This window comes from Rhipicephalus sanguineus, chromosome 9, assembly GCF_013339695.2.
Source record: "Rhipicephalus sanguineus isolate Rsan-2018 chromosome 9, BIME_Rsan_1.4, whole genome shotgun sequence".
Classification (NCBI taxonomy): domain Eukaryota; kingdom Metazoa; phylum Arthropoda; class Arachnida; order Ixodida; family Ixodidae; genus Rhipicephalus; species Rhipicephalus sanguineus.
In genome coordinates this window covers 56677074-56749162 of record NC_051184.2, presented here as the reverse complement: position 1 = coordinate 56749162, position 72089 = coordinate 56677074, and the positions used below count along the sequence as shown (strand labels likewise).

At 45.6% G+C, this 72089-nt stretch overlaps 1 long non-coding RNA gene across 1 annotated transcript; it reads left to right on the top strand.

Moving 5' to 3' along the window:
• The first annotated feature begins 32192 nt into the window (after positions 1 to 32192).
• Positions 32193 to 55092, top strand: LOC119404147 (uncharacterized). The gene is made up of 3 exons (XR_005186187.2): positions 32193 to 32281; positions 48433 to 48478; positions 54862 to 55092. It is a non-coding gene; the product is annotated as an uncharacterized LOC119404147 (long non-coding RNA).
• Positions 55093 to 72089: the final 16997 nt, after the last annotated feature.

Below are 72089 nucleotides of genomic sequence, written 5' to 3'. Positions count from 1 at the left end.
CGCTCGAGGCCGTTTCGCTAGCTTGCCGTGTACTAAATTTGGTATTGCATGACGTCACTGCATGACGAACATAAATGACAGGCGGGAACCTGACAATCACGCTATGCATGTCATGTAGGGCAATATTTACATGCCAGAGTCGTGGTGCGCTCGCGGCCGGTTCGCTGGCATGACAAACACCAAAACTGGTATTGCAAAACGTGCCTCTATGACGAACATAGATGACATGCGGTAACATAACAATCATGACGTGCATGTCATGTAGGGCATGGTTTACATGGACAGTCATGGTGCGCTCGCGGCCGGTTCGCTAGCCAGGGCCACCTGGTAGTGTTCCTAGATTCTGCACAAGCTCATGTTTCCCGACGCCACTGCCAGATGGTGTCCATATCTCCTCTATTTTAAAGCCCCTTGATGTTGGAATGTAGCGGCGCTCCTTAATCCACAACGCCTCACCCTCGCCGGGCCGTCAACGTCTTCTTTCTTCGCCCTCTCTTTCGCGGAGCCGGCGCATCCGCAACGCTGAATGGCTGCGACGCGCAATACCTGCCAGTCAGGTGTCCCTGACGTCACGAGAAGCGAGCGCAAGCAAACTTCGCGCGCTTTCAGTTTCTCACGAATGCATTGAACCCTCCAGGCGTCAACCCTTCAGGCTTGTGTGTACGGGTGTGTGCAGGTGTATGCGTGTTTGTATGTGCTTATCTGCGCATGCATCTCTATGTGCGTGTGCGCACGTGTTAACGTGTAAGTGCATGTGCGTGCGTTTGTGTAGGTGTCTTCGCGTGTGTTTAGGCGTGTACGCACGTATGTGTGTGTATGTGTGCGCCTGCGCGTGCGCGCGTTTGAGTTTTGGCGCGCGTGTATGTGCGTGCGTGCCTGTATGGCGTGTGTACGTATGCGCGTGTGCGCATGTATCGCATGTGGATGCGCGTCTGTATGTAATTGCGTGCGTGTCTGTATCGCTGTGTATGTGCGTGTGTGTCTGTATCGCGTGTGCATGTATGTGTCTGCGTCTCAGTATCGCGTGTGTATTTATGTGCGCGTCTGTATCGCTTCTGTATGCGCATGTATATGTATGTGCGAGCGTGTCTATATCGCGTGTGTATGCGCATGTGTATAAGTGCGTGCGTGTCTGTTCGCATGTGCACGCACATGTGTCTGTATCAAGTGTGTACGCGCGTGTGTATGTGCGTATCTATATCACGTGTGTGTAGGCGTGCGTGCCTGTATCGCTTGCTTATGATTGTTTGTATCTATGTGCGTGTGAGTCTGTATCGCGTGTGTATCTATGTGCGTGTGTGTATGTATGTGCATGTCATTATCGCGTGTGTATCTATGTGCGTGTGTGTATGTATGTGCATGTCATTATCACGTGTGTATGAGCGTGTCCGTGCATGCGTGCCTGTATCGTATACGGCGCGCGTGTCTCAGAGTGGCATTGACACAAAAGAGGCTTCGTGTGCACTCATTTGGCACAATTCAATTTATGTAAACCACCACATTCCTTCTTGGCTGCCTTCTTCGAGCTCATCAAAACCACAATTACGAAAAAAATTCTTGGCTATACTTTATGTTGATTATATTATATGCGCTTAATACACCTCCGTGATCACGTGGTCTCGGCGGCCGCGTCGGCTGCTTGTGGAGCGCTGCCGCGTGCTTTAAAAACGAATTTCAAGCCCCACATGCGCTGCGGTCTGTTCAAATACGGAAGTTTTATCGCATTTTCTCCTCAATTGAAACCATTGTAGTAGAGTGACTGCCTCCGAAGGAGACGAACATGGGGCTCTACCGCTCGGTGCCGCAGTGCCGGGCTTACGCAACGGAGCCCAGTGTCAGCCTGCACCGGTAACCGCGGTACAAGAAACTGCGTGAAGCATGGGTTGTGAAGCTAAGAACCGACAAGTAGGCATCGGCTACGAGTCTTCTGTGCAACAAGCACTTCCGCGACGAAGACTTTCGTTACTGCGTCGGGTCTCCGATGTTCGCTGAGCAGCAGACCATGCGCACTGAGACGATGGCTCAGGCGCGCTTCCCGTCGGCAAATGATGCTAATTTGCCAAAGGTTGGAAAAGGGGCTAACTTTTACTACGTACCATACATTCTCAGAACCCTCCAGTGCGACCTCTTGATCGTTGGCCCCGTGCTCAGTGTCCACAAAATCGGCTGGAGATGCGCAAGTCATTGTTTAGATAGGCTGAAGTAAAAAAAAACTCGCAATGTCTCTTATGCATTCGCCAAAGATGACTAGAAGGCAAAAGCCATCTTTTTTTCCTCCTCCAAAAACGTTCTGCACCTAACGCGGTTTTGCACGGCCTTCGTGACCGATCACGGAGGCAGTAAAAAGAGACCATGACGTATGAATACGTCGTCATGTGACGTCACGTTATGTGACGTCATAATGACGCTACATGTTTTGGTGACCTGTGACATCATTATGAAGTCATATGGTCACGCCATCACCTGACGCATATTTTTTGCATCACTCGTGTTACGCGCGGACGCGGGACGCCCACGGGCAATCTTCCCGTTTGAAGAGGCATAAATGGGAATGCGTCATCAGGTGTAAATGCGTCATCATGTGACATCACGTTATGTCACGTCATAGTGATGTCATAATGAAGTTACAAATTTTGGAGATATGTGGCGTGATGTGGTGACGTCATCAGCTGACGATTATTTTTTTGCGTCAAGACCGTCAATCTTCCCGTTGAAGAGGAATATAAGTCTTTCGCCTTCATAAGCTACGCGACGTTTGCTGGTGGACGTACATAACTAAAGAGTGAAATGCTGCGGCTGTGTGCTGCATTTATGTTGGCAATGACAATTTTTCAGTGAAGCTTGCGTTCCCCTGACGCAAACACTATGTGCTAAAAAGGCCAAATTTATTTGTGCCACACTCAAACCCACGTTGGGCCTCTCCAACCCCATGTATTACTCTTGGAGCCTCATTTATCTTCGTGGGAAAGATATGCCACCTTGTTGGCGTTAGACACCACACTGCTGCCAAAGTTGCCGGGGTACTCGCCAAATAATTACTATCCTCTTTTGCGGCTGCTAGTTTATTTTTATTTTATTCACCGCTATTTCAAGCTCATGTGGGCCCTAGTTCACAGCCGACGTTTGCAGAACAAGTCCGGCAAAGTTTGCTGTATTTTCTTTCTTTTCCCTAATTGGCGTTACATGCTACTATACATGCTCGGTCTCGTATACAGCTTCTCCTTCCACCAGCAATCTCGAAGTGGTGAACCTTTGTTCTATAAATATGTTGATGACAGAGAGCGGCAAGTTCACTGGAATGCAAAGGGAACGATAATTAAAGAGCATTACAAAAAGAGTCGCATCTGCTCACGTTTTGTGTTAGCACCAAACCAAACGAATACACTGAATAACGAAACAGAAGCAGCGGCATTTGTCCACAGAGAAGGCCGATCAATACGCAGTGCGAGACAACTTGTCAAACGGTATTGAAACGCACGCAAATTTAGACCGAAAAAAGAAAACACTGAAACGTCGGGAAGGCACATCACAAAGTTGCCATGCGCACCGAAGCCGTAGTTGTAACGAAATTGATATTGAACTGTACTGATAGCGTGCGCGCAACAGTAGTTGTTTATGTACTCACAAATTCTCATATTTCGCGGCCTAATGTTCACAGCGCGGTGCCAAATGCGCTCGTAGTAAAAGCGAAACCATCAGTACGAACATACATGCAGACGCTCAATACATGCAGAGGCACCGTCAGTCGTCGCGAACCCGTGCGATCGCTGGCTTGAGGCTTCTTTCTGTTATGCTCCGTTTGGTTGTACAGGCAGTGTACTCTAACGAACTATTTCACATAGTTTGCACTTAGCGAGCGACTACTTTTCACGCAAGAAGCCGGTTCAGGGGTCCTCAACGCGGTGACCGCGTGAAGCGGGTGCACGATATTCCGCAAAGAGACAGCGACTGTAGACTTTTATGTGCTTTCAGTTCGTCGAAAATGATTATTTTGACAGTAAAGAACACAGTTCCTTTGCAAAGTGCTTAGAGAAATGCCCTGGAGGGCGTTCGCGAGGTGTTTTTCTAGAGCGCCGACAGCAAAACCTATGGGAGGCGCACCCGCGGTATCCTACCTAGCACGCAATCGAGGCGCGCCCGATAGGGTGCGACTCCGTAACTCCTCGCCGCCAATATTCAAGTTTTTCAAAGCGCTCATTTGTATTTATCGAAGCGTCTTAAAAATACATTTGTCATTTAATTTGTTCTATCGGAAGCCCGCTTTCCTCATACCTATTGCTTAAAGGGCCCGTAAACCACCAACAGACGCTCGCCTGCTCCTCTCCGTGCCTTTCCCCTGTCGCCAACAGCTGTCGTGACGTCACCTGTATGCAGGGCTGGGCAAAGATACTTTGAAATTGTATCGCGATACGATACAAGATACTCAGGCAAGAAGTATTGGAGATACAGATACAAGATACTGCCGCAAAAATTGTATCCGATACGATACATGGCAATTGTATCTTAAGATACTTCGATACATTCTCAAATTTGTTATTATAGATCCATATAATGTAGCAGCAAACGCCTATGCACGAAAATGTCTGCTCGAAAGTTTCTTAACTTCGACTTATTTTGTTTCACTTGAATGAAATGTCTGTTAGTATTTCATGTTTTGCCCTTCGTGAGGAAATGCCAGCATCACCAAAGAAAGCAGAAGAAACAGCCAAGAAAAAGAGACAGGGACAGGTAGGATGCTGGACTAACAACTGACTTTAATTCGATGAAGACGCGAACAAGAAACCGATATGAGCATGCGCAGCAACAACCATGAATCACTGAAAGGCAACCTATCACCTATCACTGTCAAGAAACCGGACCTCCTTGTCATTCAAAAACAGAGATGGCGCACTCACACACTTATCAGGACCAAGTTTGTGAATCTGAAACGCTTCAATAATTTCACGTTCTTTCTGTGTTTTAGCCCTCCCAGTCACCGAAAAGTTGCTGAAAAGAGGGGCGCAACCGCACACTTTGCAGTGAATTGGTAGATTTCCACCCGTGCCCGTAGGAAGTAAATTTGCGTGCTCGCGCAATCTATCTTTCACACACCTACCCGATTGCCCAATATATTCTTTGCCACATGTCAGGGGAATACTGTAGACAATGCATGTATCACACCTGCTGAATCTGTTGACATGCGCCGTATTACACCTGGACCTACTATCCCCATACCGCGCAACGCGCTTACATATGCTAGCCAAAATGCAGGGCGCAGAAAACACGAGCTTGACGGCGTTTCTCACTGCCACCTTCTTAAGATTGTGCTGCTGGCATTTCCTCACGAAGAACTATGTACCAACTTGCCCAACAAGCCACCCTAATGTTTTGCCCCTCTTGCTCAAAGTACATTAGTTTCCTTCCAAAACAACTTATTGAGATTTGTTTTAGCTTCTTCACAGGACGACTCTGCACACTTCGCTGACAGCGGCACTTGCTTTGCACAGTTTGCCGACCATCTAGCAGGTTGCCGCATAATCACAGAATCACAATAACTTCAATAAGAAGCTTTCGCATGACGGAGCAAATACCGATGTGGACTTTTACATTGTCCGTAAAAGACAGCTTGCACAATACCGTATATCCGGACAGGTGTACAGCGGCAACAACGCTGGTAGCGACATTTTTCTTTGTTTTTTTTTTTTGCGGGGGGGTAGGTACGCATGGTGTATACTAGGGGCTTGAGACCTTCCGCTAGCACCCCTGCCCGCACACATGACCGTCTTCGTCTCATTTGTTTTTATTTTCTAAATAAGTATGTTCGTGAGCTGCACAGACATGACTGGTCTAAAGCATTCCTTTCGTGAGCAACATGTGGTCATCATGTGCTGAAACATAACCGTGGAACAAAAACTATATATTTCAGAATCCGCGCCCAGATATCAGTCATTCTGTACATTGATGTTTCTCGAATTCTGACTCCAAGTCCCCTTCAGAAATGACCTATATATGATATCTGGGAAGAGCTTCCTTTCAAACGTCATTTTGTTCAAACTTTCTCCCACCATCTTCACTGTACCGGCCCTTGCAACTAAATTTCGCGACTCCGGCCCGCTGGCTATAAGCTCAGTTTCAGAACCCTGGTGTATACGTAGATGACGTAAAACTGCAATGAATTTTCTTATTCTGCTTACCTGCCGGCGTAAAGAATTCTTTGCTGATATACTCACTAACGTGCAATCTATTTAGCAACATTTATTCAACGAGACATGTGCAACACAGAAACGTCTCAGACGTATTGTATAGTTCCACAAAACGTCGCAGGACACCGCCGCTAATCGCGCTATTGCCACTTTATAGCTCCCATTACGTGGCGATTAGTAACGTGAAAAATATTTAAGAAAGCCTAAAACAGGAACCAAACCGCGGAGCCGAACCATGAGATTGAAATAAATAGAAGAATAAGGATGGGATGGGGTTCATTTGGTAAGCAATATCAAATCATGAATGGTAGTCCACCACTATCCCTCAAAAGGAAGGTATACAACAGCTGCATCTACCGGTACTTACCTACGGAGCAGAAACCTGGAGACTTACAAAGAGGGTTCAACTTAAATTGAGGACGACGTAGCGAGCGATGGAAAGGAAAATGATAGGTGTAACCTTAAGAGACAGGAAGAGAGGAGTGGGTCAGGGAACAAACGGGGGTTAAGGATATCATAGTTGAAATCAAGAAGAAATGGATGTGGGCCGGGCACGTAGCACGTCGGCAGGATAACCGGTGGTCATTAAGGGTAACTGACTGGATTCCAAGACATGGCAAACGCGTGAGGGGGAGACAGAAAATTAGGTTAGAAAGCACAGGACCGGGTTGATTGGCGGAACATGGGAGAGGCCTTTGCCCTGCAGTGGGCGTAGGCAGGCTGATGATGATGATGATGATTAATTCCCGAAAAACAAGTATAAGTAAAATAGAGAGGTGGTTGTGTATCAAACATTCACGTTGAATGAGTACAGAAACACAATACAGACGGCGCCCTGAATAGCTAAGAGCATGAAGTATTGTCAACTTACCTGTTGAGACAATAAAAATTGAGTACCTATGACAAATTGCCTGAAACGGCTCGTTGGGACGCTCATGAGCAAAACAGAGCATTCTGTAAAACAACGTTTCTCGAATTCCCTTCCTAACATCTTTAAGGTGGCTCCTAATGATTTCCAATATTATAATGCAAACTCAATTTCACTATTTTCCTAAGCGATAAGCAGGATGTCTTGTACTTTTTACTCAAGGTACGCCCACATAATTATATACTTGTTTTCAACATCGCCTTGGCAACGTGCAATTGTGTAAACAGTAGTGAAAATAAAGTAGAGAGAAGAATAAAGCAGAGATCTTATTTTGGGAGTGCGTTACAAAAGGCATACTGCAGTGACCAGACCGGAAAAGCAGTGCAGAGACCTAGGTAATGCATAGGATACAAAATGACAGCTAAGAAAGCACGTGTGCCAATAATCAAATTATGATTTCATATATTCTTTGAATAAATGTAGCAAGAAGTGAAAAATACGGTACGTCAAGATATTTTCTGTTAGGTAAACGCTTGCTCTTTTAGATCTAGCATCAGTACCAGTGGTGCTAACGTTGTTAGATTCTTATTTGCATTAAGTTATTCATGGCATCCAAGTCAAACTTACATCCACGATATTCTTCAAATCGCTGATACGTAAAATCCACGCGACGCAAAGAAACCCAATTTTTGCACGCATCACATTTCGTTACAGAGCAAGACGCAAGAGAATATTCAATAACGACACTGTAGCAACATAATAATTTGAGCGATAGACGCGGCGCAGGACAGTGGCTAAGAGCAAGTGTCGCGGCATTGGCGCAAATAAAAAAAATCACAGCATATCCACGGAGTGAATGATGATGAGTGGGCGAAGCTAGGGAGGTTCATCGGTAAACCGTGAATCTTCCGTGAATTCTGCGCAGTACATCATCACCGACGTGAGATCGGGCGCGTTTATACTAAAGGTTCGATGAGTTATGACGACTTGCAGCTCACTTTAATTTTACATGTACGCTGTGAATTTTCATTGTGTAGAAAACCATTGCTTTAGAAAACATCTGGCGTCTTTCGTTGAGCAGCTGGCGTCTTTTCGTTTTGCTTTAGAAACATCTGGCGTTCTTTCGTTTTCCTTTTAGAAAACATCTGGCGTCTTTCGTTGGTTTATTTCATCAATCAACGGCGTTTTGAACAAAATTTTTATTGTTTAATCACGCACAGGAGAAATCTCACCAGGCACTACCTTGGAGGTAAACAATGGCTGCTAATGGGAATGAGAGACAGAAGAAGTCGGCTTTTAGCTAACACTTACACTTCTACTTCTACTAACGTTTCCTACTGGAACATGTCAATGGCTGCTAATGGGGAATGCGAGACAGAAGAATACGGCTTTTAGTTAACGCGCACGCTGCGAATTTTTTATTGTTCAACAACGCACAGGAAAAATCTCCCACCGGCACCACCTTGGAGGTCAAGATGCGGTACTAGCGTTACGACTGGTTACGCACTACGACTACGACAACTACGAGGGACGAACGGGTCCCGCCTTAACGAGCTTCGCCCCTAAAAGAAAAGAAATCAAGCAAACAAAAGGTACGTGGGCTGGGTGTAGACGTCCGCGCACTTGTCTTCCTCATCTTCTGCCCCACTGGAGTACCCTTGCGGAAAAATAAAATTGCGTCACTGCCCTAAGACTTATTCAGATGGCTTAGTGGCACCAGTACCAGCTTGAGAAGCGGACATTGGCCAGCGATTATTGTTTCGCACGGTTGTGTTGCGATAGGAGTATCTTGTATCTTAAGATACACGATACATTATCGAATGTATCGGGAATACAGATGCAGGTACCCGTATTTCGAGAAGTATCGCAATACAGATACAAGATACAGATAGAGTATGCAAGATAGTATCTAAGATACATGTATCTTCGATACTGGCCTGCACTGCCTGTATGATCAGGTGACGTCGCGAGCAAGAGAAGCTGTCAGTGGGCGGACAAGAGCCTGTTTTCTTCTAGCAGACGCGCGCGCTTCTTGCGTTTCACCTCGGACGCTAAGGAAGGGCGCTCGGAGAGGTGGATGGACGAGCTGACGAACGCAGCCTAGCGAAGGAAAGAGCGAAACGAAAAAGCGCGTGCAACTCCGCCAGCGTTCGCTGTAGACACGTGCACAACTGCAACGCCACAACTAAATTTCGACCTCTGGGTGGTTTAGGGGCCCTTTAAGAGACAGGTTCTCATTGAATGCTTCAAGGGGGCGATTAAACAAGCGCGCGTAGTGATTCTTATGCGGCTGCGACGAGCCAATGGGGGGTTCAGCGTGCCGTGCGTAGCGCACCGGCCAGGGGAGGGGAGAAATCCGAGGAGAATTTAGGAGGAAAACTAGCGCGCAGAGGAGAGTCGCTAATTTCTAGATCAAGGGGCTTTACTCTATTTTATCAATGCCAGCCAGATGCGGCCGATTCGACATAGAGGAGGCGCTGTCTGAGGCAAGGCAAAACATGAATGGCACAAGGCTATCGTCTTTCGACGACATTTACAGCCAAACACGCAAATACGCGGTAATTTTTTTCTCCGTCTGTGTTTCGTCCCTTTCTCTTTCTCATGCTTTTCTGTATCTGTTGTCGTTCTGTAGCGTTCTATCTTTTTGTGCCAATCTTCCCTCTCTTTATGCCTATTTCTCTCGTTCCATTTTGTTCTATCCATTTGTTTCTCTCATGCACGCCCTAGTGGTTCTCCCTCCACCTTTTTCTTTTCGTCACCCTCAAATCTGTCCTTTTCCTCCTCACTTATTTTTCCCACCGTCTTGGTATACGTACTATACAAGCTTCTGCTCTGCTCTTCTAACGCGCCTCGATGGCCGCGTGGTTAAGACGCTCGCCTTCGAATCGTGGATATGGGGGTTCGAATGTCGACAAAAAAGTTTCCCCTAATATTCCTCTGTGTCATTCTCTCTCTCTATCTCTCTCTTTGTCTCACGTTTTCTCTCTCTCTGTACTCGTTCTCCGACCCATCACGTTTATCGCATTCTGCGCGAGAGAAATCGGCCCACTATTACTAGGAGCGAAGCACAAGGTGAACGAGACAACGATGATGAGGAACAGCATGAAGAGAGCGCGTGTCGGTTCATGATGATGAAACGTTTTCTTCGCTGAACACGGATTATTGATCGCCTTGAACATCTCCGCCAAAAAAGCATTTTGTTGGTTAAAATCAGCGAGCTCATTATACATCTCATTTAAGTCATTGGATATATCAGAGACACGACCTCATGAAAACTTGTGGGACCATGAGCTATGAAGAACACATTTTTAATGAGGCTGTACGGGGAGTCCTGACGCCCAAAACTGACCTAAAAGAAGTCCTGGCGCTCAGTGAACTGTTTCCTTTAGTGTGGCCTTGACAGGATGTTTGCCGTGCAACACGAAAAGCGTATAGAATATAGTCAGTAAAGAATTCAACGAGCCCTACGCTTTGTTATAAATTATTATTTTTTTGCAGATACGCCTCGCCATTATAGATATTCAATCCTCATTATTCTGATGAGGTAGATATTTCGAGCAAGCAGGAAGACTTTAATGGCATGCGAACACTTATAAAATCGGGAACAAGCATTTTTAAGCAGAGATATATTATGGCGTGCGTCATTCGGTTTATTACCAAAGCAAGATTTTATAGCCGCCTGAACATTGATACTAACAACAATCTGACAAGTTTCTAAATTGAGGCTTGAAATCTATCATATCAAAATAATAAATGTGTACGATTTTTTTGCATTTTAAGTCCTCTAGAAGGTTTTTAGGACAGGGTAAGGCCAGTCAGGCATTTTGATGACGTTTCTGTTTAAATGTCATCGTTTTAAAAGAGAAGGTTATTTTTTCCTTGTCACTGCCTCAGACTAGTGATTTCATTAAATCCAAAGCATTTCTTAGCTAACTTCTGCGACTTTGAGCGTATCTGTCTATCTATCTATCTATCTATCTATCTATCTATCTATCTATCTATCTATCTATCTATCTATCTATCTATCTATCTATCTATCTATCTATCTATCTATCTATCTATCTATCTATCTATCTATCTATCTATCTATCTATCTATCTATCTATCTATCTATCTATCTATCTATCTATCTATCTATCTATCTATAGCTTTGTACTCTCCTGGCCGTTTCGTTGATGGGATGTATACAAAAATTAGTATAGCATAACGTAAGTGTATGAGAAACATAAATGACTGGTCATCGCATCAAAATCATGACATGTATGTCATGTACAGCATGCTTTACATGACATGGTCTTAATGAGCTCGCGGCTGCTTAAATAAATTGATATACACCAATAGTGGAATGACAAAAATTTCTCCATGACGAACATACAGGAGGGGTGGTAACAAAAAATAATTACATGCAGGTCATGTTCTGCATGACAAACCTGCCATGCTCATGGTGCGCTCGAGGCCGTTTCGCTAGCTTGCCGTGTACCAGATTTGGTATTGCGTGACGTGACTGCATGATGAACATAAATAACAGACGGTAACCTGACATTCATAATACGCATGTCATGTAGGGCATTATTTACATGCCAGAGTCGTGGTGCGCTCGCCGCCGGTTCGCTTGCTTGACAAACACCAAAACTGGTATTGCAAAACGTGACTCTAAGACGAACATAGATGACATGCGGTAACATAACAATCATGAAGTGCATGTCATGTGGGCATGGCTTACATGCACAGTCATGGTGCGTTCCCGGCCGGTTCGCTAGCTTCACATACACCAAAACTGGTATTGCGTGACGTGACACTATGACGAATATAATTGGCAGGTTGTATTATGAAAATCATGACATGCATGCCATGAACGGCATGATTTAAATGCCGCACTGATGGCGCGCTCGCCGCACTGATGGCGCGCTCGCCGCCGGTTCATTAGCTTGAGAAACGCAAGAACTGGTATTGCGTGATGCGACTCTATGACGAACATAGATGACAGGTGGTAACATGACAATGATGGCACGCATGTCATGCAGGACATGATATACATGGCACTGTCTTTGTGCGCTTCCGGCTGTTGAGTTAACAGGATATATACGAAAGTTGGTATGGCATACACTCTTAAAAAAAAGAGAGTCAAAAGGGAGTCACGTCTGCTTGACTCTCTTTGTGGCAGCCGATGACCACCTTTTTTTCTAAGGGGAGTCACAATGCTCTGGTCGACGCTCCTGAATGAAATAGATGACTCCCTTGCTCCAAGGGAGTCAGTGATGGTTCTGCATATACAGGGTGGGTTTTTTTTAAAAAAGAAAGATTCACTGGCTCCGACCAAGATACAGTTCGCTGCTTTGGCTTGTGGTATACCGAAAAATTTTGGTTGAGAATATATAACATGGATTCGTAAAATGTGGAATTACGCACGTATTGTGTTATGGCTTCAGTTACGATATTGCTGAAACGGCGCTTCGAAAACGTCTACAAGTAAACAGGGTTCTTAAAAAATCTTGCCCCCAAGCGAAACATTCAGAGTTATGACAACGTTTAACAATGGCAGCGCTGACAAATTTGCGAATCTTCGCACGTTTGCAAGCGAGGTTTGTAGATTCCTACGACAGCATGCATGGCAGAAAACATACATTTATTAGTGAAATGGACGTGCATGGTGTTGAACGCACTGGCGATCGGGAACACATCTAACTCGACGGCCGTAAAAACATGTGCCGCAAAGCTGGCATGATAACCGCGCAGACCGGTTATCAAGGCGACGCTTTACCGCGTCTCCTAAAGAGCGACAATACTACCAGAATCAGGGCTGGGCAAAGATACTTTGAAATTGTATCGCGATACGATACAAGATACTCAGGCAAGAAGTATTGGAGATACAGATACAAGATACTGCTGCAAAAATTGTATCCGATACGATACTTGGCAATTGTATCTTAAGATACTTCGATACATTCTCAGATTTGTTATTATAGATCCATATAATGTAGCAGCAAACGCCTATGCACGAAAATGTCTGCTTCAAAATTTCTTAAGAGTGGCCTATTTTGTTTCACTTGAATGAAATGTCTGTTAGTATCTCAAAAGTTTTGCCCTTCCTGCTCAAAGTACATTAGTTTCCTTCCAAATTAATTTATTGGGGTTTGGTTTAGCTTCTTCACAGGACAATTCTTTGTACATTCCGTTGCATTGCACAGCTTGCCGACCATCTAGCAGTTTGCCATATAATCACGACAACTTCAATGAGAAGCCTTCTCACGAAGGCGCAAATACCGGTGTGGACTTTTACTTTGTCCGTAAAAGACAGCTTGCAGAATGCCGTATATCCGGACAGGTGTACGGCAGCAACAACGCTGGTAGCGACTTTTATTTTCTTTTTTTTTTTTTTGGGGGGGGGGGGGGGGGCGCATGGTGTATACTAGGGGTTTGAGCCATTTCGCTAGCGGCCCGGCCCGCACACATGACCGTCTTCGTCTCATTTGTTGTTATTTTCTAAATAAGTATGTTCGTAATCTGCACAGACATGACTGGTCTCAAGCATTCCTTTCTTGAGGAACATGTGGTCACCATGTGCCAAAACATAACCGTGGAACAAAAACTCTATATTTCAGAATCCGCGTCCAGATATCAGTCATTCTGTACATCCCTATCGATGTTTCTCGAATCCTGACTCTAAATCCCCTTCAGAAATGACCTATATATGAGATACGGGAAAGGCTTCCTCTCAAACGTCATTTTGTTCAAACTCTCTCCCACCACCTTCACTGCCCAGGCCATTGCAACTAAATTTCGCGACTGCGGTCCGCTGGCTATAAACTCAGTTTGAGACCCCTGGTGTATACGTAGATGACCTAAAACTGCAATGAATTGTCATATTCTACTTATCTGCTGGCGTAAAGGAACCTATACTCACTCACGTGCAATCTTTTTAGCAATTTTCTTCAACGAGAGAACATGTGCAACACAGATACGTCTCAGACGTATTGTATATTTCCATAAAGCGTCGCAGCACACCGCCGCTATTCGCGCTATTGCCACTTATAGCTCCCGTTACGTGGCGATTAGTAATGCGAAAAATATTCAAGAAAGCCTGAAACAGGAAAACAAATATAAGTAAAAGAGAGAGGTGGTTGTGTATCAAACATTCACATTGAATTTGTGCAGAAACACAATACAGACGGCGCCCTTAATAGCTACGAGCATGAAGTATTGTCACTTACCTGTTGAGACAATGGAAAATTCAGTGCCTATGGAAAATTGCCTAAAACGGCTCGTTGGGACGTTCATGAGCAAAACAGAGCATTCAGCAAAACAAAGTTTCTCGAATCCCCTTCCTAACATCTTTAAGATGGCTCCTAATGATTGCCATTATTATAACGCAAACTCAATTTCGCTATTTTCTTAAGCGGTAAGCAGAATGTTTTGTACTGTTTACTCAAGGCACGCCCACATAATTATATATTTGTTTTCACAATCGCCTTGGCAACGTGTAAATGTGTAAACAGTAGTGGAAATAAAGTAGACAAAAGAATAATAAAGCAGAGATCTTATTTTGGGAGCGCGTTGCGAAAGACATACTGCAGTGACCAGACCGGAAAAACAGTGCAGAGACTTAGGTAATGTAAGGGATGTAAAGTGACAGCTAAGGAAGCACTTGTGCTAATAATCAAATTATGATTTCATAAATTCTTTGAATAAATGTAGCAAGAAGTGAAAAATACGGTACGCCAAGATAGTTTCTGTTAGGTAAACGCTTGCTCTTTTAGATCAGTACCAGTGGTGCTAACGTTGTTAGATTCTTATTTGCATATAAGTTAATTCATGGCTTGCAAGTCAAACTTACATCCACGAGATCATTCAAATCGCTGATATGCAAAATCCACACGGCGCAAAGGAACCCCATTCTTGCACGCATCACATTTCGTTACGGAGCAAGACTCAAGGGAATCTTCAATAACGACGCTGTAGCAACACAAGAATTTGCGCAACAGACGCGGCGCAGGACAGTGGCTAAGAGCAAGTGTCGCGGCATTGGCGCAACTAAAAAGAAAAGAAATCGAGCAAACAAAAGGTACGTGGGCTGGACGTAGACGTCCGCGCGCTTGTCTTCCTCATCTTCTGCCCGCACTGGGGTACTCTGGCGGAAAAATAAAATTGCGTCACTGCCCTAAGACTTATTCAGATGGCTTAGTGGCACCAGTACCAGCTTGAGAAGCGGAGCTTGGCCAGCGATTATTGTTTCGCACGGCTGTGTTGCAATAGAAGTATCTTGTATCTTAAGATACACGATACATTATCGAATGTATCGGAAATACAGATACAGATACTCGTCTTCCGAGAAGTATCGCGATACAGATACAAGATACTCATAGAGTATCTAAGATAGTATCTAAGATACATGTATCTTCGATACTGCCCAGCACTGACCAGAATTATAGCTCGCGTGGTCATCATTTCTGCCCGCCACAGCTAAACTATATCTTCACGATAATCCGCGCGGGCCACCAAATCGCTCAGCAAACGTTGAGCACAGCTAGGCACGCACACACGGCCTCACCGCACTCTCCTTAGCCCCTAGAGCAGGGGATGCACGTTCACCTGCGCCCCCTCCCACCGTACAGCCCTTACAGACACACACAGGGCACGCTTCGCCTCCTCCACCCTGATATTATTCAATAGAGCTTTAACTATGCATGGATGTGTGTTCTATAGCACCAAAACAAAACCGAAACCATTTAGGCGTTCGTGGAGGCTACTTTAATCCAAAGCCGAAGCCATCAATACGAGACAGCCATTTTGGCCTGGCGTCGTGAGACGGCATTGTTCGTGATCCGTCTCGTTGTGGTCGTTCTTTAGTCCGCCAGAATAATCTGTGTCGTCAGGCGTGATTGCAAGTGATTGTTTTGCGTGACTTTCTTCGTGCTATGCATTCGTGGCGTAGTAACGTATCGTCGGCTCGCTCTTGCCGTGTCTGGCTGATCCTTTTGCGTGACTTTCCTTCCGTGCTATGCATTCGTGGCGTAGTATCGTGTCGTCGGCTCACGCTTGCCGTGACTGGCTGAAGCAGTGTCACTCAGTGTTTGGGAAAAGCAGCCTCCGGACGGAGAAGTCCCTGCAGTAAGCTTCGTTTCGTCATGAACTTGCCTGAGCAAGATGGCAGCGCATGGCGGATCCCAGTGGCACCGACAGACGAAGCCTGTGGACGACGCTCCTACGGTCGTTATAGATTTCAGGTGAGTTCTGCCGGCTTCTGCCTACAACTCTTTTATTCGCTTCACACGTAGCTTTGCCACTTGTCTTTCTGATGTTCCAGTTGCACGGATTTTGCTATCGTGTTTCAATGGCTTGGCAACGACGAAAACCGCACTGGACTATGCGCATGGCGGATCCCAGTGGCACCGACAGACGAAGCCTGTGGACGACGCTCCTACGGTCGTTATAGATTTCAGGTGAGTTCTGCCGGCTTCTGCCTACAACTCTTTTATTCGCTTCACACGTAGCTTTGCCACTTGTCTTTCTGATGTTCCAGTTGCACGGATTTTGCTATCGTGTTTCAATGGCTTGGCAACGACGAAAACCGCACTGGACTATCCAGTAGCGGGTAAAACGGAGTGGTGCGCGCCAATATCGTGTTTCCTTATTCCATACATGCCAGAAAAACATGAAATTGCGAGTTGAAATCTCGGTTGCAAGTCGAGTGTGGTGACACGTAGAGCAACGTTGCACCGATATATATTTGAAGGGTAAGTAAGATCAGCTGATCAAAATCAATCTAATGCACCCGGCCCGAACATGCCTGATATCCAGATCATGATTTTGGCTCGTGAAACTCTAGAATTTAGTGTTTCTTTCCTTTGCTACCCAGACGTTGAAACACGTTTAATACGTATTTATTCGCTGCATATTCGAACTTCTCGCCGTGTTTGCTTGTTTGTGTGTGTGTGTGTGTGTGTGTGTGTGTGTGTGTGTGTGTGTGTGTGTGTGTGTGTGTGTGTGTGTGTGTGTGTGTGTGTGTGTGTGTGCGCGTGCGTGAGTGCGTAACTGCTATAAAACTTTGATGCAATAGCTTTTGTAGCACGGTTTCATTTAATTGAAACAGTGGTGACTTGATCTTATGATGCTAAAAAATATCATGCAACAAAGGTAAATGTGAGTTCACTTCAAAGTTGAAGTTTTTTTTTTTTTTTTCCACAAACTGCATACGAGCATAACCTCATCCTCCTGTGATACTTGCTTTGTCTAATGTGGTGTGGTGCTAGTACCTAATAGTAAACACAACACCGGCTAGTAATAATGGCAGTAAACATACTGCTCAAACGCTGTGTTTCGTGGATATTGGATGCCTTTGTTATACCAGCCATGGTTCAGTTCGTTATTATTTTCAACACAAAGATACAGTCTACAGTGATGTTGTGGGCAGTGGACAAAAATCCCTCAAAATGGACTTGGAAGCGTTACGCTGCGAAGCCCAAGGACACGGGTTCTATTCCTGACCCCGGCAGCTGCATTTAGAAGGGGGCGAGATACAGAAACTCCCATGCCCTCTGATTTGTGCACGTTGAAGAACTCCAGGTAGTTGAAATTAATCCGTGATCTCCCACTATGTAGCACCGCTTAATCGCATTGTGCTTTTCGCTCATAAATCTCTAGCAATTATTGCTTCGTCATTATACCTCGAAACACTCGCTGTATCCTATTTGAATTCTATTCGCCATAGTCTGCAATGAATATTTAGCACTTTTACAGCAGGGTACCTCATTTGACATTCTTTTACAATGCACCTTAATTGTCCCAATTTCGTGCCATAATCAGCTGTTGTTTTTAATATGTATATAAGTCACTTCAGCACTGTTCCTTTTTGTTTGACCGCTTCTCATCACCTCGATTGTTTGAGGTTTGAGGTGATGTTTGTGCTGCACAGTTTGCCCGAGTTTGCTCCCAACCCTCTATACTGGTCAACGCTGGCTGGTGGGTTGTCCTTCCAGACAAACGGAAAAACGAGACCTTTGCCTGTTGATATAGATCTGAAGAAAAAATGGCACATTAGGCCTTTAGAATAGCTGCACCTTCGTGCAGCTGTTCTGAAGCCAGGCACTAGAAGGGCACGCTCACAATGATGCGACAGAAAGAAGGCAGTGAAGGCAAGCCTAGTCTTGTCGTACATTCGCCATATTTCGTGTAGCTGTATACATATTTTGCCGTTTTCTTCATTAAACTAATAATAACATTTGGCGTTTAACATCCCAAAACCACGATATGATTGAGAGACGCCGTAGTAGAGGGCTCTGGAAATTTCGACTACCTGGGGTTCTTTAACGTGCAGCTAAATCTAAGTACACGGGCCTCAAACATTTTCGCCTCCAACGAAAATGCAGCCGCCGAGGCCGGGACTCGATCCCGCGACCTACAGGTCTTCGTTAAAATACTGCTAGTCTAGTGGTTATGGTGCTCTACTGCTGACCCGCAGGTTGCGGGATCGAATCCTGGCCGCCGCGGCCGCATTTTCGATGGAGGCGAAAATGGTTTAGACCCGTGTGCTTAGATTTAGGTGCACGTTAAAGAACTCCAGGTGGTCGAAATTTCCGAAGCCCTCCACTACGGCGTCTCTCATAATCTTATCGTGGTTTTGGGACGTCAAACCCCAACAATTATTATTATTATTAAAATATTGCTGCCATGCTATACAGGGTGATTTTTTTTCAGACAGTACATATCTTTTATAAAAAAACTCTATGACAGTCACGCTCCAGTAGTACTCTAGTTCGAGGCGGAAATATTCTGCCGCAACAAAAAATGCGTTGACGGGACTAATTAACAAAAACCCGTTAACTAAATTTTATTTATTGACTTGAGGGCAGTTGTTTATATTAGAAATTTGTAGTGCGTGCCGCTTTATGGTATACCCATTTTTCAGAAATCATGAAAGTTTTACGTAACTCGAGATATTTATTGTGAAATTTTAAGGGCTAAATCAAAACTGATCGTGTCCGGCACACAGAAAACGCGGTTTTTCTGTTACGTCAGACCGGAGCTGCCCGCGACAAGGGAGTGACGAAATTTGAATGAAGGCGCGTTGTGGTCGTACCTTTTCGTGAAAACTGGCAAGTCATCTAACTTGCGTCAGCGGATCGCCTTACCTTTGCATGTGGCGTTTGGTGCTCATTTGTTTCTTTCGAGATGCGCGCATCCGAAACGGCAGTAATATCAACCTTTTCTTTCTATGTTTACAGATAAGTACCACACATCGCACCCTAATAATAAGCTGTTTACTTGTGTATTTCTGAATGCTTGCAGATTTTCCTGATCACATTCTGCTTCAGCCCACCTTCATTAAACTATCATCACCTTCTTTTCACGTGTAGCTCCGAGCTTACGTAACAGAGAAGCGACGTTTCCTGCACGTCAGGCGCTATCAGTTTCGATTTCGTCCTTGAAATTCAAGGATGAATATCACGAATTACGTGTAACTTTCGCGATTAAAAAAATGTGTATGCCATAAATTGGCACGCGATACAACTTTCTAATATAAACAACTACCTCCAGGTCAGGAATTAAAAGTTAATTAATGAGTTTTTGTTAATTAATCTCTTCATTGCCATTTTAGTTGCAGCAAACTATTTCCTTCTTGACATAGAGTGTGTGCGCGAAAACATCTTGAGCATGACTATTATACAATTTTGATAAGAAATATGCGTTCTCTAAAAAAACATCCTTCTAATTGTACGGAGGTCATGCAGCGGAAACAGTTGCAGCTGGCTAAGGGAGTAACAGACCCTCAAAGTACAGCAAAGTTAATGAGTATCCCTGGTTTTGTTCATTGCCATGACACTTCATGGAATCTGGTGTGTGAGCGCTGCCCTTCTCAGATTAAAAGGTGATCGATCTGTCTGTCATCATGTGTTTATTTTTGTGCACTTGACTATTTCAGGTTGCTTCAAGACTGCACATTGAAGCTCTACAGCTGCATTTGACCAGGAAGCCTCCTTGGAAACTTCGTGTCTCGAGGTAGTCAAGACGTGTCCAAGAATTCGGAATAGCCACGCTTAAGGTCTAGCCGTGAGTGGTCTCGAATCAGTGCAACCTGCTGTCCTTTTCGCCAGAATGCCACCTGACCCTGACATGGTCTGGGAACACGACACTGCCAAGCTCATGCACGCAAGCTGTGTCACCTCTTGGGGTCCTGTATCTCAGATGACTACATGAGAATCCTGTACTACATGAGAACTACACATGTTGCATGTTTTGCGCTGTATGCCACATAAAATATGTAATGGATGTCGCAAAGAAGTGCTTGATGGCTGGCCATTGATTCCTATTCATAAAAACTGACTGCTGGCTATGCTAATGTTTATGCCAGGTCTAGTATATTGCCGCATTTGACAGTAATGAACGATGTTAGCGAAACTATTGCTTTTCATATCTCACTCATTCTGACAGTAGTGTGTCTCGCTGTATTTCTGGACGGTGTTTCTGTATTTCAGTTCTGTAGAGAACTCTCCATACCACCGCTAAATATATATATTTATATATATCATACCTTATATATATAAGGTACTTGACACACGACGTACGTTTTAGCATTAGCATAGTGCTAAAACGTACGTCGTGTGTCAAATGCCTTCCTACAGTATCAGGACCTTCGTGATCTTTCTGTAGCTCTTATATTTAAGGGTCATTCCATGCCAAGTGTCCCAGACGTGGCGCTCGCACATCGCAGCTTTTGCTGATAAAATTTGTGCCTTTTTCCTGTGCCACATGGAGTATTGTGGCAAAACATTCTTGCTCGAAAAAATTTTTGACGGTCCTGGCACCCCCTCGAATTTCGCTTCTATTTATTAAACTGTACCTAATAGAAAAATGTGTATAAAATCTACTTTTGTCTGTTGAGCTTCTAAACTGCGCTTGCGCTATCGCAGAGGTTCTGTTTAGTTGTCCCATTCATTATTTCCGAATTTTTGTGTTTCACTACCAGCTACGTAGCTTCAAAAACTACAAAAATCTTCAAAGTTCGTGAATTTTTCTTGAGCTATCTGGAACTCGCCCTAACCAATATTAATAATAGCCTGATTTCCAGGAAAGTGTATTTTAGTACAGAAATGTTTAGGGGTAAAATAGACTTCAGATCTTTCCGAAAAAAAATTGTGAAATTAGAGAAAATGTACGATTTGTTGCATGTTTGACCATATTTTTCATACTGATGCGGTCAAAGTAAAAATCCTCGTCATGCAGCGTTTGATAAAAGACTTCATCGTTAAGTAATGAAAAAAGTCTTATGAAATCATTTTTTTCTTTTAAGGAAGAAAATAATTTTTGAATTTGGCCCTCCGAACGCGCAGTGCATTTCATTTTGTTGCCACTTCGCCGCAAAGCACGTGGTAGCCCTTGCAGCGGACACTCGTCACAGGCAACGGCCAGATGCGAGATGTATGTCAGTGGCTCGTGAGTGGTCGAAAGTCTTGTCACGTTGATGTCAGGGCGACGAGTAATGAATTCGCGTTACAATGTGAGCTTGCTTGGCGGGCCCAATGGGAAGTATGGACGCCCGAGAGCAGCCTATGGCGTCGTTGGCACATTGTGCTAGAGGCCGTCTGTACAACATGTATACCCTGAGAAAGAAGTGTGTACAGTGTGCATTATTTCTTTCAGTATGTGTATGCTAGTTGTGCAGACGTCCCTCTAGGACATTGTGCCAACGACTCCACATGCTGCTCTCGGGCGTCCATATTTCCCATTGGGCCCGCCTAGCAAATGCTCATTGTAACGCAAATTCATTACTCGTCGCCCTGACAGCGCGACAAGACTTTCGACCACTCACGAGCCGCTGACATACATCTCGCATCTGGCCGCTGCCTGTGACGAGTGTCAGCTGTAAGGGCGACCACGTGCTTTGCGGCGAAGTGGCAGCAAAATGAAATGCACTGTGCGATCGGAGGGCCAAATTCAAAAATTATTTTCTTCCTTAAAACAAAAAAAATGATTTGATTAGACTTTCTTCGTTACTTAACGATGAAGTCTTCTATCAAACGCCACATGACGAGGATTTTTACTTTGACCGCATCAGTATGAAAAATACGGTCAAACATGTGACAAATCGTACATTTTCTCAAATATCACAATTTTTTTCGGAAAGATTTGAAGTCTATTTTACCCCTAAACATTTCTGTACTAAAATACACTTTCCTGGAAATCAGGCTATGATTAATATTGGTTAGGGTGAGTTGCAAATAGCTCAAGAAAAATTCACGAACATTGAAGATTTTTGTAGTTTTTGAAGCTACGTAGCTGGTAGTGAAACACAAAAAAAATCGGAAATAATGAATGGGACAACTAAACAGAACCTCTGTGATAGCGCAAGCGCGGTTTCGTAGCTCAACACACAAAAATAGATTTTATACACATTTTTCTATTAGGTACAGTTTAATAAATAGAAGCGAATTTCGAGGGGGTGCCATGATTGTCAAAATTTTTTTCGACCAAAAGTGTTTTGCCACAATACTCCATGTGGCACAGGAAAAAGGCACAAATTTTATCAGCAAAATCTGTGATGTGCGAGCGCCACGTCTGGGACACTTGGCATGGAATGACACACACACACACACACACACACACACACACACACACACACACACACACACACACACACATATATATTGAGAGAGCGTAGGCATCGGCAAGTTGGTAATTCATGTTTGACTTTTTGAGCGCGCAAAAGAACAGGGACGAAAAACGACGCAGACACAGCGCTGACTTCCAACATATGCTTTATTTTCTACAGTGGTACGTATATATATAGACAACAAAAAGCAACGCACGCAGGCGCATTGTACAGGAAGGCTTCATGTAAAACCACAAATAAGTATGCATGATAAGCAATCAAACAACCTGATACCGGATTTTTTTCTTCTTTAAGAGATCAAGCGGTCATTCCTGACTACCACTATCGTCTAGTCACCCCGTGGGCCTTGCTTAGAAAGTCTAGTTCTTTTTGGATAGGTCAATTGAAGGTGCACTAATGCACATGTCTCCCAAACTTGCAATCTTCGCCGCTTCAATTATCTCACGTGTTGTTTGTGCCTGGCTCCTTCCTGTCGCAGTGCACTGCGAATACATGGGATCGCACCCACACTTCCTGCAGTGGAAAGCCAAATGTCCCACACCTCCAGTTCGCACGTTATTTGCGTGCTCACGTAGCCTGTCATTGGCACACCGTCCCGTCTGCCCTATGTATTTCTTGCCACAGGACAGCAGTAACTCATAAACGATGTTGTTCTCACATTTAACAAAGCTTTCTTTGTGCTTTTTATGGCACCTGGGTTTTTCAGAACCACTGTAGGAGGCCTTGCACAGATTATAAAGCTTGTTTGGTGCTGAAAGGACGACTCTTACGTTGGCGTTGTTTCCTATCTTTTTCAGCCTATGTGAGACATCGTGAAGGTACGGTATGACGGCGCATTTCTGCTTGACAGGCTCCGTTTCTGGTGAAGCCTGCTCCTCACCCTCGCGAGCATGTTTGACAGTCTTGAGAAGACCCTCCGCCACAGATGTGACGACATACTGAGGAAACCCCGCCTTTTTCAGGCAGTCAGCTTGCGCCTGGAAACTACACGAACACTTGTGAGGACATGAGCGGCGAAGCGCATTCATTAGGGTTAATTTTGCAATACCCCTTTTAACTAGCTTGGAGTGGCCCGAAGAAAACGGCAGAAGCGGCTTATTGGCCCTGGGCTCGTACGACCAGCAGACCTGGTCTCGCTCAAAGAACATTCGTAAGTCAAGAAAACGCAAGGCGTTGTTTTGCGGCATTTCATGCGTGACTGCGAGCGGTTGCAGGAAACGCGTGAACAGATCAAGTACGTTTGAAGAATCATTGCCAAATTCGCCTGGGCTTGATTCTAGAAAGACAACGTAGTCGTCTACATATCTAAACACCTTCTTTACATTTGTGCCTGTTACTAGAAACTAGAAACAGAGCTAACAGGCACAAATATAAAGAAGGTGTTTAGATATGTAGACGACTACGTTGTCTTTCTAAAATCAAGTCCAGGCGAATTTGGCAATGATTCTTCAAACGTACTTGATCTGTTCACGCGTTTCCTGCAACCGCTCGCAGTCACGCACGAAATGCCGCAAAACAACGCGTTGCGTTTTCTTGACTTACGAATGTTCTTCGAGCGAGACCAGGTCTGCTGGTCGTACGAGCCCAGGGCCAATAAGCCGCTTCTGCCGTTTTCTTCGGGCCACTCCAAGCTAGTTAAAAGGGGTATTGCAAAATTAACCCTAATGAATGCGCTTCGCCGCTCATGTCCTCACAAGTGTTCGTGTAGTTTCCAGGCGCAAGCTGACTGCCTGAAAAAGGCGGGGTTTCCTCAGTATGTCGTCACATCTGTGGCGGAGGGTCTTCTCAAGACTGTCAAACATGCTCGCGAGGGTGAGGAGCAGGCTTCACCAGAAACGGAGCCTGTCAAGCAGAAATGCGCCGTCATACCGTACCTTCACGATGTCTCACATAGGCTGAAAAAGATAGGAAACAACGCCAACGTAAGAGTCGTCCTTTCAGCACCAAACAAGCTTTATAATCTGTGCAAGGCCTCCTACAGTGGTTCTGAAAAACCCAGGTGCCAAAAAAAGCACAAAGAAAGCTTTGTTAAATGTGAGAACAACATCGTTTATGAGTTACTGCTGTCCTGTGGCAAGAAATACATAGGGCAGACGGGACGGTGTGCCAATGACAGGCTGCGTGAGCACGCAAATAACATGCGAACTGGAGGTGTGGGACATGTGGCTTTCCACTGCAGGAAGTGTGGGTGCGATCACATGTATTCGCAGTGCACTGCGACAGGAAGGAGCCAGGCACAAACAACACGCGAGATAATTGAAGCGGCGAAGATTGCAAGTTTGGGAGACATGTGCATTAGTGCACCTTCAATTGACCTATCCAAAAAGAACTAGACTTTCTAAGCAAGGCCCACAGGGTGACTAGACGATAGTGGTAGTCAGGAATGACCGCTTGATCTCTTAAAGAAGAAAAAAATCCGGTATCAGGTTGTTTGATTGCTTATCATGCATACTTATTTGTGGTTTTACATGAAGCCTTCCTGTACAATGCACCTGCGTGCGTTGCTTTTTGTTGTCTATATATATATATGTACCACTGTAGAAAATAAAGCATATGTTGGAAGTCAGCGCTGTGTCCGCGTCGTTTTTCGTCCCTGTTCTTTTGCACGCTCAAAAATGTCAAACACACACACACACACAGATATATATATATATATATATATATATATATATATATATATATATATATATATATATATATATATATATATATATATATATATATATATATATATATAAAATGCTTAACAATTGTGGTGACGTGGCTAAGGACTACGCATTATTCGCAGGATGTTGTGCCTATACACCTATTCCACCGGACATACGTCACGAAAATGCGGTGGCGCTGTCGTCGGCCGTTTAGTTTCGCGCGGTAGGCAAAAGCCGCTGTGCCTACCGCAGTTTCTGCCGTGTTTTCGCTGGTGCGTGCGCTGTGTGCCGTCGTGCAACGAACAAAAAACGGTCTACCGACGAGATACGTTGCGGTTACTTACGCAGAAAAGCACAAAAGAGGCGGAATAAGCTTCTCTCCGCTTTTTTTTTTTTTACGAACACCGTCGCAAGAAATTGGCCGCAGCTGCTAAACATGAGAACTCGTCTGCGACGCCGGCTCATCGGTTATGTGATAAAAATTGAGCGGTTTGGCGGCTCGTTTTACCTAAAGAAAATGATTAGCTTTATCAAAAGTGTGCCATTATTACATCCCGCACCACATTTTTTGGCATTTAGCCTTGTGTGGAGCCATTGGAAGCATGTCTACCTACATAAGCGGTGGTAGCTTTGTAATATGCGGAGCTTTGTAATATGCATCACGACTGAAAAATGTCGAAATCAGAAGGGTCAAAAGGATTTTGTAGTATTCGCGTCAACTAAAGTCGTGGCTCGGTTCATTAACGCAGCAGCGATCGAAAGCACGACTTCGGCTACACTTTTTCAAATTTTATGCGGCTGCGATGACACACGCAACACAAGTGCATTGGACACGGCTGTTCTGGCTGCAATTCACATTAACACATTTCAAAGTCTGTCACACTCCACAGGCGAACTGCAAGCGTGAAATGTTCTGAGTCTGTTTACGGGCTGTAGGCCTTCGCGGTCTCGACTTCAGCGTACGGGCAGAGCCGCGACCCGCGATTGGTGAACCTGACAGATATGTAGCAGCCTTGTCCATGACATGCAGTAATTGTTTAATACGTTATCGCAGCTGTATCGCCGATTAAAGTGTCACCGAGATCGCCTTTCACTTTAGAATGAGTAACTTACCCGGCAAATTTGTTTATGTGCGAGGATTTACCGTAACGATTATGGACCTGTTCGTAATGTTACTCCGCGCATTTTCATACGGTAGCAAAGAGCGTCTTGCGGGGCTAAGAGGCCCGTTCTTGCATCAGTTACCAAATTAACACGTACAAGTGTACTACAGCAGTGTCGATGGCATTTCGCGAATCAATCACATTCGTGGCGTCAAGATACCTGATGTTATGGTGAGGTCATCATAGGTAGAGTTGCACGTCAACAGTTTTTATATATTTATTTCAGAGTCCTTGTTGGGGCCACGAAAACTTCCTCTGTCGCGGCCGCCCTGCCGTCCCTTGTAAACACGCGGGAGGCGCCCCGACGCGCGGTGCTCGGAGGCAGCTTTGCAGCTGCTGTGCCAGTTGTCACGTGATCATAGAGGGCGGTGGCGAGCTTTGGGCTGGGCGGAACCTACGCGCCGCGACGTCGCTACAAGTGCCTCACTATGTCGACGGCGCCTACCGCTGTTTACAAACATGGAGTAGGTCTATAGTTTAGGTGCTTACTGATAAAACAGTAGGTTGTCATTACAATGTGAACATGTATGAAATGGCATGAAGTGTTTAAAACCGATTCAAAGAATAATTTTACGAATCGCAGAAATTTCAGTTTGTTTATAGGATGAAGGCATGCAGACGTGAAAGAGAAGACACAGACAAACCAAACGCTAGCGTTTGAGCTGTCCGCATCTCTTCTGTTTCCGTGTTGCATGGCTTACTTTCTTCTAGAATCAACATTTTTTGTTGTTTTACGCGAGCGGAAATTGTTCTGAGACTCATCTATATAAACGTCGAGTAGTATTTTATTTCCCCCAGAGGAATCGAATGCAGCACTGTAAAGTTGCTACAAAAACTTGTTGCGGCTGTCATGCATCCACCACAGTGTTCCTGTTTGAGTAAACCCGGTGGAAGTGCCTTGTTGAGTAACAAAGAGGTGGCGGCACCAACTTTCGTCGATTGTCAGATAAAAACCCTAATGGTGTTCGCTTTGATTTGAAGTTCTTTTGAAATTCTTGATCAATCTCTATAAAACTTTAGTTTATGTGTATTTGTACGCTGATTTTGAAAATGCAAATATTTTTCTACTATTATATGTCGTGTTAAGTATATCAAACATTTCATGTGCCATGTTAGGCCTGCACGAGTTACAAAGTAAGCATATCACAATAATATGAAATGGGAACTGTATGCAACATAACCAGAATGCATGTCCTAAACCCACTTAACAATAGTCATAGTATGCTGAACATTGACCAGTAAGTGTATGTCTAGCTGGTGATTCGTTCACGAGAGTTCAATATTACGTAACTTTTAACTCAAATGGGTTTAAAACGCGAGTTCGTATGTGGGCTAGTGGGTTCATGAACATTATGCCAGAACAGCGCAGTAAACTCCTTTAAAACTATTGCATACAGTTTTTATCCCCTAACTATAGCGATATGTTGATTTACTTTGTAACTCCAAGTTTGGAAAGGCTTGCTCGTCAAGACACATGAAATTTTTATGTGTAAAAACTGAGTTTTCTTCCAGATAATTGCATATTTGAAATCGCCACATAAGTAAACCTAAACTCAGCAAGTTTTATCAATATCGACCAAGAAGAAAAATAAACGCATTATTTGTTGCAGAATGTCTCATTGAGTACCACGAAGTGGTCACACTGACTCTTCCAGGGGAGTCATGTACACCACTGTCCTTAAGGACAACGGAGTCAAAGGAACGCTCCAGTGGGGGTCAGCGTTACCATGGCAAAGGGGTCACCCTGACTACCTAGAGGTACTAGCGGGAAATAAAAGGTAGTCATGTAGACTCCTGCGTTGGGAGTAACGTAGACTCTCTGCTTGTGAAGAAGGGAGTCGTTGGTCTGAAGAACGAAGGGAGTCGTTTGACACCCCAAATTGTGAAGAAGGGAGTCGTTGGTCTGAAGAACGAAGGGAGTCGTTTGACACCCCAAAAGGTCATCATATGTGTAGCGAGGCGATTACCACCCAAAGGTAGTCAGTACAGACACCCTTTTTTTTAAGAGTGTAACATCAATGCATGACGAATGTAAATGACAGGTTATGCATTCTATGTGCCAGAATATATCTTTCAATAGCATGGTATGTGCGATATTGTTAATGCCCGCACGCGTGCATGACAAACATGCGATATATTGAACCACATGCGATGACATGAATGACTTCATTTGCGTCGAAGACAAACAATGCCATGTATTCAGCCCTTTGATGGCTGCTTCGCATTACATCGGGTCCCACAGTGCGCGGGATCTGACCATTTTTTTTGTATGTAAGAATCGACTTAGGGATCCGCAAAGTGCCTTACCTTGTTCTTGACAAAATGTCAGTCTACAAGAACCTTGTAAGCAGCTTTTGGCGGAGCAATTTGGAAATGATAATTTTCCTAAGAGGATCCACCGCCCGCCCCCCCAAATGCGAGCTGACAAAAATGAGTTTAGAGATTTCACAACAAGCTCTTTATTTCGATGGTGAATTAATTTATTAAAGCAACATCCTGCATAAATACGGCCTTCCTCATCAACATTACTCCTTTCTGTGACAACTTCGTCCAGCCGTCTTCAATTTTTTGCAGCTATCAAGCTGTGAAGGTTGCTGACAGCACGTGTCGTTCATAAAATGGACCACGCTGTGATAGCAATGAACTCCCAAGAAAACGAACACATAGGCCGAGTGGCACAGAAACACAGCGGGAGTTACTCAGAATGGGCGCGAAAGCAGCGGCGGATGGCCACGTGATATGTTTCCGCCAATTTGAGCTTCAGTGCCAGTTTCCCAGCGGCTGTAAATGTGCCTTTTTAACTTATTTTGTGAAGAAGGCAGTTGTAATGAAAGCAGTCACCGGCTGTTAACCCTCAACAGCCGATGACTGCCTGTTTAAGCGTGTATTGGAAGTAACCTGCTTTCTTGCTATACCACACGTCGCTTTGTTGTGCTGCGAAGATATGCGTTTTATTTTTTGCTTTTATATCTGTTTGTTGACGTTGAGTCACCAGAGAGAAAGTTTAGTTTAATTTTTGTGTGGTGACCCTGGTCCGTCTACTGCAGAGACACTGAATAAATTTTGGATATTGAAAAAGAAATAAAAGCCAAGAACAGGCTATAGAGACGTCGGAGAATCAAAGTAAAACAGCTATCAGAAGATTAGGCCGCGCATACAAACAGAATAGCACAGTTCGGAAACTTAAAAGAAGCTGTGACATCATGCAGAAAGAAAACTGACGATAGGCGTAGTATGGTGGACTTATCCGCTAAAGTGGATAACTTGGAAAAGCTCAGCAGGGGATTTAACTTGGTATTTTATGGTATCGGTGACGGTGAAAATTGTGAACTACCCACTGCCTCTGCAAAAATAAGTACAGGAAATTGTATCTGGTGGTTTGGGACTATCGTCTGTGGGGATTGAGCAGACACACAGGCTTGGGCGGTACGAGAACAATAAACCGCAGCCGCCTATTGCAAGGTTTTCAACGTATTGTAACGGCCCGGTCGAGGTCCTGATCGTGACGTCAAGCTCTGGTCGGAGGCTGATGAGGTGTTCCTGCAGCTCGTTTGCGCAAAATTATTCTTCGATGTCGTGTGGGCCGGCCATCGAGTACCATTGTGCCCGTCGTTGCGCCGAGTACCAGCCGATGGTCGTTCGAATCGAGATGGCTGCCGGCGCTCACAGAACCGCGCGATGTGACCAGTGTTATGCCAGGGCTCCCAACCCAAACTTCCTTGCTTCAACAAGGCATTCAAGCTGGTAGAACGTCTGGCGCAACCAGCGTCAGCACCCGCTGATGCAACGAGGCGGGAGTCTTACGCAATTCCCGGTAACTCCGGCGCTGCGTCTGACGCAACCGACGGAAATCTCTCCCGCAACGTGCGGCAAGCCCTCTTCCCCCGCGGATCCGGTTCGAGCCAGCGACCAACGGCGGTTCCTGATTGGACGCTACCAGCTCCTGGCTGATGCAAGCGATCGCCCAGGGCTATAAAAGAACCAAGCTGCGCGGAGCGAGACAGCGAACGAAGAAATCCCGGGTCGTCGTCGCACCGCTGTGCGAGCCCGATAAGCTGTCGGCCCCAGCGCCGAATATGTAATGCCTCTGTTTATATGTATATAAATTTGCCTTAACTCACCGTCGCCTTGATCGCTCCGTCTATCAGCTCTGCGCAGAAGCAGTCGCAAGCTGAGACACCTGTTACCCAACAGGGATGGCAGCTGCGGGATCGGCCGGCGTCAGCTACCTCGATGCCGTGAGTGCCTGATGTTTTCCCTTCAGTTCACCAGACTTCTCTAGCACAGGTCGCACAGGTCGCCCACTCATGATGATGAGTGGGCGAAGCTGCGGAGGTTCATCGGTAAACCATGAATCTTCCGTGAATTCTGCCCAGTACATCATCACCGACGTGAGGTCGGGCGCGTTTATATTAAAGGTTCGATGAGAGTTATGACGACTTGCAGCTCACTTTCGTTTTACATGTACGCTATGAATTTTCATTGTTTAGAAATCCATTCCTTTAGAAAACATCTGGCCTCTTTCGTTAAGCAGCTGGCGTCTTTTCGTTTTGCTTTTAGAAACCATCTGGCGTCCTTCCTTGGTTTATTTCATCAATCAACGGCGTTTTGAACAAAATTTTTATTGTTTAATCACGCACAGGAGAAATCTAACCAGGCACTACCTTCGAGGTAAACAATGGCTGCTAATGGGAATGAGAGACAGAAGTCGGCTTTTAGCTAACACTTACACTTCTACTTCTACTAATGTTTCCTACTGCAACATGTCAATGGCTGCTAATGGGGAATGAGAGACAGAAGAATTCGGCTTTCAGTTAAAGCGCACGCTGCGAATTTTTATTGTTCAACAACGCACATGAAAAATCTCCCACCGGCACCAATTTGGAGGTCAAGATCTTGTACTAGCGTTACGACTGGTTACGAACTACTACGAGGGACAAACGGGTGCCGCCTTAAGGAGCTTCGCCCCTAAAACCGCCTAGCTATGATGTCTTAGCCTTGTCCAGTAACCACCTGGGCCAGCTGCACCTTCTTTACTCTACTTGGAAACAGTCTACGACACCATGTAATAACTACACACGTGACCATAATCTCCTGACTCACGAAATTGGTCACGCGACCAAATTCGCGTAACACCACGTAACAACTTGTCAACTGACCAAAATCACGTAACCTGACGTAACCACTGGTCACGTGATCGAAATCATGCCGCACGATGTAACTTATATTCATCCAGGAAAATCGTCTAACGTCACGTCACCAAAATCCCGTAACTCTAGTCAGACATGCTCCCAGCAAAACAACGCAAGAACTATCACGTAAAATGTTCCCGCCAGAACACTCGGCAGAAGCTACATCGAACACAAGCTCCACTGTTGATTCCAGCCTTAGGAGACTGGTGCAAGCTGCGCTTTTTTTTTTTTGAACATGCACATCATTGTAAACGCACGGGCCTCGAGCATTCTGCCTCCATCGAAACGCAGCGGCCACGGCCGGGTCGTGTATTGTCTGATGAAATAAAGCGAGGAAGTGGGATGCCTTTTGTTTGGGGAGTAGCGAATCTATAATTAATGAGCATTAATAAAACCGTGCTTTACTGAGCCACTGCGTCAATGAAATCGAACTGTGATTTCACAGCTTGACAATGAAACGTGACTCATCTGCCTTTCTGTTTTAAAGGTCGTGTGAGTGGTACTATAAATAAGAGGCCCCATCGCACGGGTAAATGCATAATCGCTCTGTGGCTTCCTTAAGACTACTGCCATGGGAAGATATACAGTAATGGTCCTGATTTTCTTACTCTGTTTTGCTGTGTAAGTGAAATATGTTTCTTTTTTCATGTTTCGGCTTTTCTTAGAACTTAAAATATCATATACTTCCTATAGTGATACAACATTGTCGGCTTTTAGGGCTTCCAGCATTGTTTGCTTGTTTGTGGGATTTTACGGCTGAAATTGACTCAGCCTGTGAGAGACGCCGTAGTGTAGAGCTCGGATAAATTCGACCAGTTTTTTAAGCACAGACCATTCCATGAAAAATGCGATAGTGTATATCATGGTATGCCTGGCATTTTCCGAGCGTGCCCAGGCATGACACATAAGAATACCAAAAAGAAAACATAACTAAATAAAAGTTTCGCCCGCAAAGGCGAAACAAGGAGTGCGATGGCATCAAATTGCAATGGTATGCGAAGTGAGGCTACCCACCTACTTTTTAAGTGCTCTTTAGATAGCGGGGCTGTCGTATGCTGTCGTAGCTTGGTGTAACGCAGGCAAAACCACGTGTACCATAGCCATCTATAGCATACTGAGCGCTTGCTGCCAAGAAGAATTCTTATTCGCCTTTTCTTTGAGCGCTTGGTGATGATATGTGCAGAGCACATTAGGGTCCCGCAAAACCAAGAATCAAAATAGAGACAGGGAGAGAAAGGGTAAAGGGGAAGAAATAGATAGAAATGAAGAGAGGCAAAAATACAGAAGAAACGAAAATATAGGAAAGGACAGAAAGAGAGGATGAAAGAAAGCAAAAACCAAAGAGGGACAAAGAAGTCTGCCCCGCTCCGCACTTCCCTCAGGCTTGGCAGCCCTAGTGCGAAGCTGCCCTAATTTTTCGATATGAGCTCCCGTAATGCTGCGAAACGCTAGTTTAATGGCGTTTTTCACTGGGAGATCCGGAGCAGGTTTTTTTTGCTCCGTGGCGACGAATCTGAATTTCACTGGTAGATTCGGAGCGGGTCCGCGCGTTTCACTGGTAGTTTCAGGGCAACTAGCTCCGAGGCGGATTGCTCTCACTTGCTCCGCCGCCAAGTCGCGGATTCGGGCGGAAACACGACGGGCAGCATACGTCACATCCGTCATCGTGCGTTCGCTGAGCGGCTGAGCTTCGCAAAATGGCTGCGTTCGCTGCTGTGGTGGAACTTCTATTTAGCGACGAGAGCAGTTCCAGCAGCAGCTCGTCCAGCTCAGACGAAGAAGACTGCGAAGAGACGCAGGTGCTGTACGAAGGCTTCTTTCGGGAAGCTTTCTCGGAGCCTCTCGGAGAAGATATGCTTGGTGTGCGTTGAGAAAATTCCGACGCGCCTGTGATATTCTAAAGCAGTAGGACTTCTAAGGCGGCAGGTACGTAACTACTCAGATGGAAAAAAATCCTGCTCAGAACGTGCCGCATTTTTGCGAGCGCCGATTGCGGCCGTTGCCACGTGCACCTACCTACCGTACGACTATGTGACCAGCCTTCACGCGTAGCTATCAAGATTTATCATTACGGGCAGAATTTATTATCAGTGTGATGTACGTAGCACTTACCATTGAGATCGTTCCCGCCGTTCCTAAGCACGCCCAGCAACAGGCGACGCACAGCCAGAGTGAGTTACAACTGTTGTATTTGTCGAATATTGGGAAGCAGGCCCCCACTTCGGAGCAGCTTTTTAATTGGAAGACACCGTGGCGAAAAGGAGGAAGAAGGGCAGCCCGGGGGGGACGCGTTTTCGGGGTTGCGACCGCAGCGGCCCACGATTTGGAGGCGACTACGAGTACGGGAAGAGCGGAGAACGTCCTTGACATCGTCGTTTTACGACCTACACGCCCACCCCGTGAAAGAACACTCCCTCTGTTCTCCAAGTCTGCTGCACGTGCGGGGTGCAGAAAAACCTCTTTTGACTGTTCTTGTGTTTCTGTATTTCTATTTTCCTTTTTTTCCCTCTCTACGAGAGCACTGTAAATGCGTTCAAACCGAGCGGACGTGTTGATTCTCTGTCGTCGTCCAACCTACTAAAGAAAGTTTTGCCTCCCCGCTATTCTGCCACAATAACAACAAAATTGTATCCCTGCTGTTCGCGACTGCGTGGTCGAAATGCACGCCTTGCAGTGGCGGCCAAAGTTGCCATGGAAACCTAGAGAGCGGAAAAGGAATTGTTTCCGGAAACGGTTCACGTGACTTCCGGGGCGTTCCCCCGCGGAGCATTCCCGTGTTCCACTGGCAGATTTGGCTTCATGAAATCCGAGTGCTCGCTCCGGGATTTCAGCGGCCGCTCTGGATCTCCCAGTGAAAAACGCCATAAGTGAATACAGCCGAATCACGGAGTGCAGCTGTTATCCTGCTGCCTGTCGACTCAAGAAGTGAACGGCGACATCACAGCACATATGCGAGCCGCCTGGTAATGTCTGTCGAGAGGGCGAATGCCAGGTTTTACCAGCGCGCCCTTATGATCAAATTCAGCAGCGTCTGCTGGAAAGACGGCACTCCTCCCCCCACCCCCTTCGCCACTCCCCACCGGCGTGTCTTCATGTCCCTTCGCCCGACTAAAGATGGGCGGGGCGTTTCTCTGCTGCTTGAGAACCCATCGATGACAGCCCTCGCAGGCGGGGCGATGTTATCGCTTGCGTCCATTGTGCGACAGAGATCGCCGGCACGTTTCATCAGCCGCGTTCTGACCCAGCGCTTGCATAATTTTACTCGTCCGCATAATATACGATGGGCGGGGCGATGTAATCCACTAGGACTTTATACAAAACATGACATCGAGGGGCGAATACCCGCGGGTGTCCGTACAATTGCTATCGCAATAAAACTGTTGTTTTTGCAACATGTTTGCTGTCACTCTTTTCTACCAAAAGGGTCATATGAGTAAGCAAACAAGAAACTACATATGAAAGACTAAGGTGAATGAAACTTCCTGTCTTTTATTTCGCCGTGGCGTTGATATTGACGTCTTCTGCGCAAGTAAAAATAACTGTTACAGCGGAATACTAATTGCCAGATGAAGCAGTTATATTCTGCATAACCAAAGACACAGTATCAATGTTTTTGCACACCTGTCTTACAAGCAAACCGCTCACGAATAACAATTTAAAAATATCAGTGGGTTAGCATGGCTCTGCCAGGATATACCTAGCGTAAGATAACGATCAGCTGATTATTCTTAGCTGTCCTGGTTGTCTAGGATTACCTTGATTTGGATGCTTAGTGCTGCTTCAATGACACACACACACGGTATACGCATTATGTGACACATGTATATTTATTTTTTGCCCAACGCCATTTCCATATTGCCAAAAAGACAGCTCGGTCGTCATTGTAGTAAGAAGCTGCAGTCCCTATGGCCCCAACGCTCGTCGCAGCGTCATATGGCCACTGCGCAACGGAGGCGCACAGCTGGGTGGGCGCCGGCGCCAGCATGTCTACCGCGGCTATGACGTCACTCCTCTGCATTGCGCACATCGGCGAGGCGCGCGCAACGGCGGCGGCTCTGGTGCGCCAGGTGTGCGCCAGGTGTGCGCCATGTGACGTCTATGCTCCTCGCCCATGCGCAGCTCGGCTCTTGCACTGCCACACGAAACTGCTCGAGCTCGGCAAGCGTGGCTGAAGCTAGAAAAATATGTGTTGTTACAGGTTTAAATAGAGTATACGTCCACTGTTACCGGACCACTTTCATAAAAAAGTGGTATCTATTTCCTGCTGTTTCAGTTTTTTCAGTCTATGTAACTGCATTCTGGTATATTCGGCAGTATTTATTAAACTTTAAAATAAAATAGACCACATTTTATGCTTCCCGTAGAAAAATTATTTCTAAGGTGCTGTAAATGAGGCTACAATAGGATAAATCATTGCGAGAGAAATTATATTACACTCTCAACGGATTTTGCCGACCGTGTTTCAGACATGTGCAGTTATTACAGAATGAACAGGTGGGTCTAGAAGAACAATCGTCTACTTTCAGCACCACAAAGTTTCCACAGGTTTGTCTAGGTTTCTTTTAATACATGACACGGTAATGGGGGCTTTTCATGGGCGACAAAGAGAATACACAAAGACGTAAATAGGTCCGAGACAGTTTACATTCACGCAGACTACGACAAAAATCTGGAAACATCTGTATCTATATAGCCGCGTGCCTAGGCATGGCCTCCGCGATTAGCTTCGCATTCATGCATCGGAAAACTCAATGGTGTATCTCATTGTCCTAGTGGTCGTGACAAATGTCGCTGCACAGTGCGTCCATGCGTTGTCCGGGACTTCAAGCCAACTGGTTTGGTGGCCTGCAATGGCCACATACTACCATGACGCCATTAATGTTTGGACGTAGACCAGGAGAATACAGCAGGCGAGGAGAGAACCAGGTCTCTATAATGCAACCAGCCAGCGGCTGCGTCAGTCACGTCGGAACGCCGTGGCTGCCATTACAACAGCTTCATCGGCAGGCGGGCAGTTCACTCGAAAACCACACTAGGAGGTTATGACAGCACGACACTGGTGTACGGAAGAGCACGGCCATGAATCGGAGCTCGTCCTGGGTCCGCAGGGTAGCTGGACGCCCGGCCGTCAGTATCCAGCGCTCGAACCGTCGGTCGGTGATCTGCCCTACGACTATATCACGATGATGGTAATGTTCCTGGGATTGTTGGCACCTACACACTCAGGGGGATCAGCCAAGAGTCGTTCAGATCATATAACCTGATATTTTGCATTGAAACCAGTTATGAGATCACAACAAGGGACATTTTAGGGCCGTAGTGGTCCGCCGCCACCGGTGTCCTTAACGGATATTGCGCGAAATAAAACAAAAAAAAGCTAATAAGAAAAATATCCAGGATGGAACAAGGTTCGAACCTGGGCCCTCTGCGTGAGAGCCTGTATTCTACCTCAGAGCCATGCCGGTGCTTGAAACTGCTTTGCAAAAAGACCCTATTGGCCTCGAGGCCCACCACTGCAAACGCCGGCGCCACCGTCGGCGTTGTATCGTATGTATGGCACTTGATAAAGGAAAGCGCCGGTTCTGTTAACATCCTTACAAGTTTTGCGCATGCCCACTAACAACAAACACGCGTCAGAAGATTATCGTGAATGTGTTCCCTATCCTACCGAACGTATAAATAGCTGGGAAAATTAATCAACCTTGTTCTTTGTTGACTGACACTTGGCTCGATCGTATTCTTGGCACGAACCCAACGAAACATGGTGTCAGAAGTGTGGCTCACCCACACGCAACCGTGATGGAATTCTTAAAGCCCCCTGATTCATTACGTCTAAGCGGCGACATTGCCAAACAATGGAAGCTTTTTAAGCAAAAATTTGAGCTTTTCCTAACAGCCTCGACATCAACAGAAAAGCTTTGGGATGAGAGCACGAAGACGGCCCTGCTGCTTAGTTTGGGAGGCGACAATGTACTGGCAATCTACAACAACTTTACTTTCACTGAAGACGCTGAAAGACAGGACTATGCGACCGTTATCAAGAAGTTTGACGAGTATTGCGCGGCGCAGGTGAATGAAGTACATGAGCGGTACTTATTTCGACGACGAGTGCAAGCAGAAGGTGAGCCCTTTGAACCATTCGCAAGGGACCTTAGGCACCTAGCCAAATCATGAAACTTCGGCGTAATGGAAAGTTCGATGATCCGTGACCAAATTGTATTTGGAACGAGCGACGACAAAGTGCGCCAGAAGCTACTACGGGGTAAGGACTTGACACTTGTGAAAGCTGAGCAGGTATGCAAAGCCGCCGAGTTGTCAGAGGCACAAAATCAAGTCTCGGCACGCGAGCAGCGCCAAATCGACCGAGTCCAGACCCGGCCAAAGGAAACTGGTTCGTCCGCAGTAGTTGAATGCAGTAGGTGTGGCCGGCAGCACGGCTCGAGAAATTGCCCTGCGTTTGGACGCAACTGTAGGTGGTGCGGAGGCAAGAACCACTTTGCTGTGCGATGCAAGAGCAAGAGACAAGTGGAAGAGGTCCGGACTGATGAAGACTTCACGATTCTGGACGTATCCGTGGATGCCGTTGCAAGCCATCGTGACTGGGTAGTGGAAGCACATGTGGGCGGGAAGCGCATGAAGCTCAAAGTGGATACCGGTGCCCAAGCCAACCTGTTGCCGCATAGTGTGTACCGCACACTACAGCCAGCAGCGCAAATAAGAGAAAGCAGCTGAGTGCTACGCTCATGTGGGGAAGGAATCATCAAGCATTTTGGAGTAGCCAGCCTGAAGGTCACCGTTGGCAAGACGGCGATTGAAGTCGACTTCTTCCTGGTAAAGAAAGGACGCGCCATTATCGGTCTTGAAGCAAGCGAACGCCTGGGACTCTTTGTGAGGTCAGTCAATGCAATAACAACGGGACCTCCAGAGTTCATGTAGGAATACAAGGACGTCTTCACCGACACCGGATGCCTTCAGCGGCCGCACAAAATGATGTTGCGACAAGACGCCGCACCTACTGTCCAGATGGCTAGACGAGTACCCCTGGTCCTGCTGAAACCACTGCGAGCAGAACTCGACGGGATGCTCAAGGCCGGCATCATTGCCAAGGTTGAAGACCCGACGGACTGGGTAAGTCCATTAGTTATCGTCAAGAAGGACGGTCAACTACGGATATGCATGGATCCTAAAAAAATCAATGAAAACCTGAAGCGGGAGCACCTACAGATGCCTCGTCGCGATGATATAGATGCCGAGCTGGCGGGAGCGCGGTACTTTTCACTAGACGCCAAATCCGGATTTCATCAAATATCGTTGCACGAAGAAACGTCCAGAATATGTACGTTTGCGACCCCGTTTGGCCGTTATCGCTTCCTCAGGCTTCCTTTCGGCATCTCCTCAGCATCCCAAGTGCTTCAAAGATACATGAACGAAATCTTTGATGGGATTCCTGGCATAACCCTATTGAAAATTTATCCACCATGTGGGATGGTGGATTCCACCATCCACCATTATGGTGGATTATGGTGCTGGAAGATGGTGGCACATGGTGTATGCTGGATGCTGGCGTATGATGGATGCTGGGAATAGCGGAGCGTAAAACGGCTCTACAGCGTCGGGACCATCGTGATTAGCTGTTACACATAAATAATTGCATAGAAGGCGATGTAGAAAGCATTAGTACAAAAAAAGAAAAAAAAAGCCGTATGCAAAAAAAGAAAAACTGCCGCCAGCGGGAGTCGAACGTGCGACCTTCGGATCTCGAGCCAAGTACTTTACCACTACGCCACGCTGACAGTTGCTTTGGGTTCTGCAAAATGACTAGTCAACATACGAATACACCGTTTGGCTTCAGCTTTGTATGTCTCATACTGGACACAGACGCGATCTTCACATCGTACTAAAATTTGCATAGTTATTAAACGCGAACAAACTGCTGCCGGTAACGAATGGCACGTCGATAATGGCAACAGCGCTAACTTTCTTGTAGAATTCACAATGTAACTCCAAAAAAAGTGTCAAGTGGACCGAGGAGCGGGTATAGTGAACCGAATGTTACAGCTAAGTTTAATTGCCGTTTCTCGCTTTTTCCAAAGAGCGACATGTGCAGAGGCTTTATGTCGACTCAAATCTCATTCGATACATACGCGCGTACAGTTGATTGAGTATATTGTGATGCTTTTTTCGCGCAACCTACAGCGCAGCCGTGCCGGCGCACTGATCTGACGCTGTATCATTAGCTACAACTGCAGAACAGCTCGGCCAAACGCAAGTGCAGTGCGCGGGAAAAATATGCCATCATATTGGTTCAGTAAGGCGTTCGAATTGACAAGTCTATGTTCTCGCATACGTGTCAGAGAAGCGCCGGCGAGTGCGACCGGCGGCGGTTGGTGAGCGGAGGCGTTTGCTGGAAGCGCGTCGCATCTATGCTGATCGCTTCTTGTGCGGACACCGTACACAAGAAAAAACGCTTCATTTAGGTTAGCCGATGCCACAGCTGTGCTGTAAAGTCATTCGTACTCATCGGAATCGTGTATCCTGAAACCCAGAAGTGCCGATAACACGTAGACGGACTCGGTCGGTAAGCTATGCCTAACCTTTGGTGGCAATCATGGTGGTAGAATATGATGGTGGAAGTGATACTTGGTCGGGCTTATCTCGACGCAGGCCGAAGGTAAAAGTTTGTGCATTTTAGCTTCGCACGCATTTCCACTGTTACCTTAAAGTGCCGCTGAGGTAAGTGAGTGTGCAAGAATTGCCAGAGTTGCGTTTCTAGCGTGACGGTATCAAGCGGCGGCTGTTTTCTGGTCTACCCGCTGGAAGGGCTCATTTACTTCTCGGCAACTGCGCGCCGATGTAACACAGATACTGTCGCTGTTCACACCGACACTTCTAGACTTGTAAACATCACAATGGAGCAGCACATCGCGGATGTAAACCTGAGAAGTACGTGCGTAAAATGTAAACATTCACGGCTGCTGTGCTCCACAAATCTTGAGGCGGTTACGCCACATGAATAAAAAAAAGCGTGCTGAAAAGCTTAATGATCGGCGTTGGCTACTTTGAACTGTAAACATATTTTTCTACACATTGAACAGCAAAACATTAGAAGTGACAGTGATTTCACATAATGTCACGTGCACTTCCATCCTGCCACCGTCATCCAGCTTGTTCACCAAGCCATCCACCGAAACACGTTTTGCTCGCCACCATCAGCCAGCATTTTCTACTTAACACCAAAAAAAGGTCGCCACCACCACCACCATCTGCCACCATTTTTCCACTCTCGCCACCATCAGCCAGCATTTTCCACTTAACACCAAAAGAAGCTCGCCACCACCACCACCATCTGCCACCATCAGCCAGCATTTTCCACTTAACACCAAAAGAAGCTCGCCACCATCACCACCACCATCTGCCACCATTTTTCCTCTCTCGCCACCATCAGCCAGCATTTTCCACTTAACACCAAAAGAAGCTCGCCACCACCACCACCATCTGCCACCATTTTTTCCACTCTCGCCATCATCAGCCATTATGACCACCACAGTTTCCACCACATCCGCTATTGTTTCCACCTTGTCCACCAAGAATTCCAGCATCCACCAACCCACGATTTTCAATAGGGCGAACGAAATCTTTGATGGGATTCCTGGCATAAGTGTGTATGTCGACGACATCCTAGTGTGGGGCACTTCAAGAAAAGAGCACGACGAAAGGCTAGGAGCAGTCCTTCAGTCCGCGCGTAAGGCGGGATTAACATTCAATGCTCCAAAATGCAAAATTGGTGTCACAGAAATTTCTTTTCTCGGCGATGTTATTTCCGAAAAAGGCATACGGCCAAGTCCTGATGCTGTCGAATCAGTTTTACATATGCCGCCGCCGAACGACAAGAAGGGAGTTGACCGAATGCTAGGTGTCATCAAGTATTTCGCAAAGTTTGTACCAGCACTTGCAGAAAAAACTAAGTTGCTTCCAGACCTGATCAGGAAAGACCGTATTTTCGACTGGACGGATAACCATGCCAGAGAATGGGACCATATCTGTGCCACTTTAAGTAGCCAGCCTGTTCTGGCTATCTTCGACCCAACGCGTGACACTAAAATCTCTTCAGATGCATAGCAAAACGGCATCGGCTCAGCGTTGCTACAGCGTTACGGGGATGCTTGGAAACCTTTCGCGTATGCTTCACGAGTACTCTCTGACACCCAGAAGCGTTATTCCCAGATTGAGAAGGAGGCACTGGCTGTGGTATATGGGTGCGAGAAATTTTACCATTTCTTGTATGGGCGCAGGGTAATCCTCGAAACAGACCACCGCCCCCTGATCAATATTGCAAAAAAGGCAATCGCTGACATGCCACCGAGACTGCAACGTTTCTTTTTACGTTTGCTAAAATACAATTTCAAACTGCATTTTGTTCCAGGAAAGCAGTTCGTGTTGCCTGACCTGCTGTCACGCGCTACTGTCGGAAAACCGAAAAAGGATGAAGAAGACGTTGAAGTTCACGCCGTAAGTGTTGTGTCGTCACTTGTAAGCGGTGCTACGTTAGAACGCCTATCAAAAGAAACTCGAAATGACAGCCACTTGCAAAGAGTCACTTGCCTCCAGAACAACCAACCTGGGCAGGGGCAGTTTAAGCAATTCGAAAGTGAATTGTCGACTGTGAGCGGTGTGTTACTGAAAGGGTGCAAAGTCGTGGTCCAGTATGCGCGAAGAAATGTTGCAAAGAATCCATGATGGCCATATGGGACTGAATAAGAACAAGGAACGCGCGCGCCGCTTGGTTTTCTGGCCTGGTATGAACACTGATATTGAAAATCTGGTAAAAAATGCTCAGTGTGCCAGAAGCACGCATACAAGCAACATGGCGAACCGCTTCTTATTCGCCCAGTACCTGCGCACGCATGGTGTAGGGCAGGTGTAGACATCTTCCAGTATGCGGGCAAGTCATATCTTTGCGCGTATGATGCCTTATCTAATTTTCCAGAGGTAGAGAAACTTCAGGACACGTCAGCAGCCGGTGTCATTGATAAGCTAAGCGCAATATTTGCAAGATACGGCATACCTGTGCAAGTGTGCACTGACAACGGACCGCAATTCTCCAGTCGTGAGTTCCTGCTCTTTTCAAAAAGATACAATTTCGAGCATGTCACTTCCAGCCCGCGGTTTCCACGCTCAAATGGTTTGGCCGAGAAAGGAGTCCAGGTGGTTAAAAGAATCCCCAAAAAAACAACCGAGGGTAGAGACGACTTCTGGCTTGGATTGCTCGGTTACAGGTCCTGTCCCCTGGAAGACGGCCGATCGCCAGGTGATCTGCTGTTTGGCCGACGGCTGCGAACGCCATTGCCGGATTTTGCGGAGGTTCCCAGCACGCCTGTGCGGAAGCATCGACAGGCGGAACAACCAAGACGACCCCTGGCTCCATTGCAGCAAGGGCAGGTCGTGCGTGTGCGCGGAGATCGATGGGAGACCAAAGCCAGGGTGATTCGAGCGGAGAAACCAAGATCCTACCGAGTGGAGACAGAAGACGGCAAAATGCTACGTCGAAACCGGCAGCACCTTCTTGCGACAGCCGAACCGTTCAGCAGGGAATCATCCACCGAAGATGAAAGCGAGACGAAAGCGGCAACGACGGCAGTGTAGGCCAACAGGCGTCTTCGACCGAGCGTGCACCGGGGATTTCAAATGAAGCAAGTCCATGTTTGAGGAGATCGACACGCCAAAAAAGACCGCCACAGCGGCTATATTATGGAAGCAATTTTGAGCAATGCTCTTAACTAGTGGCAATATTTTCACTTTTATTGATTGTACAGAAAGGAAGATGTATCGTATGTATGGTTCTTGATAAAGACAAGCGCCGGTTCTGTTAACATGCTTACAAGTTTTGCGCATCACACTAACAACAAACACGCGTCAGACGATTATCGTGAATATGTTCCCTATCCTACCGAATGTATAAATAGCTGGGAAAATAAATCAACCTTGTTCTTTGTTGACTGACACTTGGCTCGATCGTATTCTTGGCACGAACCCAACGAAACAGGCGTGACGTGCTTGGCAGGATCACGTGGCCTCAGCGGCCGCGTCGGCTGCTTGTGGCGCACTGCCGCGTGTTTTGAAAACGAGTTTCAAGTCCCACATGCGCTGCGGTCTGTTCAAATGCGGAAGTTTTCTCTCATTTTCTACTCAATTGAAACCATTGTAATAGTGTGGCTGCCTCCGAAGGCGACGAACATGGGGCTCTACCGCTCGGTGCCGCAGTGCCGCGTTTACGCAACGGAGCCCAGTGTCAGCCTGCACCGGTAACCGCGGGACAAGAAACTGCGTGAAGTATGGGTTGTAAAGCTAAGAACCGGCAAGTAGCGATCGGCTACGAGTCTTTTGTGCAACAAGCACTTCCGCGACGAAGACTTTCGTTACTGCGTCGGGCCTGCGATGTTCGGTGAGTAGCAGACAGCGCTCACTGAGACTGATGACTCGCGCGCGCTTCCCACCGGCAAATGATGCCTATCTGCCAGAGGATGGTAAAAGCGCTGTCTTTTACCACGTGCGATGCCACCTCAGAACCCTCCCGTGCGACCTCTTGATCGTCAGCGCCGTGCTCAGCGTCCACAAAATCGGCTGCAGATGCGCAAGTCATTGTTTAGATACGTTGAATTAAAAAACGCACAGGGTCCCTTATGCATTCGTTAAAGATGACTAGCAGGCGAAAGCCATCTTCTTCTTGTCAGTCGATGTACTGATTCTCCCGCGCCCCCCACCAAAAGCGTTCTGCTCCTAGCGCAGTTTTACACGGCCTCCGTGACCAAACACGGAGGCAATATTAAACGACCATGGCGTGTGAATACGTCATCATGTGACGTCACGTTATGTGACGTCATAATGATGGTATTTTGGCAATCTGTGACGACATGACGTCATATGGTGACATCATCACATGACCATTATTTTGCATCACTCGTGTTGACACCGCCGACGCGGGACGCCGACGGGCAACCTTCCCAATTGATGAGGCATGCATTGCTTCATAAGCTACATAAATTTTGCGTTGCTTCATAAGCTACATAAATTTTGCATTGCCTCCGTGATCGGCCCACTGATGGTCGGCCCACCGGCAACACCATGTATTTTCTTGGAGCCTCATTTATTTACGTGGGAAAGGTGCCACCTTGTTGGTGTTAGACACGACACTGCTGCCAAAAGTGCTAAGGTACTCGCCAAATAATTACTATCCTGTTTGGCGGCTGCTGGTTGCTGCAATAACTTCTATTTTATTCACCGCTATTTCAAGTTCATGTGGGTTCTAGTTCACAGCCGACGTTTGCAGAACAAGTCCGGCAAACGTTACTGTATTTTCTTTCTTTTCCTTGGCGTCGCATGTTACTACATGTTCGGTCTCGTAGACTGGTTCTCCTTCCACCAGCAATCTCGAAGTGGTGAAGCTTTGGTCTATGAATTTGTTGATGACAGAGAGCGGCAAGTTCACTGGAATGCAAAGGGAACGATAACTAAGCAGCATTAAAAAAGACGTCGCATTTGCTCACGTTTTGTGTGAGCACCAAACGAAACGAATGCACTAAATAAAGAAACAGAAGCAGCGGCATTTGCCCGCTGAGAAGATCGATCAATACGCAGTGCGAGACAACTTGTCAAATGACATTGAAACGTACCCAAATTTAGACCGAAAAAGAAAACAAAACACTGAATCGTCGGGACGGCAGATCACAAAGTTGCCATGCGCACCGAGGGCGCAGTTGTAACGAAGTTGTTTTTGAACTGCTCTGATAGCGTCCGCTCAACATTAGTTGTTTGTGTGCTCACAAATTCTCATATTTCGTGGCCTAAAGTTCACAGCGTGGTGCCAAAACGCGCTCGTAGCAAAAGCGAAACCATCAGTATGAACATACATGCAGACGCTCACACATGCAGAGGCACTGTCAGTCGTCGCGAACCCGTGCGATCGCTGGCTTGAGGCTTCTTTCTGTTATGCTCCGTTTGGTTACACAGGCAGTCTACTCTAACGAGATATTTCACGTAGTTTGCACTCAGCCAGCGACTACCTTTTACGCGAGAAGCCGGTTCAGGAGTCTCCAACGCGGTGACCGCGTGAAGCGGGTGCTCGGTTTTCTGCAAAGAGACAGCGACTGTAGACTGTCTTGTACTTTCAGTTCATCGAAGATGATTATTTTGACGTTAAAGAACACAGTTCCTTTCGAAAGTACTTACAGAAATACCCTGGAGGGCTTCCGCGAGGTGTTTTTGTAGAGCGCCGACAGCAAAACCTATGCGGAGCACGCCGACGGTATCCTACCTAGCACGCAATCGAGGCGCGTCCGATAGAGGGCGACTCCGTAACTCCTCGAGGCCAATACAGCATTCATGTCGGGAAGGAACCACACTAACATATGTAATGTAGTGCGGTAAAAGAGTAAAATAAAAACCAGGCGCCACACAAAGCGAATTCTGTAACCAGGCGTCACACAATGCGAATTGCGCAACGAGTGGGTTGTTGAATGCTTCCAACCCATTACAAAGAGCTCAACAGTAATTCTTCATCGTAATCAGCCACAGCCTCAATAAAGTGCACAAAATGCCTTACAGGTGTTTAGCGGGTAGCACGTTTCTCCGTAGATTGAAGGAAAATTGCATATTGGCTGCTTCCCTACTTCACAAAAATTATGACGATTTATAGCGTAATGCGTTCCTCGCAAGTGCATGTATATTTTTTGCCAAGGAAGCCTATAAGGCTCTATGATCCATTTCCTAATGGGCTCAATAAAGTGAATTCTCTCTCTCTCTTTCGCATTTTAACGTATGTTATAAAGCGTTGTGGGAGAGTGAAATAACGACCGGGCGTCGCACAATGCGAATTACGTAACTGGTGGGTCGTTGAAAGCTTCCAACCCACTACAAAATGCTCAGCCCTAATTATTCTACGTCACCAACCGTCGCATCAACAAACTGCACATAATGCCTTACAGATGCTACATCGCTTCTCCGCAGAATGAAGAATGACGTCGTGGTGGATGCTTCCCAACTTCACAAAAATTATGAATCGGGGCGTAGTGCGTACGCTGCTAGTGTTGTTGTATAAGTAGCCACAAGAGAGTTTATAACGGGCTCTAGAAATGCCGCTCTTCCAGCCTTCGCTGTGAGTGTGCTGCGTTTTCCGTGGAGGCCTGGCGTTTTTTTAAGTGCTAATAGATATTACAGAGTCAATTATAACGACCAGTAATTTTTAATGAATTCAGATTTATCCTAGACCACGTTGCATAACCTGCCAAACGATCAAAAATCATTATGTCAGGATGGCATAATTTAAAAGTTATTAGCGGTTGATGTGTCGAATAAGACGATTCCATTCGCATATGCATTTATCTATAGCACAGCATATATTCCCATCTGAGTGCCCCAGCACAGAAGTCCCTAATGACAGTAGTCACGCACTGTACGTTTGTTTGTCTCCTCCACAATATCGCATATACCCACTTAAGGGAGTGGCCAAGACTTCATATCTCAACATTTCTCTAATACTTTAGGAGTGCTTATTCATAAAGACGGAAATGAGAGCTATTAGGCTCACCACACTTCCCTTTTCGTGGTCCGTGATCTTCCTCTTTCACAATCACCATCACAAGTTCTCTGGCCTGGGCCACGCCCTCATCATCACAAGTTGGCTTGTCCTAACATTGCCTTGTCACGGCCACGCGTTACATTCCACATCATCGCCTGCCTATAAGGTCCAAATCGATAACACCGACTCACACATCGTTTGTTCTATGCGGGAGTAAAAGTGGACCAGTGCTGGTGACGAACGCCTCTGATGCAGAGATGAAACTAGCCGGCCATTTTCGTAGCACGAATGGCACGTGCGATTACACCGCTCCCCTTGCGAGGTATGCCGCCTCTATGGATCGCTCAAGCAGAGAGTAAACACTCCCTATCGCTAGAGCAGGCAGCAACAGCGATCTTTGATAATGAGGGCGCTCTGTCTCGACAGTCATCAGGAGAAGGCTCGCATATTCTTGTAAGTGCTGTGCCCTCACTGCTCCGCGTTGAGACGGTAGACAGGATGAAATTGTTTCGCTTCCTGGAGCGTCGTACTTCCTTGCTTCGTACAGTATTAAATTTGTTGCTATCACATTCGCTGTTTCACCCTTGCAGTGAAACTGTCATTTTTTTATTATAACACAGGAACGGCCTCTGGAATACAAAGTGAACCGGGTTTAACACGCACAATATCACACTACGTTTTATTGCTCAATTGCTTCTTCATAATATATTTCTGGGTGGTCATCTCACGCATGTCAAGTTGGCTTGCTAACGCTCCTGCTTGCCTGGTGCAGTGCTTACTGCGTAATAACGTGAAGCCAATCATGCCATGACATTACGTGATATCTCCTTTTTCTGTAATATGTGTTGTCAGTGCACGTTAAAGAACACCCTGTCGTGAAAATTTCCGGGGCTCTCCACGGCGGCATGCCCCATTATGAATTTGTTGTTCTGGCACGTATAACCCCAGGTCTTATTATTCTTATTATTTCGTTAAACAGCTGCGTTTTAAGCGGTCTTGTGAATGAGTGAAGTGGAGAAATGTTGCTGAGCTATTGTTGGGAGATCAATAGATAAGATATACGAAAACTTTTTGCCAACGCTGAGCTTGTCATATGATATTGCCTTTAGACTGCCGTGTGAAGAGCCAGAGTGCATGTGAATGCGCAAAGTGTTATTTTTGCCTGCACAAGTCTAAAACCCAGTTTTCACGTTTCCAGTCACAGCTGCAGCGCTGGTAGAAAATTGTGTCACGGTTATTTAATGGTGAGTATTTAGCTGCGAATTATTTAATATCTTCCTCGCAAACATCACATTTCCTTTCCCGATATGACAGAAGAAGCTAAAGCAAGTTCCACACCTAGAAAAGTTCAGTAAACAGCAAAGCTGGCAAGCATGCAAGCGCCACCACCTGGCAAACGCAGATTCAGTTGTTTTTCATTATTGTTTCCTTTCTTCTTTTTTCAGCCATGCTTCTTTCTTTTTAACTCTTTCTACATCTTAGTCTTCTTCCTTCTTTTTTTCTTCTGTTTTTATCGAATTCTATATTCACCTCTGTCCTCCTTTCCCTCCTCCTAACCCTCATATTGGCCCTGGTTACTCGAACTTTTCTTTCCCATCCCTTGCTATGCTATACTGTAAATTGTTAGGCTCTGGTTTACCCTCTCACAGCCTCCTTTCTCTCTTCTTCACTCTACCGGTTGTCCTCCTTGCCCTGGCTTCCCTTTCCTATCTCCTTGCTAACCTATACTCAGAGTTGCTAGTTCCGCTTAGAATAAGCGGACTTTGGCTTCTTTTTTCGCCGAGTCACTTGCAGGATTCTCCAGTCGTTTGTCGCTTTTTTGGGGGCTTATTTGCATTTTTCCAGCAAATATAACTATTTTAGTGAACAGCACTTTGTCGCGGATTCTATAAACTTCTGTCGGTGACACGAAAAATGCTGCACATGCGATTGAAAAAGGACACAACGTCGTGCTTCAGTAATTACCAAGTCATTGCGGTATTGCCGGCAGCGAGCTCGCCGATGAAGCTGCCAGAAAAGCACACGCAAAAACAAACCTGGTTTCTGTATCTTTACCATGAATTGACGCGGCAAGTCACTTGAGTAAGCTGGCGCAGATCATTACGCTGTAGAAGTGGCAAACATCACAATTCACATACCACCGATTTCATTCTCTCGACACAGTAGCAGCCGCAGTCGTCTCTACGACTGCGCCAGCAACTTTGTGTTTCCCGGGAGGAAGACTGTGTTGTGCCGTCCGCGTCTGGATGTAGTATTCACAAAATGCCTACTAATGTCGAATAAACTATGGGGCCCCTGTTTAGTTATGGCCGGACTGACGCAATTTGTATGTATTTGTTGTATTTGTATTTTTGAAGCAATGTATTATACCCTGTTTTGTTTTGCCTACATTGTTCCATAATATGTTGTATTTCCACCCTGCTAAAATCCCCTATGGAGATTGCAGTATCTGTAAATAAATAATAAATAAAAATAAATAAACTTTTCGTGCACCCGATATAAGAGACTTGGTGTCAGCAGTTGCAGCTCGCGCTTTTAGGGGCGAAGCTCCTTATAGCGGCACCCGTTCGTCCCTCGTAGCGTAGTATGTAACCAGTCTTACGCTTTGACCTGCAAGGTGGTGCCGGTGGGAGATTTTTCCTGTGCGTTGTTGAACAATAAAAAATTCGCAGCGTTAGCTAAAAGCCGACTTCTTCTGTCTCTCATTCCCATTAACAGCCATTCTTTACCTCCAAGGTAGTGCCTGGTGAGATTTCTCCTATGCGTGATTAAACAATAAAAATTTTGTTCAAAACGCCGTTGATTGATGAAATAAACCAACAAAAGACGCCAGATGTTTTGTAAAAGCAAAACGAAAGAACGCCAGATGTTTCTAACGAAAACGAAAAGACGCCAGCTGCTTAACGAAAGACGCCAGATGTTTTCTAAGCAATGGTTTTCTAAAAAATGAAAATTCACAGCGTACATGTAAAATTAAAGTGCGCTGCAAGTAGTCATAACTCATCGAACCTTTAGTATAAACGCGCCCGATCTCACGTCGGTGATGATGTACTGGGCAGAATTCACGGAAGATTCACGGTTTACCGATGAACCTCCACAGTTTCGCCCACTCATCATCATTCACACCGTGGATATGCTGTGATTTTTTTTATTTCGTTGTGTTCCTGGTCGAGCACTTAATTTTCATTTTAGTGACGCCGTTCGGATGCATGTGCGACCCTTCGGATGCACGCACTGTTCGCTTGAGCATTTCTCTCTTGAGCGTAAACAAGCTTTCGCTTCCACCTGATCAATATCTGTTCGCGGTGAAATAGTAAAACGATATGTCCTGATAGGAGGACAGTATTATTCATGGGCTAAAATTAGCCCAGTTTCCACCCATACACGTCTCGAGAAAGGATGGATGCTAGAACAGCACATATTTCTCAAATCGGGGAATTTCGTGCTGAAAGGAGACGGACTGTAATAAAAAAAAAAATTGGCAGATCCCACGCGTTGTGGGAATCGGTTTCATGCGAAGCATACAGCCAGTACTCCTATGCTGTATTTTACGGCTTTTAGCCAACCGTTACGAGGAGGATCGACGTGTTTTGTAAGTGCAGTAGCTATGTACACATCGTGGGCTTACCAGGCACGTCAACAACGCTGGCGTTTAAAGGGGAACTTATGGTGTGACGTAACGTCAGCCCTGACGTTAGAGTACATACGTCAGTATTATCAAAACTAAGTGCACTTTATGGTGCAATCATGTGAATATCACACGTACCTTTCGTTAATGTAGTTTGTGGGGGTAAAGCAATGCTTCAATATAGCTTGCTGAATCATAGGGATACAAATCTAATGTTTATTAGACTGCTATAAAGTCGGAGCCAACACTAGAACTACAGACGTTAATCTACTATGACGCCTGTATCGTAGGAGCACATACGTAGTGTTTATTGCTTTCTTGTAAATTTAGATAGCCAGCACCAGAAACAAAGGTGACGTTCCACAGACATTACGCCTGCATAAACTGTTTTTCTAAACCAGTTTATAGACCTGGCGCGGCTCTGTGGTAGAATACCTGATAGTCACGCAGAGTGTTTGGGTTCGATTCCTCCTGGCATCATAATTCTTATTCGTTCCATTCGTCGGGTCAATGTTGCAGCTGTCAGTTTTCATTAACGCTCGGTCATTTAAATTGCCAAAGTCTGTTCTCACCGCTCCTGGGTAGGTATAAACTATCAATCACCTGTGGCGCGTACTCGTGCACCGCGGCCCGTGGTAAACGGGTATGTGCCACACGTGTCTGGAGGAAAAGGTTTGACGTTGTATGCAACAGGATTTTCACGTTATTCATGTCATGACCCGACAGTCGTATTCGTCATGTGCTCTTACCCTCCCATGACTATTTTGGACTATACCAAGTTAAGGAGGCGATCATGAGAGCACCCAGACGTAGGCGGCTAGATAGATAGATAGATAGATAGATAGATAGATAGATAGATAGATAGATAGATAGATAGATAGATAGATAGATAGATAGATAGATAGATAGATAGATAGACAGACAGACAGACAGACAGACAGACAGACAGACAGACAGACAGACAGACAGACAGACAGACAGACAGACAGACAGACAGACAGACAGACAGACAGACAGACAGACAGACAGACAGACAGACAGACAGACAGACAGACAGACAGACAGACAGACAGACAGACAGACAGACAGACAGACAGACAGACAGACAGACAGACAGACAGACAGACAGACAGACAGACAGACGGACGGACGGACGGACGGACGGACGGACGGACGGGTGGGTGGGTGGGTGGGTTCTGGGTGGGTAGGTAGGTAGGTAAGGTAAGGTAAGGTAAGGTAAGGTAAGGTAAGGTAAGGTAAGGTAGAAACGCTCAAAGTACTAAAGGTTCGCTAAGAAATGCTTCGCATTTAAAACGTAATACTACCAAAGACGAATTCATACGTCCTTACAACGACCTACATTAGGTAAATATTGAGCAGTTTCCATGCTTCCCTTCGCGAATCGGGCCAAAATAAATGCAGTGACAGAAAAAAAATAGTTGCCTTCAACGCATTCAGAAGATCCAGGAGCTGATTCTTCCCTTCGACGCGAAAAAACGTCAATGCGCACGCTCATATGCCGTGCGATCTACTTTCTGCCGCGGTGTGCACCGCCACCGGATGCCTCGATAAACGCGCCTTCTCGCGGTAGCAGGTCATTGCATTTTTTGCTGGGGAGCGCTTAGGACGGCCAGAGAGAAACCTGCCGGCGCGCAATCTCGGAGGCCATGACAAATTGCTGGAACTGTTGTACGGTTTCTTAAGCAACTTGTTGGCATGGGTTACACTGTAAGCAAAAGTTAGCCGAGATTGAGGTTTTTGCGGCTCATTACGTCTGAAAACTCCCTCGATCCTAAAATTACTCCTAATGCTGGAGTAAAAGTGGCACATGACATAGTTTTACCACCACCTCTGAGGAACGTAGTAAAAGGATGTCATAATCTAATTTTACTACGTGCGGAGGTTTCTGTCATGTGAATATTAACCACTGTTTGAGAGTTTATTACCATGAGACCTCAAGCTCCCCCGCTCCCCCTACTTCGGCGGCTGTTGTCCGTCGATGAGCGCCCCTCCATTTGCAGTGAAGGTACGCGAACACCACAAATGGCTGTTCTTTTTCTAAGCTGGTATGGCATTGTCGCGCCTCATGGCTGACCCTCAGCTTACGCACTTTCACTGGAACTGGAGCTGCAGAAGCACAACGAGCGAGAAAAGCAGTCTGTGAACGAAAGGACTTGCTCGAATAAAAAAAAAACCTTCTTGAAAGCCGTACTGCAGATTTTCGCATATCGCTGGCCTATGTCGTCTAGTAACCCTGGAGTGTAAGAACCTTGCGATGTATATGTCCGATGGCAGTGATGGCAAGTTCAACTCGCGCCGGCGTCCGGCTGCGCACAACGGGCCGCATCTGAGGTAGTGCGTCTATCATCGAGCGGCTGTGGGCGCACGAGCGCAAGGCTGCGAGCGTGGACGCCGCGGATACCTCGCTTCCGTGCCGACTCGCGAAGAGTTACGCAGAACACTCCCAGCGGCAACAAAGTCAAGCTGGTGTGATCCTCCGTGGTTGCTTCCTGGAGAGTGACTCTTACTCCTAGCGATAACAAAAAGACTTCGCTATGTCATCGGCACCGAGCCGGCCAGCAGCCTGTGTGAGTTCGTCGCCGGAGCAGGTGAAACAAGCGCCGCCTAAATTTTGTTTCCCAGAAAATTCCGAACTGTGTACAGTCCAAACTGTGTATTTCGCACCAAGCGGCCGCCGCTGTGAAACATCTAGCGCGGAGGCGAGCCCTGATACGAGGCAGATGGAACCAGCGTGTGGCCGCCGGTGCACTGCGAGTACGAGCACGGTGAAAACCGGGCCTGCCAGCCGCATCGTTCGTTGTAAGTTCATCGCTTCGTAAGACGCCGCGAATAGCGGATACCTATTTATAATTTGTGTGCAAAATAACGACGAGGATAATTGCACAGGAAATCGCCAGCTGTCGTTCATCGTATAGCCGTGCTCCTTGATAAGGCCTATCGACGCTGTCAGTAAGAAGCCGCTACAGGCGAGGCGCCGCTCTACTTCGCCGAACGTTCCTGTATATGTGCTGCTACTGTGTTTGCACACCGCTGCGCAATGAAAAAATTGTTGAGTGGCCGTGAATTCTAAGTGCTTAGGTATATTTTGCGGGTTTGTGCATCAGCACTGCTAATGCGGGTGAGGCCAACATGGAGTGCCAGCGAATAATTGGATAATCAAAAAGGTGAGATAAGGCGGCTTTATACTAGAAGGATGATCTTAGCCATGGCGACTTGCCGCCAACCTTAAAGGTTTACGCGTGTGCTGTGAATCTTTTGTTCAAGCAAGCAACGCATACGTCTCCTACCGGCACTACATGGCAGGTCAAGATGCGGTGCCTATATATACCGGGTGGCCGATCTACAGTTGTGCAGCGCGAGCAGTCGGTTCACGTGGTGTTTTATTCTGCATTCGTTGTGTGTGTGTGTGTTTGTGTATGTGTTTCTCTGTATATGTCATGGACACCGTGCTTTCTACGTTCAATAAATTCGAATTTCGATGGATCATGGTGCAATCGCACCCCTTAATTTTTTTAGCCACCAGAAGTATCCGTGAGAACAGAGTTAGGGAGTAAATAAATACTACTACATCAGCCAGGAGAAAATGTCAACCGATAAATTACTCTCAAAATATCACCGGAAAAAACACTGTAAAGGCAGTAAAAAATTACTCTTACTCTACTTGCTAAAACGCTCAGCAGGGTAAATAATTACTACCGTTTGCGCGTTCAAAAACTCAACATGAGGGTAAATTTTTATCTCGATTGGTATGTAGTAAAAAAACCTAGAAAAGGATGTGCGCTGGAGAAAAACCAGTTTACTCCCATTTCTGGCTATTTTTGTTTAGTGTGTAGTGTCAATCGTCTCTCATAAGCGCAAATGGTTATTCTCCTTGCAGCTTTCACCTTTTGAAATTGCCCTTTTACACTTAATAAAAAAGAAGTATACGTGGGCTTTTTTAAGGATGATCCGTAATACATCGTCTAATGTCTCTTCCAGCTATGCGATGACTACGGCCGATGCCCACAAAACTGCACATGCAAAGATTATGGTGGGGGGCAATCGGACCCTGAAAGATTCTGTGAAGGCAATAAGTGATGAAAGTATTCGTGGTGAAATTATAGTCAAATAAACAATCAAGAGGAATTATTTGGTGACTGGCTGATTTTCTTTCTCTTGCTAGAAGCACTCTTCATTGATTTCTGTAGAGATGCGACGGCCAGCGCTGCTCAACAAATGGGACTCACATACGTACACGAAATATGTATTCTGTAGCGTAATTACGATGATCCGCGACACGTGCGTTTTTCTTCCTAATTGGTGAATACCAATTACTCCCATTTCAAAGAACACTGTTCCTTTATAGGCAAGTGAATTTTCTGAGAAACTTACTACGCATGGAAGTTACGTGAAGCATCTTACGATTAGTCGTCTTGGGCAATGAAATCATTTTGCAGAGAAATATTTATAACTCGCTTATTGCATAGTAATATTAATATGTTGACAATGATATGGCGAACACGCCGCGGTGGTCTGGTTGTTATGGTGCTGTACCGTTCACCCCAACGTCATGGTATCCAATCAGGGCCTCAACGGCTGCATTTCATTGGAGGCTCGTGTGCTTACGTTTAGGTAGACGTTCAATAACATCAGATCCTAAAAATTTCGTGAACCCTCCAATACGGCGTTCCTCATGATCATATCGTGGTTTTGAAAGTAAAACCCTAGCAATTATTATTAACAAGGACACTGCTTTGTAGCACAAAGCTACCTGTACATCGAAATGAGCGTTGGAAATTCTCGACTTGCAACTGTAGGGTGTCCTTGTACCTTCGTACCACCCACATCGTTCACATTCGCAAGAGCCTATCTTCGCTGCACATTGTGAAAAAGCATACCCGCCGCTGTAGCCACATTGAATGCTCCAGGCTAACAGCCTTGAGATACGCCCCTTTGGTGGCCTTTGAAGACGCTTGTTCTCTGCTAGGGCGGAGAGATGACCAGATGCTACGTTTTTAAGGCAAAAGCTTGTGATGTCTCATAAAACACGAAAGTTGATCGTCGGCGTCACCGGCAACATAGGTAATGCAGACAATCACAATCATATGCTGACACCACCCTATGATTACATCGTGAGGTCAAGATCACAAAAATTTTCGATATCATCATCATGTCAACCGGACATACTGTGATGTCACATGACAAGACTCCACACGGTGTCGTCATCACACGACATCGTTGCCGATTTAGGAGGCACGTGAGGTACGGAGGTAGTGCAGAGCTACGCTAGGCACAGAAAGTTTTTGTAGCAAGGGAATCAATACACTCGACTAAGAAGAACAAAAAGAGGATAGTTTTCGACTTTGAGTCATCTGAGGTGAAAGCATAAGGACACCTGTGAGTTTTAATTTTTACCACTTGCAGTGGCATGACCACCTTTCATTTTTATGACATCTGATCTTCTCGGAACGGCCACCTGCCACTATTTGATATTCTGCGCTCTCATTGTGACTACCACCTGCCCTTCGTACGCCTTCTATACGTACTGGGGGTGACGAATTCTCATTTTCACGTTCTGCACCCTGATTGACTTTGCCAGCGCCAACTCGTTTATATCCTATACACGCACGAGAATCACTACCATACAGCCCACTTTTAGGCTTTGTTGCATGTCTGGACAGCATCGTAGTCAGTCTACGCTGATGACTTCGAAGACAGCATCGATATCCTGCCGTCCGAGAGATGGAACGCGCCTGGATGACCTCTGTGCGACGAGACGCCGCCTCGCGTCGACAAGAGAAAATAAACAAAAACAAACAAAATTCTCAATTATTCAAGTTCGTTACCATTCAAGTCTATCGAAAAGATGACGTCGCTTACATTAAGCGCGTAAAAATAGTCTACCTGTGACCGGATCACGAAACCGCCTATGGGCACACTGCGCTTGCATAGGCGGCTCCACCAGCGTGGCGGCGTTCAGCGCCAACACTGCCGTTTCCGCGTCCCTGTGGTGATAGCGTTCCCTCCCATACGACGCGCGCAGGTGCTTGTGCAAGCATGGTGTCGTCTTGACACGTTCCTCTGCAACTGCTGGCTGGTTTTCAGACGGTTGAAAGTTTGGATAAATATTTCAGAGGAGTAATCATTGATAAAGGCAAGCTTCTGTACGAGGCGGGTTATTCACATTATGGTAAAAAGCTTGTGTCTGCGGGCGGAAGTGTCGCGAAAAGAAAGTGTGTCTCAGACGCGCATCAACGCTCCGTCGGAGAGGAAGTTGACAGTAAATAAGCAATTATATTCAATGGTGTCGTTTTATTTCATTCTGTTTCCTTTGTGTTCTCAATCTCTCCCGAAACAGATGCGTCATTGACGCTACCTGCGACTGCAGAGCAGGCATAGCGGGTCAGTGCAAGCACGCTGCGGCACTGGCCGTGTACCTGCAGAGATATAGAAAACTGATTTTAGCACAAAATTTTCTTATGTAGAGCCAACATAAATAACATCCAACAGGACAAATGCTAAACGGGTACGCCAGCTGTAAATATATAAGCTGTGAATCCATTACGTCCAGAACGAAAGCAACATTAATCGCTGTCAGTCCTAAACAACATGCAAAACACGCATAAATGTTACCGGGCCTTTCGGGATGTTTACATCAGCGAGCTGTTCCAGCCTTCTTTTAAGCGGATAGAAAAAAAATCACAGCATATCCACGGAGTCAATGATGATGAGTGGGCGAAGCTGCGGAGGTTCATCGGTAAACCGTGAATCTTCCGTGAATTCTGCCCAGTACATCATCACGGACGTGAGATCGGGCGCGTTTATACTAAAGGTTCGATGAGTTATGACGACTTGCAGCTCACTTTAATTTTACATGTACGCTGTGAATTTTCATTGTTTAGAAAACCATTGCTTTAGAAAGCATCTGGCGTCTTTCGTTAAGCAGCTGGCGTCTTTTCGTTTTGCTTTAGAAACATCTGGCGTTCTTCCGTTTTGCTTTTACAATACATCTGGCGTCTTTCGTTGGTTTATTTCATCAATCAACGGCTTTTTTTGAACAAAATTTTTATTGTTTAATCACGCACAGGAGGAATCTCACCAGGCACTACCTTGGAGGTAAAGAATGGCTGCTAATGGGAATGAGAGACAGAAGAAGTCGGCTTTTAGCTACCGCTGCGAATTTTTTATTGTTCAACAACGCACAGGAAAAATCTCCCACCGGCACCACCTTGGAGGTCAAAGCGTAAGACTGGTTACGCACTACGACTACGACTACGAGGGACGAACGGGTGCCGCCTTAAGGAGCTTCGCCCCTAAAATCGTTGGGAGGTAGGCTCCGTGCTCCTGTTCACTGTCCTTAGCATTGCCCACGAATTGCCTACTGCAAATTTTGCTATTTTCTGTGGGCTCCCAGTCTGTTCCGTCAACGCTGCGAATGAAATAAGAACTATAAACAAACAGTGCCTTCGCCATAGCGTCTCAGCGTGGAAAAAAAATTCGGCAGATCGCACGCACTGTGGGAATCGATGTAATGCGAAGCAGTCAACAAAGAGCTTCATACATCGCGTTGTTTGTCTTTGAGGCAAACGAAATCATTCATGCCATGCCACCTAGTCCACCATATATCGCACGTTTGCCATGCACGCATGCATACTATATCAGGTATATACCATGCCAACGAAACGTATATTCTGGTACATACAATGCACGACCTGTCATTTATGTTCATCACGCACTCGTGTCATGCAATACCAATTTGGTGTATATCCAGTTAACTAAACGACCGGAAGTGCACCTTGACAGTGTCATGCTAGTCATACAGGACATGCATAACATGATTCGGATGTTAAGACCTGTCATTTATGTTCGTCATACAGTCACATCGCGCAATACCAATATTGGTGTATATCAAACAAGCGAAATGACCGCGAGTGCACCATGAGTATGGTACGTAAATCATGCCATAAATGACATGAATATCATGGTTTTCATGTTACCACCTGTCGCTTATATTCGTCATACAGTAACATCGCGCAATACTAATTTTGGTGTACATCAAGAGAGCGAAATGGCCACAATCGGACAACTAGTGTGGTATGTAAATTGTGCCGTAAATGATATGCATATCATGATATTCAAGTTACCACCTTTCATTTATGTTTGTCATGCGGCCATGTCGCGCAATACCAATTTTGGTGGATATCAAGCGTGCGAAACGGCCGCAAGCGCACCGTGAGCATGGCGTGTAAATCATGTCGTACATAACTTGCATGACATAATTTTCATGTTACCATCTCTCATTTACGTTCGTCATGCGTCGCGCAGTACCAATTTTGGTGCATCGAGCTAGCGAAACGGCCGTGATTGCACCATGAGCGTGGCATGTCAATAATGACATACATGAAATTGATGTCATGGTTTTCATGTTACCTGCTGTTATCCATGTTCGTCATACAGTCGCGTCGCGCAATAACAATTGTGGTGTATATCAAGCCAGCGAAACGGCCACGAATGCATCATGAGCGTGGCATGTTAATCATGTCGTACATGACTTGCATGTCATGATTTTCATGTTACCACCTCTCATTACGTTCGTCATACAGTCGCGTCGCGCAATACCAATTGTGGTGTATATCAAGTAAGCGAAACGGCCGCGAATGCACCATGAGCGTGGCATTTAAATCATTTCGTATATTTTTTTTTTATTTACAAATACTGCAGGCCCTACTCGGGCCTATAATGCACGACTTGCACGATATAATGCACGACCATATGACTTGCAAGGCATGAGTTTAATGTTACCACCTCTCATTACGTTCGTCATTCAGTCGCGTGGCGCAATGTCAGTTTTGGTGTATATCGAGCTAGCGAAACGGCCGCGAATGCACCATGATCGTGGCATGTAAATCATAACATACATGACATGCACGTCATGGTTTTCATGTTACCACCTGTTATTCATGTTTTTCTGCAGTCACATTGCGCAATACCAATATTGGTGCATATCAATCTAGCGAAACGGCCACGAGTGCGTCATGAGATGGCATGTAAATCATGTCGTACATGTCATGCATGTCATGATTTTCATGTTACCACCTCTCATTTACGTTCGTCATACAGTCGCGTCGCGCAATACCAAATTTTGTGTATACCCAGCTAGCGAAGCGGCCGCGAATGCATCATGAGCGTGGCATGTAAACCATGAAATACATGACATGCACTTCATGGTTTTCATGTTACCAACTGGTATTCTTGTTCTTCATACAGTCACATCACCGAATGCCAATTTTGGTGTACATCATTCTAGCGAAACGGCCGCAAGAGTGCCATGAGCATGGCATGTAAATCATGTCGTACATGACATGCATGTGATGGTTTTCATGTTAGCACCTGTCGAATATGTTCGCAATGCAGACATGTCTCGTCATACCAGTTTTCGTATATATCCATTCATATAAACGGCCGCGAGCGCCACGAGACCGTGTCATGTAAATTATGCTGCACATGACATTATGTGCATTAGGACCTGTCATTATGCTCGTCATGAACTCTTTTCCCGCCATACCGATTTCGATATATATATATATATATATATATTTATTTATTTATTTATTTATTTATTTATTTATTTATTTATTTATTTATACATACTCTCAATCCCAGAGGGATTATAACAGGTGAACAATCAAAGACAGTGATTTAGTACAGTCAATAAAATAAAAATAAAAAATAATAATAAGAAAAAAAAACATACAAGAACATTTTTTCAAAGTACAAACACATTGGCACTTTACTTAAACAAGAACAAAAAAGTTCACGTAACACCATATTAGGTTTGCGAGGCTATCAAGTCGCCTTCTGCTAGTTTCTAGCTTCTACGGGGGCAGATTATATATATATATATATATATATATATATATATATATATATATATATATATATATATATATATATATGTATATATGTATATATATATATATATATAATCTTTTATTATTATTATTATTATTATTATTATTATTATTAGGTCCTTTATTTTCCATCACGCATAAGATGAGGGAGGCAGGAAGAAAAAGCTGACGGGCAACTTGACTAGCTCCGGCCCCCTAAAATGTATACTTCGGCGCGTTTACAGCAGACTGTGCTGAACATAAGGAATAACCAAAATGACAATGAGAAAGACAAAATGACAGGCTATTAAACAGTGTACATAAACAGGGCAGAGAAACACCAAGGAAATAAAATTAGAGTCATGGAAGAAAGAAAACATTTAGGAATAATGCAATGGATTTTCATTGAAGATACCATGTAATCACACACTACAACACTTGGTATCAGAAAACATTGGTAATTAGAGGAACCAGCGTTCAAATATAACAGGGGCAAACGGGACAACGTACGCCTAGATTGATGAAATGACAATAGTACTTAAACAACATAAAAAATGTGTCAAAATAAGCATTACAAATATCAGGGGAGAAAAATTGCAAAACTATGAATACAATTAACGCTCAATATTTGAAAAAAAGTACGCAATTTTTTAGATGATCTCTCCGGTGGAATGTTGTGGTTGCTAAACAAGTTTAGTAACTCCGGAAGCTTCTGTTTTAGTATTCGTGTCCCGTAATTTGTTCGACATAACGGTACTTTCCAAGTCTCTGGATGGCGCAGTGAATATGTCTGCATCCTCTTTTCTAAACAGGCTAATCGAGCTAGGAAACGGCCGTTATCTTTAATTTCTGATTTGTATGGTATGGCGAGGCGGTAAGTATAAAGAGAGGGAATACGTACATGTGATCCCTATGGAAAAGCGATGTTGAAGAATGATCGAAAGCCACATTATGTATATACCTCAACATTTTTTTCTGAAGTGAATACAGTATTCGTAAATTCACGAGTGTCGTTGATCCACATAGAAGATGAGAGTAGATTACATGCGAATAAAATAGCGAGTTATAAATAAGAAGTTTACCATACGTGGGGAGAGTTCGTCTGTTTAGATACGTTATCCCTACAATGCTACATAATTTTTATGCTACGTAACTAACATTGCCATCCGAAGACATTGTTTCCGAAAATATTACACCGAGTATCTTAAGTGTTTTAACTATGTCAATAAGTTCGCCATTTTACACTAAAACTGCATCGGCGACCATCTTCCTCTCTTTTGGCCGGAAAACTACAGCTTTTGTTTTGGTAGTATTTAGCTTTAATGCAATGTAATCGGTCCACTTACCTAGCTGCGTTAATGTATTGTTTGCTCTATCCATTATCTTGGATACGCCAGGCTTGCGCTGAAAGCGCAGCACAGTCACAGCGAAAGCTGGAAGAGCGGCGTTTCTAGAGCCCGTTAAGCTCTCTTGGGGCTACAATACAAGTACACTAGAAAGGTACCCACTACGCCATAAATCACAATTTTTGTGAAGTTGGGAAGCACCTACTAAGCCATAATTCGTCATTCTGCGGAGAAGCGAGACAACTGCTACACGTCTGTAAGGCATTATGTGCACTTTGTTGACGCGACGACTGATGACGATGAAGAATTATGGCTCAGCCCTTTGTAATGGGTTGGAACCTTTAAACGGCCCACCAGTTACGTAATTTGCATTGGGTGACGCCCGGTCACTATTTCCCTCTCCCGTCATGCTGTATAACATACGTTGACGTGGGAGAGAGACGGGGGGGGGGGGCGAAGAACTTTACTGAGACCCCGAGGAAATGGATCATGCGCTTATGGGCTTCCTTGGCAACCAATACAAGTACACTTGCGAGAAACCCACTACGCTATAAATCAGTGTAATTTTACTGAAACCCCGAGGAAGTGGATCATGCGCTTATGGGCTTCCTTGGCAACCAATACAAGTGCACTTGTGAGGAACCCACTACGCTATAAATCATTGTAATTTTTGAGAAGTAGGGCAGCAGGCACTGTGCCATTTTTCGTCATTCTACGGAGAGCGTTGGTACCTGCTAAACGCATGTAAGGCATTATGCGCACTTTGTTGATGCTGTGCCTGATGACGATGAAGAATTATGGCAGAGTCCTTTGTAATGGGTTGGAAGCATTCAACAACCTACTCGTTGCGCAATTCGCATTGTGTGACGCTTGGTTACCGAATTCGCGTTGTGCGACGCTTGGTGCTTATTTTACTCTTCTACCACGCTATATTGCATATGCTAGTGTGGTTCCTTCCCGACATGAAGCCTGTATAGGACCATTTTGCAAAGCAGTTTCAAGCACCGGCATGGCTCAGAGGTTGAATACTGGGCTCACACGCAGAGGGCCCAGGTTCGAACCTCGTTCCATCCTGGAATTGTTTTCTTATTTCGTTTTTTTTTTCTTATTTCGAGTGATACTGGTTACGGACACCGGCGGCGGCGGCGGCGGACAACTACGGCGCCAAAAACGGCCGGTGAAATGATCTCATAACAGCTTTCGCTGTAAAAACGTTCCGTAACGGTTCGTAACTGTTTTTTTTTCTTTGTATAAAAAGAAAGTATAAAAAAGGTAAAGCAATCATTAAAAAAAAACATTGGATTTGTGATGAAGTAACTTGCCCTCCTCTTAAGAAAGTGGGACAAGGGTAAAACACGTTCTTCAGAGGAGCGCAAGTAACTGTACAACGTATTCCTGCCAACTAGCACAAACCAGTATTCATTTCAAAGTCATAGTATTTATTTTCTCACAAGACAACTACGAATTTTTTTAGTTGGCTTAATTCTTTGTGTCAAGGGAGTGAGCACGATCTCAGAAGCAGCACGTCATTGAGTGTACTCTCTGATGTGCGAGACCGCTGTTCCGATAAAAAGATCGCGCAGCAAGAAACACGCAGCAAGTGACAGCAAAAGCTAGAAGAGCGAACTTTGTAGAGCCCGTTGTTATCTCTTGGGGCAACTAATACAAGTAAACATGCAACGTACCCACTGCGTCATAAATCGTCGCAAGTTTTCTGAAGTAGCGAAGTTCCCACTATGCCATTTTCTTCATTCTTCGGAGAATCGCGGTACCCGCTACACATCTGCAAGGAATTATCGGCACTTCGTACTGAGGCTGATAATGAAGAATTATGGCTGAGCACATTGCAGTGGGTGGGAAGGAGTGATGCGGAATGGGCGCCTCCATTCGATTCCAATTCAATTCAGGGGAATTAGAACTTGCCACAGTTCCATTCCGTTCAATTCCTCGGAATGAAAAAAAACTTAGCCCATTCGCACTCTGGGAATGGCCTGGCAGTCCGATTCTATTCCTGTAATTCCTCAACGTAGGAAAGGCATCTTGATAGTTTTATCGAGTTAAGAATGAACGCCCCATAAAGCTGATGTCATCAAATGCATTAAGAACTGCAAAAGTACGCAAAACACGCTGCCAAGGTCGAGGAATCGTAGCTTGGTGACATATCTCGTGCAGTACAACCACACTACTAATTCCCATAGGGGCAGTTCTCCCGCTACCTATAGTATTTGCGTGGTCAACTTCTTTGAACGAATGGTGGTGTTTCAATATCGTTTAAGCTTAAATCTGTTAATGCTAAAATGACGACACAGCGTATTTTTTTGCTGACAAAAGCGCCTTTGCATCGAATACGGAACACTGGGCCGCGCTGCCCGTCAGCACTCACGCTTGTCAAGCGCGCCTCGCAAGCATGGATAGGGTCAGGAGAACTTTCTGTGTTCGCCTGTGCACAGGTATGCACCGTCTTCCTTCTCGCAAAGGTTATTTACGTGTGTCAGGTACTAAACTGCTCGTGGGATAAAGATCAGGCTGTGCATAGAGTATTCGCCATTTTCGGGTGGGGGTATCAATGGAAACCAACGCGCAGGGGTAATTTGTTTCTCCCTTCGGTATCTGCTGGGATAATGCTTTTGTTTTTACACTAACTGATGCCTGCGTTTGTAGTAGGCGCGTTGCTTATAAATGTACCGTGCTTGTAACCAGCTAAGCCATTTTAAAAATACTGCTTTAGTGTTAACTTGCGAGGCTCTGACTTACTAACGTTTGAAGCTTGAAAAACAGCACGTAGACGAAAACGTCCTGTATTTTCGGAAAAAGACGTAATTCCATTCCCATTCCATTCTTCCGAACGTTGTTCCCATTCCATTGCGGGGTCGCGAAAATGTAGATTCCGGAGTCATTCCAATTCCGGAGTGGTAAATGCGCAACACTGGTGGGAAGCATTAAACCACACACTCTTTGAGCTATTAGCATTGTGTGATGACTGGTTGTTATTTTACTCTTCTTCCACGCTATATTACATATGTTAACGCGATTCCTTGCCCGACATGACGCCTGTGTAGAGTATATTTGCGATGGAGTTATAACCACCAGCGTGACACTGTGGTGGAAGACCCGACTGCCACGCAGAGGGCGCGGATCCTAGAAATTTCTCATTTAATTTTTTTCTTATACCACGCGATAGCGGTCACGTACACCGGCGGCTGCGGACAACTATGGAGCCAAAATCTGCTGTTGTGATAACATAACAGCTTTCGCTGTAACAAACTTCAGCGCCGACAATGCCCTCTCCACTTTGGCCTGCTTGACAGGCGCGCAAAAGTCCACTTGCGTTAATATAAACATCTCTCGCTGCCACTGTTCCCGTTTTTCGCACAATTTCAACATATATTTGCTTTGGATTTCCTGTCTGAGGTACGCGCTAATACTATACCCTGAGATATGTTCACATTGCATAAGATCAGTTGTTCCGGATTGCGAAGTTTTCTCGTGAACCGAAAAACGATTGAAAAAATTTCGGTTTCACTCCGGAACGAAATAATAAATAACGTTTCGGTTACGTTTTCGTTCCGGTCAAAAATATCGTTTTTTTTCGTTTTTCGTTTTCGGTTTTCATTCCGTTCCGACACTCTGGTCGCAACACTTCTTGCTGTAATGCACTTGGGATGACCACTCCCGCTCCGAGATGTATGCAGTCTTTTTGCACGCTCATCTGAAGTTTTCGATCTGCGGTGAACCTGAACTCGGGATCATGTAGCTCAGCTCCAGACCATCAGGCATCTCGTAGCTTCGCTAAGGTTCGCAGCTTCGCAGAAGCAGGTGAAGGCCGGCGGTGACCAACGCGACCGGCGGGGACGCCAGACAGCCCGAACACGCGGTTTGGCGCGAAGCGCCGAAGCAGAAGAAACGTCCGCACTGAACGAGCACTCTCCACAAACTCTTTTATTTACACGTCGCATGGGTAAAACAGGAATGCCAGAGCGGCGCCCCATGGCATTAGTACAGTGCAATACTGAACCAAAACCGAAACACAATAATGAGCTCGTGCAAAGGGCACAGAGGAAGGCAAGTTTCAGCGCATCTTAAGAAACTAGGGTCTGTAGAATTACGTATCTATGTATTTTCTATTAAAGGAACACACCACATAATACTTACCTAGTGATGTTGCGCCTCAGATATGCGCAATGTTTGCTTTTTGATCAACAATGTACACACGTATGAACCCAGTCAGCCGTTCAAGATGGCTGGCCCTTGGGCAAGTGGTTGACCTTTGGCCGGGTGGCTGAATTGAGGGACGTGCCGACAAACAGAAAGACAAACCAAAATTCCTGCGTTGAAGTTCCCCAAGAAAGACTATCGTCTTTAAAATATCCGGGATGTAACGCGCTTCGAACCTGGGCCCTCTGCGTGGGAGCCTAGTATTCCACCTCAGAGCCATGCGGGTGCTTAAAAGTGCGATCCAAAAAAACCTACACAGCCTCATGTCGGGAAGGAACCACATTAACATATCAATGTCGTGTGGTAGAAGAGTAAGATAACGAGGCGTCACACAACACGAATTCTGTAATCGTGCAGGCGTGACACAATGCGAATTCCTCAACGAGTGGCTTGTTGAATGTTTCCAACCCATTACAAATGGCTCTGCCATAATTCATCATCGTCGTCAGCCACAGCATCAACAAAGTGCATATAATGCCTTACAGGTGTTTAGCGGTTAGCACGGTTCTCCGCAGAATGACGAAAAATCGGCAGTGGCTTGATAATAAAGTTTATTCCTCATCCTCCTCCTGTTTCACTATTTCACAAAAAGATTTTGATGATTTATAGCGTAGTGGGTTCCTGGCAAGTGCACTTCATTGGTTGCCAAGGTGGCCCTTGAGGCTCCTATGATGAATTTCCTCGGGGTCACAATAAAATTAATTCCGTCACTCTCTCTCTTTCTCGCGCTAACTATGGTGTAAAGCGTAGCGGGAGAGTTAAATAATGACCGGGCGTCAGACAATGCGAATTACGTAACTAGTGGGTCATTTAGGGATTCCAACTTATTACAAAGGGCTCAGTTATAGTTCGTCACCGTCATCAGCTGCCGCATCAACAAAGTGCACATAATGCGTTACAGATGGTGCATCGCTTCTCTGCAGAATTACGAATAATGTCGTGGTGTGGGCTTCCCAACTTTACAAAAATTATGATTTGTGGCATAGTGGGCACGTTGTTAGTGTACTTGTATTATTAGCCACAAGAGACTTTATAACGGGCTCTAGAAATGCCGCTCTGCCAGCTTTCGCTGTGACTGTGCTGCGCTTTCCGCGCAGGCTTGGAGTTTTTTTTTGTCGTCGTTCGGCATGACTTTCCAATGCTTCGTGCGTTGTTCAGGCTACGAGGGACGTGTTACAATGCCGGGAACTAGGTAACACTGATTTCAATAGAATACAATGGTTACTCGAATGAAAATAACAGCAAAGGTCATTACAAAGGGCTCAGTTATAGTTCGTCACCGTCATCAGCTGCCACATCAACAAAGTGCACATAATGCGTTACAGATCGTGCATCGCTTCTCTGCAGAATGACTTTACTAGTTAACAAGATCGGTACTGCGCTTTGATTCGGAAATGACCGGCGCACGTGATAGCACTCTTGAGCCTCAGTTCTTATTTCCCCGTGCAATTTAGTTCCTCGCCTGCAATATAGGTTAGACTTGCAGAACAAAATTTTGATATACGCATTTTTTAACAAACGGACGTCGCAAAGGCGCGAGAAGGCATGATTGATGAACAGTTGCTTGCCGGTGTTGCAGGTCGACGAGAGCGATGATTAACGTATATAAACGTTTGTAAGGCTCCGCTGACGGCTTAAGCTGAGAAGCACATTTATTAAAAATTGGTGCCACAGGTTCTGGTGCGCGTCCGCGGAAAATCAATGACGCCACACGATACTCGTCGGTGAAAAATACGCAAGCGAAATGCGCTCAGCGAAAAATGGCGCAAGCGCTCAGTGTTGCCGGATCACCAAGCATATTCAATGTCACCCATTCACATTTAAATACCTCCTTCACCCTTACAACGTTCAATGGGCACTTGATTCAATTTATTTGTCACTTGGTTGCCTTATTTAACATTTTACTGAAGAGCTGCTATGGTCGAGGTTTGCCGTGTGTCGTAGATAAAAAAAGTATCATCATCTTGACCTGGCACGTGCACGATCCGGTACAGGTGGCTGCCAAAAGAAGCTGAAACGTGCCCAGCAGACTTAGTGGAAGCTGCAGAGCTTTTTGTGCATATGAGCCACTGCTCCACGCACGCCCGGCAATGATCCCGGCAGCGGCCGAACGCTACAAAATTGGCTGTAAACATGCAATGTTGCAGTGAGTGTGCTGCATGACGCCCGCGAATAGCTCATGCAAACAGGAATGGAACGTGGTGCCGTATTTGCCTCATGCGCGCGTGACAAGTGAATTCGCTGCACAACCGTTTACCTATGCGCAAGTCTACTCAATGCGGGACAGAGGGACACCAATGTTGGCACATAAACAAAGGAACATACACAGGAACATATACAGGGACATAAACAGAGTATACAGGGGAACACTAAGGTTGGGCACGTAAACGCTATCCCATTGTACTGAAACGCGCTCTCTGTAACAAAAGCTCCCGGCATGATAACGCCGTTCTCTCATGCCCTGTCACGCCAATGTAAATCGAAAATTATCTACTGCCTGGACGACATAAGTCTCTGTTGAAGGGTTGCTTTGCCGTAGAGACGGTTCTTGCAGAGATGATCGACTGTACTTATTTGGTGTGAACGGGTATTCGCATGGCGAAACGTGTGACGTGGTCTCAACCAAGAGATGTAGAGTCGCGCTCAATATGACTTTCAACACGGGAACGCGTGGCCTCATGAGTTCAAAGATTGCGCATGGGTTCAACTTGTTTTCATTTGAGCAACCAAATGATATTTTCTTATTTGGAATCATCCCCGAGAGCGAGAACAGCATTTAGTTTTGGAAATAGGGGCGAGTGGAAGCCATGAACAGTCTTCGAACGCGTGAGGCCACGCGCTCCCATGTTCCAAGTCATATTGAGCGCGACTGTAATTCGCCTCTTTTACAGTTATTGCGAGTTACTTGGCATATTATTGGCATATTAGTGGCACGAGCAACAAGTGCCACTTTTCCGACGAATGATTCGCAAGACTAGTAAGCAATCAAGGTTCCCCATCTTGTCCCTTCCGTTACACTCCTATTTGACACGTCAGCGTATCTGAATTGCCAACTGCCGTCCTTTCTTTTGCTTCGTCACTTTTCGTATTTGGTCTTTCATCATCCTCTCTATTTTAGGATAAGCCACAGTGAGCAATCAGTGCACAAACAAGGCTTCTTTCATGAAGACAAGCCAACTTGTAGAAATCTTGACTTCAGCAAAAGTTTAGGGGCTCGAGCAAGGAGTGAGACTGTTTCTCCTCCAAGCACTTGCTGTCGGGAACTTCCAGTTTTCTCGACTATTCAGAAGTCTTCTAAAAAATAAAAGTGGTTCGAAGTCGCTCGTTCTTGCTCGAGTTGAGTTATATCAACTGCATATGATTTCGGATCATGCCTTTGCTTAGCATACAGGTCAAGTAACTGTGAGGTTAATAATGCAAGTTAATGGAACGTATTCATTAAAACAGCACAGGTTCTTTTTTTCAGCAGCTGGGATCGTTACGTCTCGTGGCCGAGTGGAATTTTTCCACGCCCTTCTTTCTACGTGGAATCTGAGATCCGCTTCGCCTGTGCGACGAGAAAAACAGTTAACGCGAGGGATCCACTAACGGATAAACACTGATGTGCCAGGGTAACTGCCAGACACCCATATCTTATATATATATATATATATATATATATATATATATATATATATATATATATATATATATATAGTTAGGAAGAAGACGCGTCGCCGGTCAGCACTATCGCGAACGCTCGCCTCGCGCTGCTGGTCGCTGGCATCTTTCTGGACGGTGCTCTGCCCCGACTCGCTGTGTTTGTTCAAAGCGTCACCACAGGAACGCACCGCCAATAAACCTCGTCTCAATTGGTGGAGGGTGCTGAGGGTCCCCGTCAACTGAACCTGGAGCTGCGAAGCAGAACACTTCCGCCCGTCATGACAAACAACGTCGACCAACCGGCCCCGTCCGCCCATTCCGGCAGCGGCACCGCAGTTCCCGGCTGAGGGACCCCAAGGTTTTCAGCGGTGCCGATGAGACCGACGTAGAAAACTGGTTCACTGACTACGAACTCGTGAGCGCGCACAAGTGGGATGACGCCGACAAGTTGACCCATGTCGTGTTTTATTTATTTATTTATTTATTTATTTATTTATTTATTTATTTATTTATTTATTTATTTATTTGTAGATACTGCAATCCCACATGAGGGATTATAGCAGGGATTATATCTCACTGACGTTGCCGAAATGTGGTATCACAACCACAAAAGCGACATCCCGACATGGTCAGTGTTCCAGTCGTCTTTCGCTGAAGTGTTTGACCCACCCGCTGTCCGCAAATTTCGCGCCGAACAATGCTTGCGCACTCGAGCACAGAAGACGTCCGAAACGATCACGAGTTACATTGAAATGGACCGACAACTGATTTTTCTCGACCCAGTTTTTTACTGCGCGACAGGAAGCTCACCCTTCGTAGCGTTTCTAGCTGCAGTGATTTATCCCAAAAGCACGTAGTTATTTTATGAACAGTATTTTTCGATCTGAAAGGCTCCAAACACGCATGGAGGCTTGCTCCAGCAACGCTGAGAATTGATAGCGATGCCGCTAGCCCTTGTGAAAGCTGTCGTTGTTCTCCTTTCGCAGGAATAATTGTAACTATGCTTAAAGGAGTACTGACACGATTTTGAAGTGCAGCAAAACGGACGTCTTTGGTTTCCTTGGCATGTAGTGTTAACTCTCTCCCCACACCGCATCCGGGAAACGCTTATAAATATTTAAGTTTGATTTTAAAGTTTTCATCTCCCAGCATCTGCAAGGCAGCTTCGCCGCATAGAGAGCCCTATGACGTTTCAAGTCAGCTCACTTGGTTTGCGAAATCTGGGTTCTGCATGCAGCCTAAATCACAGAAATTGTTGTCGGAGGCACTGGACGACAGTTCACTCATCATGAACCACGTTCCACTGACAGCAAAGTACAGCAGGTGCATATTTCGTGGGTTGCAGTCTGGTGACGTCAGGGCAGACTTGACACGTCACTATGAAGCCGCCCTCTCGAAACCAAAACCGAAACTGCTGGTTGAATGAAGCGGTATTAAAAATATATGCAATGCATCCCCAGGCACCACGACACTCATTTTAGGGTTCTCGACACCCGTGCTTTCATTTAGAGCAACAACCCCAAAAATTTTAAAATTCATGTCAGTACTCCTTTAACCACCTTTATTTTGAGCTTTCCAACCATTTTTGAAAATAGCAATCTGTTACAATGAGATGTGTGGCTTTATACACCTTCCCCGTATTTGTACAGCGTTGTGTGCGCCTGCGCCCAAGGTTGCCTGCGCCTGTGTCATGGATGGCTTGTCCCGACGTCGTTACTCTCTCGATACACGAGCCAAGCCAAGTAATCGAAAACGTAACTGTGCATATGCACGGCCGCACCGAGTAGCAGCGCGCGTCATTTCAGAGCCGAAGTGTAGGTAGCAAAACTATGTCGCTCCAAAATCTAAGCGACCTGGAAACTGCGTGCACGGTTGCATGAGCACGCTGAAAAGTTGCTCAAGCCGCGCTGACGAGCATGGGATCATTCCGTCACGCGAAGGCAGCGCCACTTTAATGCATACTACTAACGCAGGCCTATATGTACTACATTATTATGGAGTAATACCTTATAATATAAAGACACGAACAATATTTCAATGCTAACAAAAAAAACCGTCGACCGCGTACAGCAATCAACGGTCACGTGGCCGTCTTCATCGGATGATTCATGTTTTTGCCACCAGAGGCGCCACA